We start from the raw sequence: 72089 nt of genomic DNA on the forward strand, positions 1-72089 counted from the left end.
ACCTCTTCTTAATACCTTTTGCTTCTGTTAGGTCCATACCGTTTCTGTCCTTTATTATGCCCATCTTTGCATGAAAAGTTCCCTTGGTATTTCTAATTTTCTTGAAGAGATCGCTAGTCTTTCCCATTCAATTGTTTTCCTCTATTCCTTTGTATTGATTACTGAGGAAGGCTTTCTTATGTCTCTTATGTCTCCTCTTATGTCTCTCTTATGCTATTCTTTGGAACTCTGCAGTCAAATGGGTATATCTTTTCTTTTCTCCTTTGCCTTTTGTTTCTCTTTTTTTCATAGCTGTTTATAAGGTCTCCTCAGACAACCGTTTTGCCTCTTTGCTTTCCAAAGAGCCTAGAAGCTTACAAAGTGGAAGGAAACTCCCTGGGCTTGACTCCTTCCGTACAGAACTCATTCCTACTCCCTGAGATAATGGTTGTTGGCTGTGGTTAATTTTTGTCTGTTTGTCCCCAGAAAGCGTCTATACCCATACAAGCAGATCCATTAACATATCTCTTTCACCACCCCCTCAATACTTACTTTCTAAAAAAAAAAACACACACACACACACAAAGAGGATCACAGGATAGAGCAAAAATTGGCAAAAGTTTTTGGTAAAGTGTCAAGCAGTAAATATTTTTTACTTTGCAGGTCATATGGTTTCTATCCCAACTATTAAACTCTCTCTCCATTGTAGCTAGAAATCAATCACAGCAATTCATAAGTGAACGGGTTTGCTTGTCTTCCAGTAAAATGTTTTTACCAAACCTCCAGCAGCCTGGATTTTGACCCCAGGCCATAGCTGGCAGCTGTTGAGTACTACAACTTTCTCCTTTCACTTGGATTTTTTTGAACATCTTTTCCATATCAGCATATGCAGTGATATCATTAACTGCTACATGGCATGAATATTTAGCCATTCCTCAACTGGACTGCTGGATATGTTTTCCAGGTTTCGTTATAATAAACAAAGCTGCCATAGGCTGTATGCCTGGTTGGCTATTCTTAGTCAACTAGCATGAATTCTTATAGCAGAACTGGTGACTCAAAGGGTAAAGACAAATTTAAAATTTTAATAGATTGCCAAATTGTTTTCAGACTTTTTAAGAAAAATTCAGATTGCCACATACCTTTGTGATTTTTATTGCTTAATCTTATTCCTGGTGAATATTTTCTGTTAACTTAACAGTTTTGTAATAACTAGAGGAAAGATCCCAGAGACAAAGCGAGCAATAAACTCTGGCAGTTGACTCGACTTAAAACTCTTCAATAAATACTTGCCATCATGAAGCAATTTGCACAGCTTTCTTGTCAGTATATGGAGAAGGAACTGGCAACCCAATCTGGTACTCTTGCCTGGAGAATTCTGGGGAGCCTGATGGGCTACAGTCCATGGGGTCGCAGAGCCAGACACGACTGAGTAACTTCACTTCACCTTGTCAGAGTAAAGGCAAATTCCCTTTGGCCCAAAAGCAGTGAGGGCAGCTGTTCTCAGTGCAAAGAACATTCTGTGCAAAAGTACAATATAAGCCCTTGCGTAGCAAATATACTGATTAGATAGGACTTAATTGCCATTACAGGTGCAGCATATGCAGTCCTTGGCTCAGGGATGGTGAAAATGAATTTTGAATTTCCAATGAATTTTGAATTTCCAATCAGAGGTCTCATTTGGGCCCTTTATATAACTGGGCCAATGCTTCAGATTACCTTACCTGAAAAAAAAAATGCATTGATCACGCAGTGTTGCTGAGGGTACAATATTTAAAAATTTTTTATTTTATATTGGAGTACAGTTGATTTACAATGTTGTATGTTTCAGATGTACAGCAAAGTGATTCAGTTAAACATGTATCCATTCTTTTTCAGATTATTTTCCCATATAGGTTATTACAGAATACTGAGAGCTCCCTGTGCTATATAGTAGGTTCTTATTGATAATGTTTTATATATATATATAAATAATCTGTTTTATCAATTTTATATACAGTAGTGGGTATATGGGCTTCCCCAATGGCTAGGTGGGTAAAGAATCCACCAGCAATGCAGGAGACACAAGCGATGTGGGCTCGATCCCTGGGTTGGGAAGATCCCCTGCAGGAGGGTGGCAGTCCACTCCAGTATTCTTGCCTGGGGATTCCCATGGACTGTGGAGCCTAGCAGGTTACAGTCCAAAGGGGCACAAAGAGTGGGACACGACTGAGTGACTAAGCACACACGCAGTGGGTATATGATAATCCCAGTCTCCTAATTTATCCCTCCTCTTCACCTTCCCCCTTTGGTAACCACAGGCTTGTTTTCTGATAGTATTTCTGTTTAAAATGAGTTCATTTGTATCATTTTTTAAGATTCCACATTTAAGTGATATCATATGATATTTGTCTGATTTACTTCACTAAGTATGATCATCGCTAGGTCCATCTATGTTGCTACAGCTGGCATTATTTCCTTCTTTTTTAGGGTTGAGTAAGAGCCTCTTGATGAAAGTGAAAGAAGAGTGAAAAAGTTGGCTTAAAACTCAACACTCAGTAAACTAAGATCATGGCATCCAGTCCCGTCACATCATAGCAAATAGATGGGGAAACAGTGGAAACAGTGAGAGACTATATTTTGGGGGGGCTTCAAAATCACTGCAGATGGTGACTGCAGCCATGGAATTAAAAGACTTCCTCCTTGGAAGAAAAGCTATTGACCTACCTAGACAGCATATTAAAAAGCAGAGACAATACTTTGCCAACAAAGGTCCATCAAAGCTATGGTTTTTCCAATAGTCATGTATGGATGTGAGAGTTGGACTATAAAGAAAGCTGAGTGCCAAAGAATTGATGCTTTTGAACTGTGGTGTTGGAGAAGACTCTTGAGAGTCCCTTGGACTGCAAGGAGATCCAACCAGTCCATTCTAAAGGAAATCAGTCCTGAATATTCATTGGAAGGACTGATGCTGAAGCTGAAGCTCCAGTACTTTGGCCACCTGATGCCAAGAGCTGACTCATTGGAAAAGACCCTGATGCTGAATGATTGAAGGCAGGAGGAGAAGGGGATGACAGAGGATGAGATGGTTGGATGGCATCACTGACACAATGGACATGTGTTTAAGTAAACTTCAGGAGTTGGTGATGAACCAGGAGGCCTGGCGTGCTGCAGTCCATGGGATCACAGAGTCTGACACGACTGAGCAACTGAACTGAACTGAATATTCCATTGTATATCTGTATGTGGAAAAAGAAGTACCACGTCTTCTTTTCCCATTCCTCTGTCAGAGGATGTCCAGATTGCTTCCATGTCTTGACTATTGTAAATAGTGCTGCAGAGAACATTGGAGTGCATGTTATCTTTTTGAATTGTGGTTTTCTCCAGGTTTATGCCCAAGAATGGGATTGGTGGGTTATATGGTAGTTCTATTTTTAGTTTTTATAGAAACCTCCATACTGTTTTCCATAGTGGTTGTACCAGTTTAAAAACACTCCCACCAGTAATGTAGGAGGATACCCTTTTCTCCACACCCTCTTCTCGAGAGTACAGTTATGAACAACCAGTCTTCACTAAGTTCCCACTATGACCCTGGCACTGGGCTAAGTCCTTCACCTAAGTCCTTCACTAAGTCCTTTTTCCTGGTACCCTGTGATGATGGTGATATCACCATTTTAGAGATGGGAATACTAATGCTCAAATAAGCTAAATCATTTAGCCACAGCAATATAGTCGCTCCTTTTGACTTCCACGCCCATGGGGGGAAAAATGCAACTATATGCTGCATTGAAAACTGGCAGAAGCCTTGCAGAAAACAAAATAAGAGGAACAAAGATGTCTGTATTCCATGATCTTCCAATATACCCCTGGAAATTTATCCTTAGAAAATAATCCCCAAGGAAAAAAGTTATGCCTAAAGATACTGATAACAAAGGGCTAAACAACAAAGTTTAACAAAAGAGAAATGATTAATAATCAGTTTATGGATTAGTAAGTATACATTTTTTAATTTTTTAATTGAAGGATAATTGCTTTAGAGAATTGTATTGTTTTCTGTCAATCCTCAGCATGAATCATAGGTATACATAGTAACAGTGAAAACCAAGGAATAGTGTTAAAATAGTGGGAAAACCCCTGATCTCAAAGTCAGATAACTGGATTAAGTCATCACATACCATGTGAGTGAACTTGGATGACTTACTTAGGTTCTCTGAGTCTCTTTTTTTTTTTCTCAAAAAAAAAAAAAAAAAAGATTTCTTCTCTGTGTATAAGGTTTCAAAGTATTTGCATTCCCACTGTATGTAAATAGTAACACTTTATTCCATGGTCAGGCATGGCCATGAGGCCTCCATTAGCCAATGACCAAGAACATCTATGATGTGTGTCACTCACTTCAGAGCATTTAATCAGCAGTGTGAGGCTCCAGCCCTTTCTCCCTCTGTGTGATGGTGATCATCAGGAGAAAGCAAACGTTAACAAGGTGGGCCAAGGCTGAGCAGTCACGGGATGGACAGCTGCCCAGAGGCAGAGACGACTTTGTGAGGGGTGAGGAATGAACTGTTGTTTTCTTAAGCCACTGAGATCTGGTTATAGCCAAACACAGGAGGCCTATCCAGATGATGCAAGTAACCTCACCAGTCTGCTTATTACCACTCTCCCCACAGGATCTGAAACAGTGCCTGGCACAAAGCCAAATCTCAAGAAATGTTTGTAGAATGGCTGTTGTCCCAAGGCTCAGGCTTTGAGGTTTTAGATGCAGATAACCCTTATCCAGCACCAGTGATGAAGAACTTTACAGATGCCTGAAGTTGTTATGGGTTATTCTGTCCCACAAAAATTCATATTTTGAATTCTTAACACTCAGTCCTCAGAATGTGACCTATTTTGGAAATAGGATCATGATAGGTGTAATTAGTTCAGATGTGGTCATACTGGAGTCGAGTGGGCACCTAACCTGGATATGACTGATGTTTTTGGTGTGCCATGCAGCTTACAGGATCTTAGTTCCCCAAGCAGGGATTGAACCTGGGCCCATGGCATCAAAAGCGCCAAGTCCTAACCACTGGCCCACCAGTGAAGTCCGTTCTTATAGAAGGGGAAATTGGAAACAAGCAGACAGGGAGAATGCCTTGTGAAGATTAGGGTGATGCTGCCACAGGCCGGGAGCTACCAAAAGCAGGGAGAGCCCTGGAATAACTCCTGCCCAGGGAGCACGGGCCTGCTGATACCTGGGTCTCAGACTTCCAGCTTCCAGGACAGTGAGGGAAAACATTTCCGTCATTTAGCCCATCCAGTTTGTGGTACTTGGTTATTGCAGCCCCAGTAAGCAAGTACAAGAGTATTTTACATTTCCTTACTTGAACAGAGGAGTGAAAGCTTTCTACAGAGGTGCTCATAACAGAACTATTGTTGACATTTCTTCCGACTAGTGTTGTGTCCCTTCCTTCCCATAAAATCGGGGTGGGTGATTTCCTATTTATTAGACCAATACTTGTGAAGTCCCCCACTTTGTATAGTCTTTCACTAGAAAACAATTTTTATCTTAACAAATCACTTCAGAAACCACATGACTGAGGCAGCATTTAGAAACAGAACTTATAAAAGAATAAGAGAAATACTATTAAAGTCTGAATGCTGATGTTTCTGATTTTGGTCCAGACAAGACATAGACCTGTTTTTCCCTGCTTCTCCTGCTAAGCACAGCTAACAACCCTGGAGATAGCAAGACACAACCAAAGAACTCTGGAAGGTACTAAGAAGGCTCGCTAGTTTGGGACCCCAGGACTGGAGAACAGTAGTGACGGGGCACATACAGTCCTGCCGCCCAACAGGAGAGGAGAGTCCTTCTCAAACCCCGACCTAGCAACAGAAGGCAGCCCAGACAGGCTTACACACCCGCCCCCACCCACAGAGAATGGGGGTCTGCCTGGTGGGCATGACACCCCCTGGCAAGGGGGTCACTGGGAACCCAGGTGGAAATAAACAACCAGGGAGGCACTCTCCTTCCCTGCAAGGCCTGAGACTCGCCTTTTCCACCAAGAGTTACCAAGGTAGGTGGGCAGACTGAGCCAGAGGGAGAAATCCAGTCGTAATAGGTATTCCAGTTCAGGAAGCTTCTTTATCCCTGTAGCCTAAGACTCTCCTCCTTCACCAGTAGATACTCAGCTTCCTCAGGCAGCACCAGCAGGAACCCACAGAAACCCCACTGGCCGCAGATAAACCAAACTGACCAAAATAACACTGCAAAGCTGCTGAAAATTAAACTGCCATCGAAACCACAGTTCACAAAAGCAGGCCAAGACCCATGTGCTAACTCTAAATAGGGTGATGCTTGCTAAAAATAAAAGATTTAAATGGGTCCTAGCATCTCCTAACAGACAAGATGCCTAGGGTATTAACAGTCACACATCATACCAACAACCAGGAAAATCACAAGTTGAATGAGAAAACAGTCAATGGATGCCAATACTGAGATGAATCTTGACAAAGATTTTCAAGCAGTCATCTTAAAAGCTGCGACTAGATTGCCAATTAGAAACAGATCCACTGTTCATATTATCAGTCTCAGAAAGAGAGGTGAGTGTGGCTTGGGCTGAAAGAATATTTGAAGAAATACAGTTGGAAAATCCCCAAATTTGATAAAAGACAGAAACTTCCAGGCCAAATCCCAAACAGGATAAAGCATTACCATAGCAGAAATTAGCTTAAATCTAAATGGCCTAACTATATCAATTAAGAGACAAAGATTGGATAAAAATGCAACTCAACTGTATGTTACTTATAAGAAACTCACTTCAAATTGAACATGTATAGATTGAGAGTAAAAAAATAGAAAAAGATATAACATGCAAACAATCAAAAACAAGGAGTGACTATATCAGTGTCTGATAAAGTAGATTATGGAGCAAAGAAAATTACTACAGACAAAGAGGAACATTACACAATGATAGAAGGATTAATCCACCAGCAAGACAAAGACCCTAAATGTGTGCACACCAAACAACAGAGCCTCAAAGTACATGAAAAAGCTGATAGAGCTGAAAGGTAAAACAGACAAATCCACAGTTGTAACTGAAGACTTCAGCACCTCCCTTTCAACAACTGATATAACTAGAAGAAAACCAGCAAGGATACAGAAGATCTGAAAAATACTACCAATCAACAGGATTTAGTTAAACAGAATATTCCACTCAACACCAAAATCCACTTTTTTTTTTTAAAGCAACTATGGAACATTCCCCAAGACAGACCACATCCTGGACCATAAAACCACCTCTGCAAATTAAAGAGAATTGAAATCATATGAACTCTGTTTTCTGAGCATATGGAGCAAACTAGAAATCACTGACATAAACACATTAGGAGTCTAAGCACATGGCTAAAACTGATCTGTAGGTATACTGCAATGCCTATCAAAATCCCAGTAAGGTTTTTTCCCTAGGTATAGACAATAGGCATAGTCCAAATGTATTTTTAAATTTATATGAAAAGGCACACGCCCTGGACTAAAGAATAAAGTGGAAGGAAGTACTCTATTTGGTAGTAAGACTTAACCATATAGCTAGAGTAACCAAGGGAGTATGGTCTGACAGGTTAGACTCACAGATCAGTGCAACAGACTGAGCACCCAGAAATCGACCCACGCAAATACACTCAACTGATATTTGACAGAAGCACAAAACCAGTACACTGAGGGAAGAATAACCTTTCAACAGATGATGCTGGAGCAGCTGGACATCTGTAGCAAGAATGAAAGAACCTTGCCCTAAACCTCATACCTTATACAAAAATAAACTCAAAAGGGATCATAGACTTAAATGTAAAGCTATAAAACATTTGGAGACACTCTTTGGGATCCAGGTAAAGAATTCTTAAACTTGATACCAAGAGCATAATTCATAAAAGGAAAATTTGATACAGTAGACTTTATCAAATTTAAAAATCTGTTCTGTAAAAGCCCATGTAAAGAGAATGAAAAGTCACAGAATGGGAGAAAATGTTTGCAACTACATATCTGACAAAGGACTTTCAACAGTTAATGGTAAAAAAAAATCTAATCAGAAAATGTATAAAAGGTAGGAGCAAATATTTAACCAAAGAAGATATACAGATGGCAAATAAACACAGGAAAAGATGTTTTACGTAACTAGCAATTAGAGAAACGCGAATGAAAGCTGCAACAAGATATCACTACACACCTAACAGAATAGCTAAAATAAAAATAGTGATAAACCAAACTCTGGCAAGGACGTAGAGAAAATGAATCACTCATACATTGCTATAGGAAGTGTAGAATAGTATAGCTGCTAAATCCATGGCTAATTCATTTCAATGTATGACAAAAACCACTGCAATGATGTAAAGTAATTAGCCTCCAACTAATAAAAATAAATGGAAAAAAACAAAAACAAAAACAAAATCCATGCATCTATGAGATGACTTAGCAATTACAGTGAAATGTTATATTGACACAAAAATATGTACATGAATATTTACAGCAGCTTTATTTTTTATATTTATTTATTTGCTGTACTGGGTCTTAGTTGTGGCAGTGGGATCTTGATTGTGGCATGCAAACTCCTGAGCTTTAGCATGTGGGATCTAGTTCCCCAACCAGTGAACAAACCTGGGGCCCCTGCCCTGGAGTGTGGAGTCTTAGCCACTGGACTACCAGGTTAAGTCCTTGCAGCTTTAATAGTCAGAAACTGGAATGAGCTTAGATGTCCTTCATGGGTGTACCATAAAACAGTACATACATCCGGGGGAGAGGGTGTAAATCTCACGCTAGGCCACACCCCTATATGCAAGTCTCCAAGGTGAACAGCCTCTGGCATACATACCGTACTACTCAGCAATAAAAAAGAATGAATAAGAAGAATGAACTATAGATACATGTGACAATCTAGATGAATGTCCAGGGAGTTATGCTGAGTGGAAAAAAGTCAATCCCCTGAAATATTGTATGATACTGTATGATACCACTTATATAACATTCTTGAAATGACAAAATTGTAGAAATGAAGGATTAGTAGTTGTCAGGGATTAAGAATGGGAAGTGGGGAAGAAATGAGAGATGGGTGTGGTTATAAAAAGATAAAACCAGGGGTCTTTGTGATATTAGAAGTGTTAAGTATCTTGTAGGACACAGGAGCCCACACAGGTTATTATACAGAAAAACACACCATACAGATGAGTACAAGCAAGACTGAGAAATCTGAGGATGATGGGTAGACTATCAGGGCCATATCCTGGTTGTATTATCAGATTGTAGCTTTACAAACTCTTACCTTTGGGGGAAAAGGCATAGAGAAAGTCTCTCTGTATTATTTCTTAACAACTGCATGTGAATTTATAATGATCTCAAAAAAAATTTCAGTTAAAACAATCTGAATGCTTAATAATGCCTTCACACAAATTGCATCTCTTTTACAAATGAGGGAGCTGGAGTTGGGTCTTTGGTACCTAACCTGAGATTACAGAGCTAAGTAAGTAGATGATGTAGGATTAAAAACTCAGGTCTGCAGAGCTCCAAAGTCACAAATTTAATCACATAACTATTTTGACTGATGGTTCACAATGGGACGATAGGAATTAGGTAAGAGCAGAGTATCAAGAACTACTGTAAATATAAGCGATTTCATTTTCAGGTGCCTAAAAAAATAAAGTTAGTTTTTAGTCTAATAAAACTGAATTATAAGATCAGTCATAGAAAACAAATACCAAACAGCACCCAAGCTTGCTTGGTAGTGTTAGGCTTCAGATTAAAATAAAAATATCATAAACCAAGTTGAAACAAAATAATTTTTATTTCCTAACCCATGGCAAACATATACATCCAATATGTACTTATCTTGCATACTCAGCCACAGATGACTTCCAAACTACAACCGCCTTGATATTTAAGCAGGAACTAAAAGTTACTTTAGTTGACATGACAAATGCTCTTAAATGGATAACATATGAATATATTGGATTGGTGACAGCAGAATCTGACGGATTAGTTCTATAAATTTAAAGCCTGGAAAAGCTACTACTTTGACATCTAACACTTTCCGACAAGCAGGATGCAGCCGTATCAGCTTGTATTCCAGAGAAATTTCCTTAGTTTTTCTGGTGATGGAACCACTTATCCACTGTAGTCAGGAAAAAGATAAACAAATTAGAATCCCTGTTAGGAATCAAAATTACACCCAACATATAACAGTGAATAATATACTTGCTTTAATATATCCTGTTATGGACTATATTAAAACAAATCTACATACATGCACAGCTTCACTAAACTACCAAAACAGGTAACTTATCAGTGTTTTGTTTGGGGCTTCCTTACTCTTGTGGAGAAGGAAATGGCAACCCACTCCAGTATTCTTGCTTGGGAAATCCCATGGACAGAGGAGACTGGTGGGCTACAGTCCATGGGGTCGCAGGGTCGGATATGACTGAGCAACTAAACATCCTTACTCTTGATGGCTGATCCTACAGGCAATTCTCACCAGAAGAACCTTACAGAGAATTCTAATATCTAAAGATGGAAAGAATTGTTTTCTGGGTGAATCAGCCTATGGCCAGACAGGGATGCAGAGCCCAGCCTGCTCCAGCCTCCACGAGGCATCTACCAGGAACTCAGAGAACAGTGGGTCATGACTGGGGGCGGCACTAAAGGTGGTACATACAGCCATCTTTTTCCCACATATGCCTCAAAACACTGAGCATGCTGCTTCTCCCCATTCTCCTCTTTCTCTGTATGTATGTGGTATGTAAGATGTATCTATAGATATACATGTAATTTCCCACACAAATGCACAATGTTTAATGTAATTTTACTAGAATATAGATCTTACCATCTGTTGGTATTGTGCAGGCAGATTCACATGGTGGTGGTAACTAAAATACAGTATTAAAATATATTAGCCTAATTCCAGAAAAAGAATAAGCTAAAAAAAGTATATTGACAGAAAGATCAAAAGGAATGTGAACAAAAGACAACTATCTCAAATTTTAAGTTCTAAAAATAATTTACACCAGATGGGAATAATGCAAAGCTTGCTTTACTGCTAAGAAATGCTAACAAATTCAAAACCTCTTGGCTTTTAATGACACATAGGAGAATAATTAATAAAAATTTTTTTTGAAATAATTAAAAAACATGTATATATATACTTTATACATACATACATATATATAAAATGTAGGCATAATATTCTTATTGAAAAGTAATGGTTGTTAACCAATGGCTTTTCCCTTCTAATTTATCTCAACTTTGTCAAAATTTATACAAAAATAAAAATAAATCTAAAGGTACTGGCTTCATCATTAAACTGTCTTTTTCTCTTGTACTACCTTGTTTACAAGTCAGTAAAGTCAGACCTCATTTTCTTTTGTTTTTCTTGTCTAATATTATAAATGAGAATAATTTTAAACAAGTTTCAGTCTTTAGGTTAATCAAAATTAGATTATTTCTTTGATGGATGATTTATTACCTCACATGAAAAGTCTCTCTAGGACTACAAACCACTCTTGGAATGGTACCTGAAATTTGATGACTTTCTCCATCTTTGCTATGACCAAGCCAAGTAAGTTCCCATTGGTACTCTTGTGAAAAATGGCTTATGATAAGTACCCAGGCACTTGGGTTATTTAGAACATTCTAGAGTCATTTTGAGTCTTACAAACTGTCCTACCTTGCTATCTGCCCATGTTAGGGTTGACTAGGATTCTCCTCAGGTTTCCCTCAGGCCAATGTCTACTTGAATTTATGGTTTGTAATTTCAAGACCTCACACCATAACAGACGTACAGGACACCCTCAAATACTTACTGAACGTACTTTCCCTCCCCATTCAACACCATATTTTTTGGCCACCGCGTGTGTTTTTTTTCCAGGAAGCCTTTACTTACAGCGTCCACAATGGCTTTGGCAGCATCAGGATCACACTGGAAGGGGCTCTCAGACACCGTGGTGTTCATGCTGTTACACAAAGGGAAAGTGTCACACTAACAAACTTCTCTCATTAAAACTGGTGTTTAAAATAACAAGTTGAAGCTGGTAGGTCAGGTGAGATTCAAGTTTGGCATCATTGAAAGATTTCTCACCTATATTAAACATTCTGATTATTTTGGCAAGATACAGTTATTCTTAAGATAGATTTTACTCAAATACTTTAACAAGTTCAGATTTTAAAATCTGTGATTGAGTGCTTTCTTTGAAAGCACTAAGAAATGCAAATTAAAATGAGAAGCCTAGTTTTTACAATTAGATAAAATGAAAAAAAAAACAAAAATTTGGTTTCTATCAGTGTTGACACCTGGCAGGAGCAACACCTGGTTCAATATTCCTGAAAAATAGTCTGGTAAAATGTCCACAACAAAATAAAAAAAGAAAAAAAATTTAAAAACTGCCACCAAAAAAAAATTGTGTCCAAAACCTTTTAGAAAGTACATACACTTTGATAAACAAATTCCACCTCTCCAAACTCAGATTTAAATAATTATGTACAAAGATGTTCAATATACATGATTTCACTATTGATAAGATTGAAAAACTGGAAGTAACCAAAATGTCCAAAAACAGAGATGATTAAAAATGATTTATCCATCAGGCAGAACAATATACAGATGGGATATTTATAAAATATTATATATATAATGACATAACAAATGCTGGTAGTGTTAACTTTTCTAAACCACAAAACAAAATGTATATATTATATATGTGCATATGCTTAGTCGCTCAATTCTGTCTTACTCTTTAGGACCCCATGGACTATAGCCCACCAAGCTCTTCTGTCCATGGGATTATCCCTGCAAGAATACTGGAGTAGGCTGCCATTTCCTACTCCAGGGGATCTTCCCGACCCAGGGATCGAACCTAATCTCCTGTGTCTCCTACATTAGCAGGTGGATGGATTCTTTACCACTGTGCCACCTGGGAAGCCCATATATTATACATACAATATGATTGTTTTTGAAAATATACTTAAAAAGGACTCTAAAAAGAGAAAACTGCATGTTACTAAGAGTATCTATGGAAAAACTGAGATTAAAGTGATTTTTTAAAAACTTTTTTTGGTTAACTATGATGCAAAATTTCCTTCATATTGAATTATTATATACTATTATGTAGTTATGATCAAAAATATTCTATGAAAAAGAAAAAATATTCAGCTACCTGTTACTTAACATGCACTAAGGCCATTTCCATAGAAATAATAGGATACTACAAAATAGAGAAGTTATTAAAAGCAAAGTCTCATGATTGGACATTTTCATACAAAGGTGTGTGTGCTCAGTTTTTCTTTTGTGTGTGGAGAGACAGATGTTTTTATTTTACAAGACATTATCCCAACTTACAGAAGATTCCTGGGAATCTCCTATAGTTCTTTTCTCCCTCCAGAAAAGAAATTTATAATATAAACAGATGCAGGGATGTGTATGTATATCTTACCTTGCATAAATGGGATCACACTATGATAAGTATACTGCTATGGACTTTGCTTTTCTCATTTTAATATATTTTGGACATCATTCCATATCAACATATAGAGAATAATGTGCCATATACTGTTCTATGAATTGCTTAATCATTAAAATTTGGTTGTTTCTAACTTTTTTGATATTATAAATGACACTGCAATGAACATCCTTGTACATACATCTTTCAGGACTATATCTATAGGATACATTCCTAGTAGTAGTGCTACAAAGAAATACAAGAATTTAAAATTTTGAGATTAATGGCTGATTTACATGTTATACAGCAGAAACTAACACAACACTGTAAAGCAATTATCCTCCAATTAAAAAAAAAAGACACACAAAAAACTAGGACCTGACTACTGTCAAACTGCCCTCACAAAGGCTATACCCATTCAAGCTCTCACAACTACATATGCAGATCTATTGAAGGATAACACTACCTTTCTGAGCTGCATTTCAAATTATAAAGTGAGGCTGCACATCTTCCTATATGTAAACTTACTTTATCTTTTTCTCTCCATTAGTATTCCTTCTTCTTATCAATTTGAGTAGGTTATTTATAAATTAAGAAATTTAGTCCTTTGTCAGTTGTTAAGAAAAACTGGGAAAGAACTGCCTCCTGATACATTAAAAGATCGTAAGTAAATCTTTCTTTTCTGGATTTTGAGTCTGTCTGCTGTTTAGAAAGGTCTTCCCTACTACAAGCTAATGAATTAAATTCACCTAGTCTTTTTCTAGAATTTTCTCACATTACAATTTATCTGTCTGGAATTAAACCCTGACATAAGAGCTGCAAACTCATGCTGGCAGCCAGCGCCAACTAACATGTGGGTATAAAGTAGCTGGGGCTAAGAACACTGGTTGGTGCTGGGCTGTTTGTACAAGGCACTTGAGGACACCTGTCTGGTACAGCACCTTTCAGAAATGAAAAGCAGCCACAGCATGAGGGTGGCTGCCAGTGTGCATATCTGGAGGAAGAAAGGAATGTAAAGGGCAAGATAAAGATCTATCCTCATCTTCTTCTTAAATAGGCAGTTGGTGCAAACCTCACCACCACTACCCTTGTTTTTTTTTCAGGATTTCTCTCACTATTCTGACATGCAGGTTTTTTTCCTAGATGAAACTGAATGTTATTCATGAATATATGATACCTTTACATTTAACATCTTTTATATTTCTCTATAGAGTTTTAAAGTTTTCTTCTTCTGGGTCCTTCATATTTCTTATTTATACTTTTTTTCCTTAAATACTATTCTACATGGGATCTTTTCCTCCATTATAGTTTCTGTTATGTTCATAAACAAAGCTAGCAATGTGCATATATACTCATTCTGTAATCATCTACCTTATGGAATTCTTTTTTCTAGGGTTTTCTGGGTACACAGTCACATCATCTGCAACAATTTGCTTCCCCCTTTTCCAGTACTCCTGCATCTTATTTCTTTCTCCTATTTACTTCATCAGCTAGTATTTTCAGAACAACACTAGTTAAGTGGTAATGGTGGCCATTCTCTTATAATCTTTTAAAGGAGGGAGTATATTATACTAAAAATAAGCTGGGGCCACACAGACTTGGATGCGAGTCCTCACTCCAAAACACTTAACTGTGGTATGACCTTGGTTAAGTTTAATCTCCCCGTATCTCTGTTGCATGCTTGGCAAATATTAACTGCTCAATCAGTATTAGTTATTGTTATTAGCAGTAGAAGTAGTTGCTGCTGCTGCTGCTAAGTCGCTTCAGTCGTGTCCGACTCTGTGCGACCCCATAGACGGCAGCCCACCAGGCTTTCCCATCCCTGGGATTCTCCAGGCAAGAACACTGGAGTGGGTTGCCATTTCCTTCTCCGTAGAAGTAGTAGTAGTAGTTAATTCAGTGTGCATGGTAGATCCTGGTTTAGTTGTGATAATCCTACATATTTACATCAGAGAATACCAACCCTTGCATTCAACCCATTCTGAGCACCCTGATGCTAGGTAGTTTTCCCTAGTTACCCTTACAAAGCTCTGATCTCACTGCCCTTTATAATTTTAGTTTGTACTTATTCAGAGTATCTTTGTGGCATTTTTTTTTTTAACTTTCTGCAAAGAAAAAAATGTTGTCTGCTATATTCCAGTTCTACAAGGATCAAGCCACTAGCCACTATAGTTACCTGCTGACAGTGTGCCCTGAGGGGAATTCAGGATGGAGAAGAACAGGATAGATTTGAGTATACTGGCTCCTAGATAGTTAACATGAATTTCTAAGAAAAAATTTCAAATGACCCCAGATTCTTGCCTCTTCTCATACATAGAAAAGCACTGAAATCATTAACTTGAGATGCCACTTCTTTATGATTAGCAGTCATCTTTTTATGCTTGACTACATGTTTTCCCAGCTTAAAAAAAAAAATGTTTATATCTCTCTTGGCTTCTCCCTTACATCTCTTTAGGGCTATCTGAGAGGCTGTCTCCTGGGCTATAATCCTCAAATAAATTGTAACTCACAACCTTTACGTTGTGTGGTTTTTCTTTCAGTCTACACTTCCTATTGACTTAAGTACTGATAAAACCAGTTATCTCTTTCCTAAGTGAAGGTAACGGTACAATATGTTAAGGTTATTAATGTATCTGGAGTAAGCAAGTCTGCTTTGTGTGTTAAACATGGAGAAAAGAGTTAATGCTTACCAGCTGATTCCTTTTCCATCAGTTTTCTTAGTCACTAATGCTCTCCAGTAGTCATGAGTGCTTTCAATAATGTCAATGGCAAAGTTCTAAAATTTAAAGAGATATTCATTAGAATAATAGAAACAAGTTCTTTCCTTTTCTAATTTTGGGCATGGTGCATGGCGTGTGGAATTAGTTCCCCAACCAGGGCTAGAACCCATGGTACTTGCAGTGAACACAGAATCTTAACCACTGGACCACCAGGGAGCATCCCTGTTCTTTTCTTATTATCAACATTTTACCAAAGCATGATAGCTTCATCTCTTTTGAATCATTTCCTTCTATCAAAAATGGAAGAAAACCATTTAAATGGACAAATCAACATAAAGCCTGTCTTGTGTCTTTAAACATCTATTTTATGGTCATATAGTCTTTAAATGGTAAAAATATGGTTAAATTATGTCTCAATACAGATAGGCCTAAAGCTACAGGTCTGAGCGACACCTTACCTTATCTTTAAATTCTGCATTGAAAGCAAACTCATTCTCAGGTTTTCCATCTGGAACCTTGTACCTCCTAAACCAATCCACAGTAGCTTCCAGGTAGCCAGGTTTCAGCCGCTTGACATCATTAATATCTAAGAAGAGAATAAGAATCTCTTCTCAGATTGCAAGATGTATATGTAATTATTTATGCATTCAATAAAAATAGCAAGTACTTTGAAGAGCTATAGGTTGGATTGTCAAAAAAGTTCAAATAATGTTAGAACTAATATCTTTTTGAGAAGAGAACATATATACACATTAAAAGAAAATCATCTAGTGTCTTAGAATAGCTCTGACATTAAGTACTAAGAGAACAATCAGTACCACAATAATTCCTATTAAATAAGAGGGGGGAGAAATGACTGGATGACTGGGGGCTGCATGAGAGAATAGTTTGGCAAGCGTGTGTAACTTCCCAGGGCTCAAACCTGCATCTCCTGCAATGCAGGCAGATTCTTTACCACTGAATCACCTGGGAAGCCCTAAGAGAAGGATGTGTGTTTCAGTTGTTCAGTCATGTCCAACTCTTTGCAACTCTATGAACTGTAGTCCTCCAGGCTCCTCTGTCCATGGGATTCTCCAGGCAAGAACACTGGAGTGAGTTGCCATTCCCTTCTCCAAAGAGAAGGATAAAAGATACTAAGTTTCTGTATAGCCATTATCAATGCTGAGCCTCAATGCCATCAAACTCAAGTTTAAATGACCAAACTGCTTTTCCATGCAAACAATAGAAGATACAAGTACAAAAAAAATCCATCAGGAAAATTGTAATTGGAAGGAGGAATACGTTCAACAACAGCTTATTTATATTTCTATAATATAAACTTGGCTTAAGCCCAATTTATAATGTATATAGTTAAAGAAAATCATGCATTTTATTATCAGGGTACCACTTAAAGTAGGGAAAGTTTACAAAGTGGACTGGGAAATGTTTAAACACTGATAAATTTCAAGGAACTTATAATTCACATAGAAGGTATCATCTGATACAGAAATAGTTTGAAAATGCAGAAATCCAAAATGCAAGTATATGTTGTCTTCCAACAAATTTCCCATCCAATTCTATTCTTTAGGCACCAAATGCAAGTCTGACAATTCAGTTCAATAATGACACTGACTAATGGAGTCAGGTCCCACAGTTAGAGGGCTCAGTTCCACAAGAGTGATCCCACCTCAGATGTTGGTGGCAAATTCCCAGCCATGACCACTTGCTATAAATCAGTTTCCTGTAACTCTCTCCTTGGGTTTGATGATTTGCCAGAAAGACTCATAAAACTCAAGAAAACACTGAGCTTATGTTTACTGGTTTAGTATCAAGGATACAACTCAGGAACAGTCCAATGGAACAGATGCATAGGACCCAGTGTGGGGGGATGCAGGGTGTAGTTCCCATGTCCTCTGCGGGGCGGAGGGAGGCATGCCACTCTCCCAGCACTGCAGTGTGCTCACCACCTCAGAAGTGCTCCACATCTCATGATTCCAGACTTCTCATGGAGCCTCCCTTCCCAGTCCCAGGGGTCAGTGGTTAGGGCTAAAAGTTCCCACCCTTTAATCATTCAGTTTTTCTGTTGACTGAGCCTGTCTGAGGCTAGCTAGGGGCCCCACCTTAAGTCACCTTATTAGCACAAACTTAGGTGTAATGAAAGGGGCTCACTGTGAATAAAAGACACACTCATCATTCAGGAAATTCCAAGGGATTTCATTCTTTGCCAAAAACTAAAGACAAAGATCTAACATATTTCTGTATTCTATCATAGTAAGCAATAAAATGTAAGAACTGATGAACTGTTTGACTTTTTTTGAACCAGACATTGAAAGGTATGCTGGACCCAGACTAGGGAACCCTGGACACTAGACCCAAGGGAAAAAAAAAAAAGTAGGGAAAACCTCAATTTTTGTTCCTCATGTTGTACTTTATGTATCAATTCTGTGCTGTTGCTTGGGTTCAGCCTCTAATCAGCCCACAACCATGAGCAGCAAGAAATGTTCCCTTTCCTGATGCCCACAACTGCAGCAGGCGGGTGGCTGGCCATCGTGGGCCCCACAACGTCAAAGAGGATCAACATGGCCAACCCGGTCGCCTTAGTGGGTAGGCCGTCCTCCCCTTGGCTCTATATTCCTCCCAAAGTGGTGGCTTGTCAAGTGCTCTCTCTACTTAATTCTCTCCCAGTTATAACAGATGACGGACACTGCCTTACACTGACATTTAAGGGAAGCTATATATTGCTTGCACCACGGGGCCAGCCATCCAGAGATACCCGTGTAGAGATACCCCACGTCCAAGTTCAGAGAAACCCAAGTAAGACAGTAGGCACTGAAGCGGCTGTGAGGAGATACCCCACGTCCAAGGGCTAAGGAGAAGTCCCAGCAAGACACCTTGTCTAACTCAATGAAACTAAGCCATGCCGTGTGGGGCCACCTAAGACAGACGGGTCATGGTCTGACAGAACGTGGTCCACTGGAGAAGGGAATGGCAAACCACTTCAGTATTCTTGCCTTGAGAACCCCATGAACAGTATGAAAAGGCAAAAAGATAAGATACTGAAAGATGAACTCCCCAAGTCGGTAAGTGCCCAATATGCTACTGGAGATCAGTGGAGAAGTAACTCCAGAAAGAATGAAGGGATGGAGCCAAAGCAAAAACACCACCCCGTTGTGGATGGGACTGGTGACAGAAGCAAGGTTCGATGCTGTAAAGAGCAATATTGCATAGGAACCTGGAATGTTAGGTCCATGAATCAAGGCAAATTGGAAGTGGTCAAATTGGAGATGGCAACAGTGAACGTCAACATTTTAGGAATCAGTGAACTAAGATGGACTGGAATGGGTGAATTTAACTTAGATGACCATTATATCTACTACTATGGGCAAGAATCCCTTAGAAGAAATGGAGGCGCTATCATAGTCAACAAGAGAGTCCAAAATGCAGTACTTGGATGCAATCTCAAAAACGACAGAATGATCGATGTTTGTCTCCAAGGCAAACCATTCAGTATCACAGTAATCCAAGTCTATGCCCAGAGCAGTAATGCTGAAGAAGCTGAAGTTGAACAGTTCTATGAAGACCTACAAGACCTTCCAGAACTAACACCTGAAAAACTATGTCCTTTTCATTATAGGGGACTGAAATGCAAAAGTAGGAAGTCAAGAAACACCTGGGTTAACAGGCAAATTTGGCCTTGGAGTACAGAATGAAGCAGAGCAAAGGCTAATAGAGTTTTGCCAAGAGAACACACTGGTCCTAGCAAACACCCTCTTCTAACAACACAAGAGATGACTCTACACATGGACATCACCAGATGGTCAACACCGAAATCAAACTGATTATATTCTTTGCAGCCAAAGATGGAGAAGCTCTATACAGTTAGCAAAAACAAGACTGGGAGCTGACTGTGACTCAGATCATGAACTCCTTACTGCAAAATTCAGACTGAAACTGAAGAAAGTGGGGAAAACCACTAGACCACTCAGGTATGATCTAAATCAAATCCCTTATGACTATACAGTGGCAGTGAGAAATAGATTTAAGGGACTAGATCTGATAGACAGAGTGCCTGATGAACTATGGATGGAGGATTGTGACATTGTACAGGAGACAGGAATCAAGACCATCCTCAAGGAAAAGACATGCAAAATCAAAATTGCTGTCTGAAGAGGCCTTACAAATAGCTAGGAAAAGAAGAGAAGCAAAAAGCAAAGGAGAAAAGGAAAGATATACCCATTTGAATGCAGAGTTCCAAAGAATAGCAAGGAGAGATAAGAAAGCCTTCCTCAGTGATCAATGCAAAGAAATAGAGGAAAACAATAGAATGGGGAAGACTAGAGATCTCTTCAAGAAAATTAGAGATACCAAGGGAACATTTCATGTGAAGATGGGCTCAATAAAGGACAGAAATCTTAGGGACCTAACAGAAGCAGAAGATGTTAAGAAGAGGTGGTAAGAATACACAGAAGAACTGTACAAAAAAGATCTTCACAACCCAGATAATCACGATGGTGTGATCACTCACCTAGAGCCAGACATCCTGGAATGTGAAGTCAAGTGGGACTTAGAAAGCATCACTACAAACAAAGCTAATGGAGGTGATAAATTCCAGTTGAGCTATTTCAAATCCTAAAAGATCATGCTGTTAACAGGCTGCACTCAATATGCCAGCAAATTTGGAAAACTCAGCAGTGGCCACAGGACTGGAAAACGTCAGTTTTCATTCCAATCCTAAAAAAGGCAATGCCAAAGAATGCTACAGCACAACTGCACTCATCACACAATTGAGTAAAGTAATGCTCAAAATTCTCCAAGACAGGCTTCAACAATAACTTCCAGATGTTCAAGCTGGTTTTAGAAAAGGCAGAGGAACAGAGATCAAATTGCCAACATCCGCTGGATCATCGAAAAAGCAAGAGACTTCCAGGAAAACATCTATTTCTGCTTTATTGACTATGCCAAAGTCTTTGACTGTATGGATCACAATAAACTGTGGAAAACTCTGAAAGAGATGGGAATACCAGACCACCTGACCTGCCTCCTGTGAACTATGTATGCAGGTCAGGAAGCAACAGTTAGAACTGGACATGGAACAACAGATTGGTTTCAGATAGGAAAAGGAGCATGTCAACGCTGTATATTGTCACCCTGCTTATTTAACTTATATGCAGAGTATATCATGAGAAACGCTGGGCTGGAAGAAGCACAAGCTTGAATCAAGATTGCCAGGAGAAATTTCAATAACCTCAGATATGCAGATGACAACACCCTTGAGGCAGAAAGTGAAGAAGAACTAAAGAGCCTCTTGATGAAAGTGAAAGAGGAGAGCGAAAAAGTTGGCTTAAAGCTCAACATTCAGAAAACTAAGATCATGGCATCCAGTCCCATCACATCATGGCAAATAGATGGGGAAACAGTGGAAACAGTAGCAGACTTTAGTTTTTTGGGCTCCAAAATCACTGCAGATGGTGATTGCAGCCATGAAATTAAAAGATGCTTGCTCCTTGGAAGAAAAGCTATGACCAACCTAGAGAGCTTATTAAAAAACAGAGACATTACTTTGTCAACAAAGGTCCGTCTAGTCAAGGCTATGGTTTTTCCAGTAGTCATGTATGGATGTGAGAGTTAGACTATAAAGAAAGCTGAGCACCAAAGAATTGATGCTTTTAAACTGTGGTGTTGGAGAAGACTCTTGAGAGTCCCTTGGACTGCAAGGAGATCCAACCAGTCCATCGTAAAGGAGATCAGTCCTGAAGATTAATTGGAAGGACTGATGCTGAAGCTAAAATTCCAGTACTTTGGCCATCTGATGCGTAGAGCTGACTCACTGGAAAAGACCCTGATGCCGGGAAAGATTGGGGGCAGGAGGAGAAGGGGACGACAGAGGATGAGATGGTTGGATGGCATCACCAACTCAGTGGGCATGAGCTTGAGTAAACTCCAGGTGCTGGTGATGGACAGGGAGGCCTGGCGTGCTGGGGTGGAGTCACAAAGAGTCAGACACGACTGAGCAACTGAACTGAACTCTTATGTAAATAGCACATGTGAAAATGGACACAGTGATCAACAGGATCAGGACTAAATGAAGGAATGCACTCTCAATGTATACAATTTAAATAATACAGAACTGTCTGAAAGAAAAAGTCAGTCTCCATCTTTTTTTCCCATTGCACTATTAAATGTTGGTGTTGAGTCTTTTTTAAATGAGTTTATATATATATGCAAATATGCACATATTTAAATATATATGAGGTGGTACTCTAAAAGGTAAAAACAACAGCAGAAAGGAATAATGTAAGAGCTAAATTTATAAAATTCTTAGAAGGAAACAACTCTGTGACTCTGGGTTAGGCAATGGTTTCTTAAATATGATACCAAAAGCACAAGCAATAAAAGAAAAAATAGACTACATCAAAATGAAAACTATGAGTACTTCAAAGGACACCATTAAGAAAACAAAAGGACAAATCCACAAAATGGAAGAAAATACAGACAAATCATATATAGCTGATAAAGGTCTAGTATCCAAAACATATAAGTACTCTTATAGCTCAAAAATGTGATGATACACCCCATTAGAATGGCTATACTTTAAAAAGATAAATAACTAGTGCTGGCAAGGAAGTAGAAAAATTGGAACCCTCTCAGGGTAAGATGGTGCAGCTGCTTTGGAAAAAATCTGGCAGTTCCTCAAGGGGCAAAACATGGGACTTCCCTGGTAGCTCAGTTGATAAACAGTCCGCCCACAATGCAGGAGACCCCAGTTTAATCCCTGGGTTGGGAAGATCCAGAAGAAGGAAATGGAGCCCACCCCGGAATTCTTGCCAGGAGACTTCCATGGACAGAGATGCCTGGTGGGCTACAGTCCATGTGGTTGCAAGAGCTGGACTCGACTTAGCAACTAAATCACTATCAAGGGGCTAAAAATTAAGAGTTACCATTTCACTCAGAAACTCCACTCCTAGCTACATACAGCCAGTCAGTCAGTTAGGTCGCTCAGTTGTGTTTGACTGTGACCCCGTAGACTGCAGCGTGCCAGGCTTCCCTGTCCATCACCAACTCCCAGAGCTTGCTCACCCAAGAGGATTAAAGATACATGTCCACACAAAAACTTATACAGGAATGTTCATAGCAGCAATGTTATTACTAATAACCAAAAAGAACCCAAATGTCCATCAACAAATGAATGGATAAACAAAATGTGATATATATCCACACTACAGTATATAACTCAGCCATTAAAAAAATAAGTACTGGTACATGATACAACACAGATAAATCTAGACAACCTAAGTAAAAAGAAACCAGACACAGAAGGCCATATATTTTACAATTCCATGTATGTGAAATATCCAGGACAGGCAAATTCACAGACATAAACAGGTAAGTGACTGTCGGGGCCTCGGAGGAGGAGGGAACAGGGGGTGACTAAGTACTTAAAGGTACAGAGATTCCCTTCAGGATGATGAGAATGTTCTGAAATAAGTGGTGATGGTTGCACAACATTGTGAATGTACTAAATGCCACTGAATTCTACACTTTAAAATAGTCAAGAGAGTGAATTTTATGTTAATTTTACCACCAAAAAAAGGGGGGGATAAAGTACTGATACACATTACAATGTAGATGAACCCTGAAAACAGTATGCTAAGTGAAGGAAGTCAGATATCATGTGATCCCATTTATGTGAAATGTTCCGATCAAGCAGATCCATAAAGACAGGCAATAGGTAGGTGGTTGCCAGGGCCTGAGGGAAGCGGGGATACGGAGTGACTGTTAATGCAGGTGGGATTTTCTGTTGGAATGGTAAAAATGATCTAGAATCAGATAGTGGTGGCAGTTAACAGCTTAGTGCATGTATCAAACCCATGGAATTGGAAACCTTAAAAGGGTGAATTTTATGACATGTGGCATGTATATCTCAATTTTTTTATTTTTTTTTAAAATACAGCAAGTAAGTGCTAGCATGTGGAAAAGGAAAGAAGAAAACAGGAGAGACAAACTACCAGATTTCTTCTTTCCTGGAATGAAGGAGAAAGCTTACTTAGTTAACCACACAAGTTCAGTAGCAGAAATCACAATGCTCTGTGAAATGTTTTGCTCCTCCATCCTTTAACAGCTTGAAGGCATAGGCTTAACGACTCTGTCATTACAGGTTAGGTCTGGTACTGGGTAAGGCTCAGACCCTACATATTTTCTTACCATTGTAATTGGCTGCATCCGGGTCTTCCACATTAATGGCAATGACTTTCCAGTCAGTTTCCCCTTCGTCAATCATAGCCAGAATGCCCAGAACTTTCACTCTGATAATTTCCCCTCGTGCACACACCTGAGAGTCAAAAACCACAGCTAGGTCAAAACTACAGAATCAAACTTTGGAAGAACAGTTTTACTTGGTGGATAACAGGAAATGAGGAAGATGCCAAATTTCTACAAACTTAAGATGGTTCCTGTAAGCAATTTTTATGTCCACTAATCCTATCAGAGTTGAGGGTGATTCATGTTTTTTAAGTTGTCATTGCTTGTGCTGAAGAATAAGTGCTCCAGAGTTTGTTTCAAACACCTATTTTAATGCACCCTCCTTACCTTTTTATTTTATAGAAGTCACTGAGTTAGGAAAGTCATACAATAAGCCTGAACTTTATGACTTAAGCAACTGAATGACAACTTTCTTTTCAGTTGCTTACTCTTTTCTTGAGGCTGGGAAAGATCATAAAGAAAATAACCACTTAAAAAAAAAAAAGGAAAATAACCATAGTTAGAACCTTAGAGCAACTCTACTTGATAGAGGAATCCCTACCATAAACCCCCAACATGTGGGGTTATTTAACCCCTATGGGGCCAATTTACTAGTCACTCCAAATCCTGAGGCAGGTTTTGCCTTGTTGCCTCCTGGTACTCTTTATCCACTGACTCCTCATCTGCCTTTTAAAGCAATGCAGAACATGTCCAGTTCTTCCACACACATGCATATAATATATACCTCTTCCTAGGCTAGGTTTAAATTACAAATTATATTGTACAAATGCTTAGAAAGGAATGGAAGCTTTTATCACCCAAAGAGACATCATTACTTCACTGATATTCATATATTTTATTTACAATGTTTTTTAAAGTAAGAATTTTGTAGATTTCATTGCTCTCATCTCAACATTAAAGAAAAATATTTCAGATTCTATTACCTTGCTTCCAATTTCACACACATCAATTGGGTCATTGTCACCACAACAGCCAGTGTGTTTGTCATTGTGTCCTGGGTCTTCCCAAGTCTAAAAAAAAATAAAAATAAAACTTAAGAGTGTATTATTCCTATATGTGTTAACGACAAAAGCGGATCATGTTGGCACTAAAAGATCCGTGATCTTTCTGCAAAGATAGGAATCTTCAGCTATTTATTTCTCATTAAAATGAATCCTTTATTCATACCTTAACTACCACAATAATCTTAATTAAATGCTGGGCTCCTGTTAAGCACATAATGCTAAACTAAATTTAAACTTTAAAATGGATAATGACCCTATTTTAAACAGAAAAAACCCAACTATCTAATAACTGAGACAATATGCAAACACAAATGTAGACCCAGATGTTCACTTAAAAATGTATTCAAAGAAAACTGCTTTGGTGAACTCTTTGTACTTATTCTATTAACTAGACTTTCTTTAAAAGATGTCTCCAAGCAGAGCTAGGTAGGTGGTAATATCAAGATGGAAATGACATGTGCTGATGGCAAAAATGTCATCACTGGCCAGGATCAAGAATGAGAAGTTTAATCAGGATTTGCTGAAAATTTAAATCGCTGGGTTTCTTTCCTGCTACACTATGAGAGAGTCCTCTCGGAGCACGGTGCAGGGGAAAGGATGGGCTGTGCTCGTCAGGAAGTTCAGTCTAAAGTGCAGCTGCTGCTTGGTTCTTTCCCCTCCCAACCCGGAACGTATTTCTTGGACTTGTTTGCTTACTCAGCTGGAGGAAAGGCAGGGAGATAAAAGTGATGGGGAAAAGAAGACCAGACCCAACAAGACCAAATTCAACCTACAGGAGGATGAAGCATTTCAGCGATGCTTTCCCAGTGGGAAGACGTTTCAAGGCTAAACAGTAAATCAGCTGAAGCACAAGGTGAAGTGCTCTACTTGGTGATTACCTCACAAGCTAGATGGGGCTTCCCTTGCGGCTCGGCTGGTAAGGAATCCGCCTGTAATGCGGGAGACCTGGGTTCAATCCCTCGGTGGGGAAGATCCTCTAGAGAAGGGAACAGCTACCCGCTCCAGTATTCTGGCCTCGAGAATTCCATGGACTGTATAGTCCACGGGGTCGCAAGGAGTCGGACACAACTGAGCAGCTTTCACTTCACAAGCTAGATGGGTTTGCCCTATGTTTTAGCAACTTACAGGTTGTTTCACAGTAGATTCCACTTAGTAGACTTAATGGTTAATAAAAACAAACTTTTCAGCAGGAAGAAAATAAATTGAATATTTAGAAATCTTAAGTGTCACAGCGTTGGTTTAATCAAACCAGAATTCAGTATACATGTAATGTATACTGAATTCTAGTGATTCTTTATTCAAATATGAAATAAGAGCCTATACACACTGCTATTGTGCTAGGGATAAATTGGTAAACAATGCAGATATCCCCTCATGTCAAAGGGGTGACTGTTTAGGAAAACAGAACTCCATTATTACTTTACCACAAAGCAGGAGAAATCTGGATGATAGAGATAAAAGTCAACAGCTGTAAGAACTTCCATGTGCCACGTTCTAAGTGCTTGATTCCTCAAACAGCCACATGAGCTATGCACTAGGAATATTTCAAGGGGGAATATTACCATCTCAGGAAGGAAGAAGCAGAAGGAAGTTAGAAAATCTAGAAAGTGGCAGACTTAGGATTTGTACCCTCTTCTAGGTGGTGCAAAAAAAAATCAGTGCTTTTAAGCTCTAGTTTCTCAATAGATCTGCTACTCAACCTGTAATGAAAGAATTTGTGTAGTTTATAACCAGTCCATGTTAAAAAAAATAGATATTTCAGAGAAGAACAAACTTTCAAATGTGAAATAATTACCTTTTAGTTTATCTTGAAAATAAGTTATTTAAGGAAGTATTAAAATGAGTTAATTACCCCCCATAATTTATAATCTACTATAGGAAAAACTTTTTGTAGGTATTTAAGTCTTTTCTTTAAGTAGTAGGTTAAATTTTTGTAAGCTAAGCTGAAAAGTACATTTCTCACAACTGCACAGAGACAGACCTGAGGGATGGCACCGTAGTTCCAGATATACCCTTTATAAGGGAACAGATTTGCAACATAACGGAGTTTTCCTTTCTTCACATCTTGCTTAATTGGGTTTAAAGGGTCCTTTGTAGCAATCTGAAACAAAAAATTTCAAATCATTGTATATTTGTATGTGAAATACTTTTCAAATAGGAATTTAAGGAATTATGAAATAGGCATCCCCTAGTTCCACTTTCATGACATATTTTTACCCTGAACACTTTCATAATTTAAAATAAAAGTCTCATCATAATCAGCCTGTAAGTGGAAAATTTATTTGAGGTACACAGGAATGAACAAGATGGGAAAAAGAACATTTACTTTTTTCTGAATTCCAGAAAGCAAAAAGTAAAATATCAGCTAGAATAAATCCTAACATTTGAGAAAATATCTAACTTCAGCTTTCCTTTAAAGCATTTAGAATTATTCAAATATTTGTCTAATACATGTGAAGTTTTATTACTGTCAAAAAGCTTAGGTGATAGCAAATATTATGGATATCCACAACAAAAAGCCAAATTTATTAGGTGTCATCAGAATAAATTAATACAATGTGACAGAAATTCCAATAAAATTATTTTTATGGCTGGGCTGACTGAAGCAAGCCTGTTGAGTACATGGAGGAGTCAACAAAGGAATTAAAAAGAAGACAGAAGAGAAAAAGGTGATTCTCAGTTTGGGGAGTGCCAGAAGCAAAGGCGTAGGAAAGGAAAAAGTGTAGCATATTTGCACACAGTAAATGGTTGAGTTTAGTTGGGGCACAGAAGGAAGACAGGCAGGCAAGGGGAGATACAAATGGAAAATCAATTGGGACTAGAAAGACCACAACCTTGGACTTTAGCTGTTTAACCCTTGAGCAAACCGGTGTGACCAGATCAAAACTGATATCCTCTATCTGACGAGCAAAGGTGAAACATACCTCCATTTTTGCATTCGACCAGCGTGGCACTTCAACCACCATGTGAAACACTTCCTGAAACACAGAAAAGGGCAGAGGGTCACTGGGGCTCATCTGTCCTCTTACTTCAGTGGAAAGAATGTTCCTATAAAGAACACAGTTTTAAACATAGCAGAACTTGTATCTCTGAGGAGGGCCATCTTCAAAGCAACCATCTCCATGCATTTCCTCCAGCGACAGTGCAATTACTCAAAATGCTTTTGGAGCTTCTATCTTAACAGGCGGTTTATAAGACAAACCCCAAATCAGAACAGACAAAATCAATCAGCTTGATTACCCACATTATTCTCCCAATTTTGCTGTTTTTAAAAATAATTTTATTTATTTTTGGCTGTGCTGGGTCTGCATTGCTGCAAGGGCTTTTTCTCTAGTTGCAGTGAGTGGCAGCGACTCTCTAGCTGTGGTGCTCCGGCTTTCTGCTTTTGCAGAGCACGGGCTCCAGGCACAGGGGCTCAGTCATGGAGGATCCCGGGCGCTAGAGTACAGGCTCAGAAGCTGTGGTGCACGGGCTTAGTTGCTCCACAGCATGTGGGACCTTCCTGGGCCACGAATCAAACCCACGTCTCCTGCACTGGCAGGCAGATTCTTTACCACTGAGCCACCAGGGAAGCCCCAATTTGGCTGATTTTAAAAATCAGGTACTCCTCAAAAGACAAGAAATTTGGCACTGGAGATAAAATACAAAGTGAAATGTTAGTTGCTCAGTCATGTCCGACTCTTTGTGACCCCATGGACTGTAGCTCGTCAGGATGCTCTGTCCATGGGATTCTAGAGGCAAGAATATTAGAACGTGTTGCCATTCCCTTGTCCAGGGGATTTTCCCAACCCAGGGATCAAACTCAGGTGTCCTGCATGGCAGGCAGATACTTCACCATCTGAGCCACCAGAGAGAGAAGCCCTTTTAAAAATCAGGTATGAAAAAATAAAAAAATAAAATAAAAATCAGGTATGGTTAAAATATTTTTGGAACATAGTTATTTTACTTTCAGTGTCAAACTTTTTGTCTTTTTTAAAAATCACTGAAAGTCACTCAGTCATGTCCAACTCTTCGCGACCCCATCGACTGTACTGTCCATGGAATCCCCCAGGCCAGAACTGGAGTGGTTAGCCTTTCCCTTCTCCAGGGGATCTTCCCAACCCAGGGATTAAACCCAGGACTCCCACACTACAGGCGGATTCTTTACCAGCTGAGCCACAAGGGAAGCCCTTTTTAAAAAATCAGGTACTCCTCAAAAAGACAAGAAGCTGGACACTGAAGATAAAATCAGTTCAGTGCAGTTGTTCAGTTGTGTCCAACTCTTTCAGATCCCATGGACTGCAGCACTCCAGGCTTCCCTGTCCATCACCAAATCCAGGAGCTTGCTCAAACTCATGTCCATCGAGTTGATGATGCCATCCAATCATCTCATCCTCTGTCATCCCCTTCTCCTCCTACCTTCAATCTTTCCCAGCATCAGGGTCTTTTCCAATGAGTCAGTTCTTTGCATCAGTTGGCCAAAGTATTGGAGTTTCAGCTTCAGCACCAGTCCTTCCAATGAATATTCAGGACTGACTTCCTTTAGGATTGACTGGTTGGATCTCCCTGGAGACCAAGTGACTCAAGAGTCTCCTCCAATGCCACAGTTCAAAAGCATCAATTCTTCAGTGCTCAGCTTTCTTTATAGGCCAACTCTCACATCCATACATGACTACTGGAAAAACAATAGCTTTGACCTTTGTTGGCAAAGTAATGTCTCTGCTTTTTAATAAGCTATCTAGGTTGGTCATAGCTTTTCTTCCAAGGAGCAAGCATCTTTTAATTTCAGGGCTGCAGTCACCATCTACAGTGATTTTGGAGCCCCCAAAAATAAAGTCTCTTACTGTTTCCCCATCTATTTGCCATGAAGTGATGGGACCAGATGCCATGATCTTAGTTTTCTGAATGTTGAGCTTTAAGCCAACGTTTTCACTCTCCTCATTCACTTTCATCAAGAGGCTCTTGAGTTCTTTGCTTTCTGCCATAAGGGTGGTGTCATGTGCATATCTGAGGTTATTGATATTTCTCCTGGCAATCTTGATTCCAGCTTGTGATTCACCCAGCCTGGCATTTAGTATGATATACTCTGTATATATAAGTTAAATTTTGAGTGACAATATACAGCCTTGACATACTCCTTTCCCAATTTTGAACCAGTCTGTTGTTCCATGTCCAGTTCTAACTGTTGCTTCTTGACCTGCATACAGATTTCTCAGGAGACAGGTCAGGTGGTCTAGTATTCCCATCTCTTTCAGAATTTTCCAGTTTGTTGTGATCCACAGTCAAAGGATTAGGCATAGTCAAAAAAGCAGAAGTAGATGTTTTTCTGGAACTCTCTTGCTTTTTCGATGATCCGACAGATGTTGGCAATTTGATCCCTGGTTCCTCTGCCTTTTCTAAAAGCAGCTTGAACATCTGGAAGTTACAGTTAACGTACTGTTGAAGCCTGTCTTGGAGAATTTTGAGCATTACTTTGCTAGTGTGTGAGATGAGTGCAATTGTGCAGTAGTTTGAGCATTCTTTGGCATTGCCTTTCTTTGGGATTGGAATGAAAACTGACCTTTTCCAGTCCCGTGGCCACTGCTGAGTTCTCCAAATTTGCTGGTATATACTAAGTACAGCCCGTTAACAGCATCCTCTTTTAGGATTTTAAATAGCTCAACTGGAATTCATCACCTCCACTAGCTTTGTTTGTAGTGATGCTTCCTAAGGCCCACTTGACTTTGCATTCCAGGATGTCTGGCTCTAGGTAAGTGATCACACCATCATGGTTATCTGGGTCATGAAGATCTTTTTTACATGGCTCTTCTGTATATAAAATACTATGAACTATTTTATTGTATTCTATATATAAAATACTATGTATATTTGGTATATAATATTATATATATTCTGTATATAAAATACTATGAAGTATTTTATAGTATTCTGCATATAAAATACTATGAAGATAAAATACTATGCTCCAAAAATGTTTTAACCAATGACAGTTCTACTGTAATCAGTTTACAGCCTTAAATTGACTATTTGAAATTGAATGATATATTTTTTAAAAAAATCTCAGATGCTTACTGTCTAAAAACCCAATTAAAGAAAAACCACATTTTGTTACCTCCTTTGTACACCAGAGTCAAGTATCACCTTGAAATAGAATCTCTAAGTAAAACTATGCTTTAAATAATCATAAAATTATTTTTTACCAAGGAATAAAATTTTAAATGCAGTTTTTCAGTTTAAAACTTCTATAAAAGGGCACACATGATGCCAAATCTGCCATTACTTTTTAAAAATGCATATTTTAAACAATGATTTAAAATGAAAATCACTTAGTGACATACTTATTAGAATTACTTCTTTGCTACTTTGCATCAAAAAACAGGGACTGATACAATCAGTACATGAAATAAGCCAAAGATTTCCAGACAGTAATTACCTTGCTGCTACTTTGGCTAAGCAGAAAGCTACACAGATTTATATTCAAGAGGCTAAAACTTATGTCACTTATTTAAGTTCTTGGTCAAACTAAGGGAGACTACAGTATTCCTCAGTTTCTGCTCCAAGCCTTCCGACACCTACTCTATACAACATAAAAAACCCAAAGAATGGTGCTATGCTGTGCTTACTCGCTCAGTCACATCCAACTCTTTGCAAACCCATGGACTGCAGCCCACCTGGCTCCTCTGTCCATGGGGATTCTCCAGGCCATAATACTGGAGTGGTTCGCCATGCCCTCCTCCAGGGGATCTTCCCAACCCAGGGATCGAACCAGGGTCTCCTGCATTGCAAGCTGATTTTTTCACTAGCTGAGTTACCACCGAAGCCGCCAAAATGGAGGCATTATTTAAATCCAGGACTCAGAAAACTGCTCTATCCCTGAAGTCATAACTGTGTGGTTTAGAAAAAGTAACACATTATTCATGGGTAGGAAACCTCAGACTCAATGTGTGATTACATGTCATCCTACTCATTGGAAGCATCTAGTAGCTAGCACCACATCTATGCCTCAGGTGTCAAAATGAAAGATCTGCACATCTGCAAACAAGTCAGAACTTAAAAGCGAACAGTAGTAATACCCTTAAGGTCCGCAAGATGGAGCTGTTACTACATGAAAAGATCACCTGAGACCAGAACACCAAGGAAACTGGCTTTTTTTTTTTAACTTTATTTTGTATTAAAGTATAGCTGATTAACAATATTGTGATAGCTTCAGGCGGACAACAAAGAGACTCAGCCATACGTACAAATTTGTCCATTTTCCTCCAAACTGCCCTCCCATCCAGGCTGCCACCTAACATTGAGCAGAGTTCCCTATGCTATACAGTAGGACCTTGTTGGTTATCCATTTTAAATATAGCAGTGTGTACATGTGACCCCAAACTCCCTAACTATCTCCTCTCCTCATTCTTACTTCCTGGAGACCAGAGTTTGTTCTAAGTCTGGGATACTGGCTAGTCTTTTAAAATATCAACAAATGAATAAAACGCCTCAAGTTAAAAAAAAAGGAGTGAATAAAAACCATTGATTCAAAGTTTGGAAAATACATTGAATGCTTTACTAAATGATAAATACATAGAGATCCTCAAAAACCACATTATCTAACATTACAAACCTACATAAACTATTACGAATGTAGAAGGAAAGAAAGAGAAAGAGAAAGAGAAAGAAACAACATTACAGGAAACAGAACATCTTTCAGGAAAAAACTACTGAAAACAGAAGAGCTCTGAAAGCCTGAAGGTTTGGTACTTCTTAGAAGTTAGCTGAGCCAAAAATAACAAGGAGTATCCTGCAAGAAGCCTCAGAGACCATTCATTCATTTTTTTCATCAACAGATATGTATTGAGCACCGCTATTTTGTGTCAGATACAGTGAACAGATTTCAAGCTTTTTCAACTCCCTAAGAGTTCGGATTTCTGCACATATCACTTAGCTTACAGGTCTCAGGCTATAGCCTGAAGTCCACACATCTAGGTGAGGGATGATGTAAAATGAATGTTTAGCATATTTTCAAGTGTAGGTAGCTACTGTAGTGATTACTGTATCTTTTTTTAAAGCAATGAATGTGTAATAACTTTCAGTCACTACTTTCCCCATTGATTATTATCAAAAGAGGGTGTTTTTCAATTATCTTGATATTTAAAAAGGGGGATGTTCTTATTCTTTAGAAGGAACTACTAGTAAAGGACAGTTCGTTTCTCCTAGACACCATGTCTACAGTTCAGGGAGCTGCCACAAGGTACACGATGATACTCAGGATTTTCAGGGCAACTGATATGAGAAATTCAACCAATCACTCCACTGCTACTGGAGGAAAAAAACAACACTTTTTCTGTTAAAACATTATGCATTGTATTTGGAACTCTTATGCACTGTCGATAGGAATGTAAAATGGTATAGCCACTGTGGAAAACAGGATGGATGGTGGCTCCTCAAAAAATTAAAAATAGAATTACCATATGATCTAGCAATTCCACTTCTGGGTATATACCGCCGCACCCCCAGAAGTGAAAGCAGGTCTTGAAGAGACCTGTGCACCCGTGTTCGTGGCAGCATTGTTCACAATAGCCAAAATGCAGAAGCATCCAAGTGTCCGTCAAGGGAAGAACGGATAGGCAAAATGTGGTATGTACATACAACAGAATACCATTCAGCTTTAAAAAGGAAAGAAATGCTGACACATGTCACTACAGGGAGGAGCCCTGAGGACGTTATGCTAAGTGAAATAAGCCAGTCACAAAAAGACAAATTACTCTATGATTCCACTCAGATGAGGTATCTAGAGAAGTTGAATTCATAGAGACAGAAAGCTGAAGTCTTTTTTTTTTTTCTGCCCCGCCCCTTTTTCTTTATAAATATCAAAGAGATATAAACTGTAGAAAATCTGGAAAATACCAAAAAACACAGAAGAAAATCCACCACCCATTCTCACTTGAGCCAGTGTGGCTCAATGGTTAACATGACAGGTTCTAATACCTGGGTTTGCATTCTGCCACTGATGCTTATGAATGCTGGTTGGTAATCCTGGACAACTAAGTTAATGAAAGAACCCAGCTTGGAGATTGGAATGTCAGCTAAAGGAGATAATCCACATAAGGGCTTTAGCATAGTGCTAAATGTAATCTAAAACACCCACTAAGACCAACAGTGCTCAGAGGTGAAGCAACTTGCTCAATGTGACCAAGCTAGTTAGTGGCAAAACCACGACTAAAACCAAGGTTTCTTACTCCCAGTTCAGTGATCTTTCTACAATAGAGCTCTGAAAGGCTTCAGACAGAACCAGTCATTGTGGTCAACATCATCATCCTATTGTGGGGGTTTTTTGTGTGTTTTTTTGTTATTGTCTATTGAGACCGTATAAGCCAGGCATTATGAATGCACATTACATGAATATTTAATCATCACAACTTTTTAGTCAAATCCATCCAAAAAATTTTTTCTTTTTACTTATTTTTTTGATTGACATATAATGGACTTAAAATACGAGTTTCAGGAGTACCGCATGGTGATTTGATATTTATATACATTATAAAATCATCACCATGATAAGACTAGTTGTCATCTGTCACCATACAAAAGTGATCACAATATTATTGACTATATTCCCCATGCTATACTACATCCCCATAACTTATTTTATAACTGGAAGATTGTACCTCAATCTCCCATAACTATTTCCCTCATCCCTGTTCAGGCAACCACGAGTTTGTTCTCTTTATATGAGTCTGTTTTAAGTTTGTTTTACAAACTCTACCTTTTTGACAAAATTGATAAACCAGAGATTATGGTCAGGATACCTGTTTTTAAAATTTAGCCATCTTAAAGCTCATCTGAGGGGGAAAAAAATAGGAAATTTATTCTCAGTTACGACATGCCAATTAAGTTTCAATTGTTATCACTTTTCATCTATGTTCCCAGTTCAAACTTTGGTTTGGGAAACACAAAACTCCAACCAGTCTATATACATATAATGTTGGAGAAGAGGAACAGTATTTAAATTATTAATTTAGTGACATTCTTTAAAGTTTCATTTATAAAACTGAATATAAAAACAAACAGAAAATTCAAAACAAAGCAAACCCTGTAAGGAAGTGAGTACCACTGACCCTTGGAACACCACTTTGGGTTTGAAGTGTGTAGGTTCACTTATACATGGATGTTTTTCAATAGTAAATACTACAGAACTACATGATCTGTCAATTGAATCCCCAGATAGGGAGGAATACAGGGGGCCAACTGTAAATCATAAGTCAGTAGGGGCCTTACCCCCACATTGCTCAAGGGTCAACAATAATCTAAAAAGCATCCACTGGGGTGGCATATCTCCTCTAGAAATTTCAGGTATAGTAAGACAGTATCTTTAAAAAGTTAAGAAAGGTACACAACTGCAGAAAATATCCTGTTCAATTTCTGGAGCAACCACCCATTTGACTAGAAGCTTGGCTTTTTTTTAAAGGTGAAAAGTTCCATCTTTACATATTCTCCCAACAGTCACCTGAAAAACATTAAAGAAGCCTACATGGTTATAACTGGTGTTTAACATAGAAGTTTATTATATGGAATAGAAGATACCAAACTTCTAAAATTAGAACATCAACTCATGATACTTGAGCACTTTAAGATTTTGATAAAGCTTGATTTTGATAAAGCTTTTTAACCTACCCAGTGCTTCACACTGTTTATTCTGATTATGTTCTGGATACTTAAATTTTCTGTTATCTCAGAAGTTTTAAGTCAGAATACACTTTGAGCTACACATGTTTTTATATTTGATCCCAAAATGGACCCAGAGCAAAGGATATCCCTACAATTAAATATCCAGTGAGTCCCTCTTTCACTTTCACCCAGTGGATTTGGAAATAACCAAGTAGGGTATCCGAGTCACAAAGATTTCCAGAACTGGCTGGATCAATTATCTAATGACACATAATAGGAAATCAAATACTTACTGTCCGCATTTTTTTTTTTTTGGCCTTGCCATATAGCATGCAGAATCTTACTTCCCCAACCAGGGATCAAACCCATGCCTCCTATAGTTGAAGCAGGAGTCTTAAGCACTGGACCATCCCAGAATTCCCAAATTCTATCTACATTGAAAGGTCCTGATGTGGAGTAAAATACAAGCCTTTGGGCATTTTTTCCTTATAGAGATGAGCTGTGTTAAAGGCACATTCCCTCGTTATAATCCCTCAAACTGCAGGGCACATTAAAGTCTATGTGTACCCACACAGAAATGTATTTACTTAATCATACTGAATTTCCTAACCCCCCCAAAAAATTCACACTCTTCTGTAACCAGTGGAATTAATCAGATCTTTTATTTAGGCTAGAATCCAAAATAAGTTATGTGTACCACACCCAAGTTTTGTATAGACTAAACTTCCTTAAAAACAAACAAAAAGAAAGGACTGTTTCCTGCCTCTAAGGCAGGAGTCCTGAGTTCACAGAGGTCTGGACCACTGGTGAAATCCATTGTCACTGCAAGAACTTGTGCTTTTGAGCGAGCCCAGGATAGTACAAAGGGCTTCCCTACTGGCTCAGAGGTATAGAATCTCCTGCACTGCAGGAGACCGCCTGCAATGCAGGAGATGAGGTTCAATCTCTGGGTGGGGAAGATCCCTTGGAGAAGGAAATACCAAACCACTCCAGTATTCTTGCCTGGGAAATCCCATGGACAGGGGAGCCTAGTGGGCAACATACAGCCCACAGGGTTGCAAGAGTCAGACATGATTTAGCAACTACACCACCACCACCACCACCAGGATGGTACAAAGGCGGACTCTTCACTTGCATAATCCCAGATTATACATACAACCAGTCCTGTGTAAGACATCAAAGAGTTGCAGGGTAACCAGAGTGAAGATGTTTTACACAACATCAAAAGGTAATCTCAGTTCCTATTTTGGGATAACTTGCAGCAGGAACAAGATTAGGCACCATAACTGCTATGATTTTTCTGGTCCTTGGCTAGAATATTGTCCAACAACTTACAGCTATGGGCTAAATGTTTCTGTCCCTCCAAAACTCGTATGTTGGAATCTTAACCCTCAAAAGTGATGGGACAGTAGGTGTGACCTTTGGGAAATGCTTAAGACATAAGGGTGGAATCCTCGTGATTGGGATCAGTGCCTTATAAAAGAGGCTCCAGGGAGACCCCCAGATCCTTCCACCACATAAACAGCTAGAACTCTGTGACCAGAAAAGGGCCCTTGCCCAGCCATGCTGGCACCCTGATCTCAGCCTCCCAGCCTTCAGAACTGCAAGCAACAAATTTCTGCTCTTTATAAGCTACCCAGTCTAGGTATTTTGTTACAGCAACCCGAACAGGCTAAGATGCTATGAACATACACACACACACACACACACAAAAAAACAAAAAACCCAGCTATATGTCAAGAAAATGGTTTCCTTCCTTACTACATCTGTATGCCAAGGTATCAATAAACTTAGGGTCATCATTTTATACCTCTTGATTATTCAAAATGGTCTGAAATGTAACTGCAAAGTACTTTGATTACTAATTATACAAGACAATTCAAGCCAACCAAATGATGCCAAGTCAACCAAACGATGCCAATTCAAGAGGAAAGAAGGATTCTGCAGTTCATATCAACTCCCAGGAAATCAGATGTAACAAATTAAAAGGTTCTAAATAAGTACAGCTTGGAGAATCCCACTGGAGAGAACACATGCCAATTAGAGGTCTCTCCTGTAACTATACCACATAATTGGCCTTGAGCTGTTTGCTCCAATGCCTCCAGTTAGAGCCCAGCTCAGGCAGGCTACTCAGAAGCAACACACAAGATTAGATTTTCTGCCAGCGTCCAAGTGTCAGGACAGAACTGTAGCAATCTTCCTGATAGAAGTACAATGAACTTACCTATTTCTGATAGTCCAGCATAGAAAAAAAGTAAGACTCAGCACACATAAGGATAAGATTTCATCTTTATTATTCTAGACAAACACTGGAATGAGATATTCACAGGTATTACGTATTAACATCTAAACGATTTGCACTCAATGTGGGTCAAATTTCCTGGCTGAATAAAAAAAAAACCTTAAAGGTATAAAAAGAATCAGATATTTGTCCTTGTGTCAGTTCCTAAATATGTATAGGATAAACTTGTCCTATTGGGAGGGAGCATAAAACAAGCAATGGCTTTGGAAAAAAAAAAAACCATTTAAATTTGCACAAATAATACACGCCCTTTGCAAAAAGATTAGGAAATATAAAAAGGCGAAAATGAAAATAAAAACTAAAAGAGTTACCAGCAATTCTGGTGGTTTTTTTTAAAACCCAGGCAGGTTTAATACATTTGTTTCTGTTCCTCTACTCCTTCTCCAAATTATAGCTGCTTCTTCTAACCAAAAAATCGGAATCGAAGACAGTCTCCTTTTTAGTCAATGCACCTTTAACTCGTAGCACAATGAGGCATTTTAAGCACTTGTTAAGACATATAAGAAAATCCCCATGTCAAACTAACTGAGCTGAGCAAAGAGACTATGGTCAGAGAATGAGGTCTTACCTTATCTGCATAAATTGGAATATCATGAAATGGAGAGATATATTGTCCTTTTTCATTTTCTGCAAAATCAATTAGAAAATATTATTACTTTTATTGATTAACTACATTTCCAGATGCATGAAGTACACATTTTTCAAGACTTTAAGAGAATGTTTAGATTTACAATAAAATTGAGAAAAAGGTACAGAGATATCCCACATACCCTCTCCTCCCCATAATCAACACCACTCACCAGATTTTATTCCCACCCCAGAGAAACTGGTTTTATACTTGACTGCTCCAAGACCAGGTTAGGTTTTCATTCTACTTGTTCCTTAGGGGTCTAAAAGGTACTAACCTCTCTGGTGAGGGTGGGGACAGCTTTACAAACCTGGGTACCCCAGAGCCTGTCTGCAGTGTCTGGTATACAAAAGGCAAGCAAATTGTTTGATCTTTCATCAGTTAACAGAGCTAATGACATACCTGGGTTCAGGGAGAAGGGAGGGGACCAATTTGTCAAATTATAAACCATGTTGCTTTAAGTGGTGTTTCCAGGGAGACAGAGCCATCTGAGATTATAATTTTTCTTAAGGATAATCTAGTTGTAACAACACTTTAACAGGCAATTTCTGTATTCCAGAGAACTAGCTACCATATCAAAAAGTACTTCTAAAACTTCCTCACTATTCTTTAGGAAACCTAAGGCTTAGTCCACATTGCATTCCTTCATGATTAAAAATCAAGGTGGAATAGGAAAAATGGAGCAGTGACCACCCCCAATGACTCTTCAGGGTCAACAATGACTTGTGATCCAACCCACTATCAGTTTTAAAAAGATTGGCAAATTAACATTATAGAGGTAAAAACTTCTCCTATTAAAGAAGGAAGCTAAGAAGTCTATAATTTTTTTAAATTAAAATTATATAGTACTCACTACCTATGCATAATTTGAGTAAAAATTGTTTTTCTTCTGTAAACTGTAACTTGAAACTGTAACTTGAAAACAATTACCCTAATCATCCCCAAACCTTCAAACTAGAGTCACTTCTCTAAGTCCCTCCTGCAGAGAAATTCTGGAGCCAACATTAACTGCAGAAAAACTGCTCAGTGAATTATTTGTCAAAGTTTTCTGCACTGCCCTTGTTGCTGATTCCCAAAATTCATAAAATGGGTGTGGGTGGTCCCACACTTTTTTGGATTTTAAATGGCAGTCTAAACTTCGACTAGTTGTGGAACTTAGCAGCTCACTTTCCTTTTCCTCTAACACCAGGCTACTTCAGGCTAGGAGCTTTGTTCTTTCAGTATTAACCATGTATCCCCTCTTCCCGTCTCTTCACTGCTCTTCATACCAGGAGCTCATAGAACTCAAGGCACCTGCCCATTTTCTTTGGAACAAAATAGTGAAGCAGTTGAAACAGAAACGCCTCCGTTCTCTCTAATAATCTTGGAAGGGGGGGGGGGGGTGGTAAGAAGATAAAGATAAACAAGAGATAGCTTTCCCCCACCTAGGAGGCAAAAGGAAAGCGGAGCCTGCAGCCTTTAAATGCAGACTTTGGGTGGGTACCCCTTAGACGCGATCCCCCGGCCCAGGGGCCAAAATTTGGCACTTTCTTACTCATGCTTGCCCGACTGACGTCACCTGTTTGATGGGAGGGGAACAGCTTTCTGTTTCATAAGGCATCTTTCCAGCATCAGGGCTACGGGAAACCAAGCGTCAGGGAGACAGAAGCGCCACTGGGACCTCAGAGGGACCGGTCCAGTCCTCTACTGACCGCTCCTGATCCGGGCCTCAGTTTCCCCGTCTGTAGGACGTGGGCCTGGACTTGACCCCTCCAGGTCCCCACAATCTGAGCTACAGAGGAGGAATTAAGGTTTTAGGATGTCAGCACCATCACCTCCTCTCCCCAACGCCGTTCCTCCGAATTGAATAATCCTCTTACGGGGATTAGTTTACCCCAAGACACCTTATTTAGGGTGGCTCAGTGGTTTCCTTTTCCCATCAGACACTGCCTGAGCCGGACACCTGCAAAATTAGCCTGGCGCAGGTTCAGGTCCAATCGGGCGTGTGAAAGGGAAACGCCTATTCACGCCGTCCGACGCGCGAGCGGGACGTGTGAAATGAGGGCCAGGCCCTCCCAGACCCGCCGCCCAAGTCCCCGGGACCGGAGGAGGAGGCCGGCCGGCGCCCGGGACAACGAGCCGAGCGCGGGCCGCAGCTGCTGGAGCGGGAGCCGAAGCGGGGCCCGGGAATGAATGGGCGGGCTGGCAGGGAAGGGCCGTGGGCCTCCGACACTCACTGAGAAAGACTCGGTACTCGAGGGTGAAGGGCGCCGCGCGCTCCTCGCTGCTGAAGCCGCTCATCCTGCCGGAGACCAGCCGCCGCCGCCGCCGCCGCTGCTACGGAGCCACAAGCCCGCACGCGGCGCCGAATGACAAGAAGTGAGCTCCTGACCTGCGCACTGCGGAGACTGGCGCGACTAGCAGGGCGGGGAGCCGCCTTTAACGCCGCTGGCGCGCTCCGGCCCACCCCGTACGCAGGCGCACTTCGTAGAGCTGGAGAGTCCCGGCGCCCTAGCTCCACCCCCTCGGGCCACGCCTCCGCTGACCGCCGCTCAGCTAGCAGGCTGGGCCACGTGGCTGGCGGCCGGCTTTGGCCGTGATCCTTCTGACCTGGCGGGCTTTATGCCTCTGACCCAGGAGGGTGACCAGTTCTCAGCTTGGACCACCTAAGAATTGACTGTCGACATCTCGCGCACACTGGGAGCTCACCTTTGACTCACACACCCTTCTCCGCAGAGTAATTCCTTATCTCAAAAGAAGTTTAATAGAAGTCAGCTGCTTTACCTGACCATCTGTGCCAGGCGGAAGCAGTTTTCTGATCCGTTTAAGCAAAGTTAAGGCATCTCGGAGGTTAAAGCGTCTGCCCGCAATGCGGGAGACCTGGGTTCGATCCCTGGGTCGGGAAGATCCCCTGGAGAAGGAAATGGCAACCCACTCCAGTATTCTTGCCTGAAGAATCCCATGGACGGAGGAGCCTGGTAGGCTCCACGGGGTCGCAGAGTCGGACACGACTGAGCGACTTCACTTTCACTTTCTTTCAAGGCATATTACTGACACCAAGCTGTAATGGCTCCCAGCTAGGTAGCACCTCCATCACTTTCTAGCGTGTGACATCGAGCAAATTGCTGTTAACCTCTCACTCAGTTTCTCACCTGGGAAATGGAGCTGGTCAGAGTAAAGATTTCAAAGGTTGTAGGGATGATGAACCGAGTTGGTGGACGTGAAGATCTGGGGGAGGAATATCCCTAGATGTCCAGTGGTTAAGACTCTGCCCTTCTACTGAAGGGGGCGCAGATTCGATCCCACGTGCCACGTGGTGTGGCCAAAAAAAATTGCAAATGAGGAAAAGAAAGGAAGAGCTGGCTTGTAAGCACTCAGGAAGTGTAACTTGTTATTCCCACCCTTATCTGCAGAGGATAGTCTGCACCCTCTTCTTGTGTAACACTCCCCACACCCTTAGGACTTCAAATGAAAGCATTGGAAAAGTCCAGGCCTGAACTCAGAGTCCCTTGAGGACATTTCTCCCAGGCACAAGCTCTTTGAAGCTTATTTTTATACCACTGTTTCATGGTGTTAGGCCAGCCCCCAAAAACTAAAGTCTGATTGAGGTTATGGGCAGATAATTTACAAAACTTACATCCCCAGTTCTGTATGTTGGGTTTTTTAATGTAAATTTCAAAATCCTCAAACTAAGCAATAATTATTCATAATTTGATTACAAAATTATTTTAGAGAATGCCTAGTTTTATTTAAAAATTTGATGAGTTGGACCTCTTTAAATAATCTTGATTTTCTAGGACATTAAATATAATGTGCCTCAAAGATACTTTGATTTAAACTCTTTTTCCCCCCAAAACAATGTCTAATATGTAAAATGAGATGTTCCCTGTATTAAATGAAAACCTAGTAAGATAATTTGCCTGTTAGTGGGAGTATCCTTCCCTTGTCTCCATCCAAACTCTCATTAATCTTCAGAAGGCCATGACTCACTGACCTTTTAAACACTACACCACACAGCTTGGCCGTACTTGGAACACAAGGGCAGGAAAAAGAAAATAGAGCAGTAGGTAATGCAACACATTATTGAAAGCTAAAGGTATCTCTGCGAAGTGAACACTAAGGAGGCTCACCTTCGGAGAGTTTCTTAAAAGGGTGCGGAAATTGAACTGTGCTGTCAGTTTTCTACCTTTGAGCAGATGGAGCTAGTTTTCTTAGAAAAACCCCAGAATCTCATGTAACTGACTTGTGAACAGCTACAAATGATGCAATAGTGTGCCACATGCACTTTCCCTTTTGCTTCCTGCTACTAAGAACAAGAAAATAAAGTCTTGCTGACCTCTGGACTTGCACACTAGCTCCTGTTTTATTGAATGTCCTGGGAGAGATAGTCAGTACCAACCCCAATAAAAAGCCAAATCCTGCCTTTGCTGGATCAAAGCCAGTGCTGTGTAACTTTCCCCTGCAGGCAGGTGCGGTGAGCCCCACAGACATTTTGGACCTTGTTCTCTTTCTCATATCTCTCTGGAGCCAAGTACAGTACTTGCCTAGAGTAGGTGTTTAATGACTCTTTGCCAGACAAATAGGTAGAGGAACTGATGAAACGGAGAGCAAAAATACCTTCTTTAAGTATAATAGTTTGACAAAGGATGAACCCAGCTGTTCTCAAATGTTGTCTCTCTTGCTCTGTAACTGAATCCAATGGTGCTTTTTTGTCCATATCCTGTTAGCCCTGTTAGGCACCTCCAACCTCCTGATGCCCTCTCTCTTCCTTGGCTTTATGACTGCATTTTCTTGCAACATCCCTCCTACTTCTCCGGCCACTCTTTTCTCATTCTCCCCTTTAGCCATCTCTTCCTCTGGATCATCACTATTTTTCTGACTTCTCATGTTCTTTTTCTCTAGAGATACCCTCTCCTTAGGTTATCTCATGAATATGTTTGGTGTCAACTACCACCTATAGGTCCTATAACAGGAAAACTTTCAAATTTATAACTACGTTTTATTTAACACTCATGACTGTTATTGCTGCTAGGTGGTTAGGGATGTAGTACTTTGAAAGACATGGTTGGAGAGCTGCCATATGACCCAGCAATCCCACTTCTGGGCATACACACTGAGGAAACCAGATCTGAAAGAGACACGTGCACCCCAATGTTCATCGCAGCACTGTTTATAATAGCCAGGACATGGAAGCAACCTAGACGCCCATCAGCAGACGAATGGATGAGGAAGCTGTGGTACATATACACCATGGAATATTACTCAGCCATTAAAAAGAATTAATTTGAATCAGTTCTAATGAGATGGATGAAACTGGAGCCCATTACACAGAGTGAAGTAAGCCAGAAAGATAAAGACCATTACAGTATACTAACACATATATATGGAATTTAGAAAGATGATAATGATAACCCTATATGCAAAACAGAAAAGGAGACACAGATGTACAGAACAGACTTTTGGACTCTGTGTGAGAAGGCGAGGGTGGGATGTTTCGAGAGAACAGCATCGAAACATGTATATTATCTAGGGTGAAACAGATCATCAGCCCAGGTTGGATGCATGAGACAAGTGCTCGGGCCTGGTGCACTGGGAAGACCCAGAGGGATCGGGTGGAGAGGGAGGCGGGAGGGGGGATCGGGATGGGGAATACATGTAAATCCAAGGCTGATTCATGTCAATGTATGACAAAAACCACTACAATATTGTAAAGTAATTAGCCTTCAACTAATAAAAATAAATGAAAAAAAAACCCTAAAAAAAAATCAAAAAATTTTTTAAATTAAAAAATAAAGAAGACATGGTTGTGGGCCTCACAGAACTTATAGTCTGAAGGGAAGACAGACTTCAACAAATACTTGCAATAAGTTTGGATAAGTAGAGGGTGTTCCCTGGTGACCTAGTGGTTGGAATTCCAGGCTTTCACTGCCATGGCCCAGGTTCAATCTGTGGTCAGAGAACTTATTAATAGATCCCACAAGCTGTGGGGGCAAGGCCAAAAAAGAAAAAAGATTTGGATAAGCAGAGTGATAAAGGAGGTACAAGGCTTTGCATTATAGGAGCAGGGAAACTTTTCAAAGAAATGATCCTTAATCTATGACCTAAAAGATAAGATGTGGTTAATAAAGCAAAAAGGAGAAGACAGAAGCCAGAAAGAGTGTATTTTTTAAAAGTTATTTATTTTTAATTAATTAACTTATTTATTTTACTTTACAATATTGTATTGGTTTTGCCATACATTGACTTGAATCCACCATGGGTGTACATGTGTTCCCCATCCTGAACCCCCCTCCCACCTCCCTCCCCATCCCATCCTTCTGGGTCATCCCAGTGCACCAGCCCTGAGCATCCTGTCTCATGCATTGAACCTGGACTGGCGATTCGTTTCACATATGATAATTTACATGTTTCAGTGCCATTCTCCCATATCATCCCACCCTCACCCTCTCCCACAGAGTCCAAAAGACTGTTCAATACATCTGTGTCTTTTTTGCTGTCTTGCATACAGGGTTATTGCTACCATCTTTCTAAATTTCATATATACATGTTAGTATACTGTATTGGTGTTTTTCTTTCTGGCTTACTTCACTCTGTATAATAAGCTCCAGTTTCATCCACCTCATTAGAACTGATTCAAACATATTCTTTTAATGGCTGAGTAATATTCCACTGCATATATGTACCATAGCTTTCTTATTCATTCATCTGCTGGTGGACATCTAGGTTGCTTACATGTCCTGGATATTATAAACAGTGCTGCAATGAACTTTGGGGTACATGTGTCTCCAGAAAGAGTGTATTAAGAGATGAAACCAGAGAAGAGGTCAAAGTTAAGTGATGCAGGGCCTCGGAAGGCATGATACAAGGATTGAACTTTTTCTGAAGGAGCAATGAAAAACTTGTAAGTGTTTTTAGTCCTGATCAGAATTGCTTTTAAAAGTGGCTCTGGGAACTTCCCTAGTGGTCCAGTGGTTAAGAATCCTCCTTGCAATGCAGGGGATTCTGGTTCCATCCCTGGCTGGGGAACTACATGCTGTGGAGCAACTAAACCCAAGCACCACAACTACAGAGTCTGTGCACCTCAGTGAAAGATCTATATGACACAGCAAAGATCCCACATGCCACAACTAAGACCCAACACAGCCAAATAAATAAATAAAACACAAAAATATATATTTTTTAAAGTGGCTCTGTTAGCAACTTGAAACCTGGATTCAAGTTTAGCAAGAACAGGCAGAGAGAACCATGAGAAGTCTGTTGCAGTGACCCAGGTAAAAGACGGTGGTGCCCTGGACCTGGGTGGCATAAGAGTGATTACAGAACTGTGTTCAACATAGATTCAATGTAATTGATCACTGGCTGAACAGAGTGGAAGATGAGCAAGATGGATTGAGGATGATTTCTAGGTTTCTGGCTACAACAACTGGTTAAATGGTGAGTCATTTACTGAGATAGTTTGGTTAGGATGGAGGGTAAGAAAAATGATGACTTTAAGTTCAGTTCAGCTCAGTCGCCCAGTCATGTCCTACTCCTTGCGATCCCATGAACTACAGCATGCCAGGCCTCCCTGTCCATCACCAACTCCCGGAGTCCACCCAAACCCATGTCCATTGTGTCGGTGATGCCATCCAACTATCTCATCCTCTGTCTCCCCTTCTCCTCCTGCCATCAATCTTGAAAAGACCAGCATCAAGAGCTTTTCAAATGAGTCAGCTCTCTTTTTGTGAATATTATAGGAAACACTGCTAGTTGCTGCCCAATAACCATATCACCTTCTCCTTTCTAAAAGAATCCTAAGTTTGGTCAGGAATCTATTCCTTTATGCATACCTTTGCTTCAGGGCAGCCAGCCCCTCCACTGTCTTCAAGGAATGCATTTTATTTTATTATTTTTTTATTGAAGTATAGTTGATTTACAACGTAGTATTAGTTTCAGATGTATAGCGAAGTGATTCAGTTATACATATATATCTATCCATTCTTTTTCAGATTCTTTCCCCTTACGCGTTCCTATGTGGTCAGTTACTTCAGTCATGTCCGAGTCTTTGTGACCCTATGGACTGTCGCCCACCAGGCTCCTCTGTCCATGGAATTCTCCAGGCAAGAATACCAGAGCGGGTTGCCATGCCCTCCTCCAGGGGATCTTCCTGACCCAGGGATCAAATCTGAGTCTCCTGCATTGCAGGCAGATTCTTTACTGCGGAGCCACCAGGAAAGCCCTTTCTCCTTATAGATTATTGCAAAATATTGAGTATAATTCCCTGGCTATACAGTAAATCTTGTTGCTTATCTATTTTATATATATATAGTAATGTGTATATATTAATCCCAAATTCCTAATTTATCCTTCTTTCCCTATGCCCACAAAGAAATGCATTTTAAATAAGCTAAGACAATCAAGGCTGTCAGTATTTGTTTTAGGCATGTAAATGTGATACAATTCTTCCCAATGGGATAAAGGGAAGTCTTCCCAGAGTTTTTCCAGGAAAGGTTATATCTTAAAAGGAGAGTATACTTCTGAATACTTGTTGTTTGAAGCCACAGAAATTTTAAAAGTTGTTGTAACATCATAATCTGGGCTTCCTGTGGCTCAGTGATAAAGAATCAACCTGCCAATGCAGGAGACACAGGTCTGATCCCTGGATTGGGAAGATCCCCTGGAGGAAGAAATGGCAATCCACTCCAGTATTCTTGCCTGGAAAATTCCTTGGACAGATGAACCTGATGGGCTAGAGTCCATTAGGAGGCAGAGTCGCACATGACCGAGCAACTGAGCACCCATGCCTACACGCACAGCATCGCAACCTAGCCCAAACTGACCAATACAGGTAACTCAAACACTGTGGCCCTCTATGAAGCATCAAACATCAACAGAGTGTGCGTGAGAACCAAGCTGCCATGCAGAGATTAGCAAATCAAATGATGGAAAGAACTTGAGTTCTTAAGATGTCGTTGAGCTACTGACTTAACTAAGCCTGGAGTTAGATTGCCTCTGAATCTCTAATTGCATTAGATAATAAACTTCTTAGAGTTTAAACCTGCTAAATTGGGGATTTCTGTTGCTTGAAGTCAAAACATCTTGGCTAAAATAGACAAATAGCCTGAAAAAGGAATGAAATCCTAACTCATGCTTCAACATGTTCTACCCTCCCTGAATAGAGCAAGACAGGGGGCAGTGGGGATTAATAACTTCTCAAACAGAGAATGATTTAACACCACCACTGGCTATGTGACAGATAAACTAATTTGCTCAAATCACCAAGCTTGGGTTTTTCCACCCACATTTATTTGGTTGCTTACACATGACAATAGCAGCATTTGTTGGTGTTGGGATTCAAAGGCCTAGCCACTGCAGTTAGCAAGAGAACACAAATAACTCAAGATGGGACTGACAGCCAGTTCAGCAGCTTTCATCTCATCAATGACCCCAGGGCAGAGGGGTCGAGAGGATACTTTCTTTCAGTCCATGGCTGCCATGAAGGCTTGACATGGCACTGAATCAGACTAAATGTACATCATTTACTTAAACTGCTGGTATTTCTTCCATCTCAAATCTGTGGAAGCCACTGAATGTGATGAAAATATGGTGTTCTGGCCAAAACAGCAGTCTGGAACCTGGCTGGTTTTATTTTTTAGGATTAAAAGGGACTTCCATCAAGCCTCTTTCTTTCATTTTGAACCTGTTTCTCAAATATAGGAAGGAGAATTCACAGCAGCTTGAGAGAGTGGCAAAAATCTGGGCTTCCTGGTCAGATGCACCAAGATTTGAGTCTCAGCTTCAGCACCATCTAGTTATGTGACCTTCAGTAAGTTACTCAACGTCTTTGAGACTTGCTTTTTCCATCTATATTATGGGGCTAATTTTAAAAATACCTGTTTATGTAATTATTTCATTAATTCAATAGACATTTATTGAGTGCTTCTATGTCCCAGGCAGTATCCTAGATCTGAATCCACAAAAATGAGTGAAATAGACAATACCTCCTGTCTTCATGGAGCTTATGTTGTGAGAGATAAATAAGTCACAAAGCATTCAGTACAGTGCCTGGTTTTTAACAGGCCCTCAGTAAACGGTTTGAGTTGACCAGAAATGTAATTTTTTAAATTCAGTACCATTTTGATATGCATTAATTCCTTCCCTACTGATTCCTCTTCTATCTCAGAGCCTCTGCAGATGATATTCTCTGGTTGGGTCATTCTTTCCTCAGCCATTCCCATGGCTCTGTCTCTCACTTGATTCATATCTATATTCAAATCTCAATCCTTAGAGAGGCCACTCCTAATAACCTATTAAAATAGCCCTCCACCCCTAAACACTTTCTATCCAGAGGATCCTTTCAAAGGGTCTGTCTTGTTTTAGAGGATGAGATGGTTAGATAGCATCACTGACACAATGGACATGAATTTGAGCAAACTCCAGGAGATGGTGAAGGACAGGGAAACCTGGTGTGCTGCTGTCCATGGGGTCACAAAGAGTTGGACACGACTCAGCGACTGAACAACAACAAATCTTGCTTTAGACCCATTCTTGATAGATTTTAAAATCTTTTATTAGTAATAAATTCCTCTTAGATTCAGCGAAAGTTTTTGTACTAAAGTCTCTATGATATAATCATATTGTATAATTACATTTCAACATAATCATATTTTTAAAGATAGATTTGAAAACACTATAAATAAAAGATGTAAAAATGACTAATAAGAATACGGAAAGATGCCCAGCATCAGGAAAATTTTCTAAACACTGATACTACTCAGTGTTGGCAAGAACAACTAGAATGCTTGTACACTGCTGATGGGAATGCAAAATGGCAGGGCAACTTTGAAAAACACTTTGGCAGTTTCTTGCATAGTAAAACTATATGCTTACCCTCAACCCAACCCACTCCTAGGTTACTCAATAGAACTGAAAACATATATACATGTAAGGACTTACGTGTGTTCATAGCATTATTCATAATTCATAAATTCATAAAAAGTGTTAACAAAATATCTAGTCACTGAAGAATAGACAAATAAAATATCATAGAGCCATACAATGGAATACTACTCAGGTACAGAAAGGAACAAACTACTGATTCATGTTCCAACATTGATGAATCTCAAAAGCATTATTCTAAGTGAAAGAAGCCAGATCAAAAAGCTGATGACCTTTTGACCAGACCAAAAGTAGATGACCTTCCAAAATCAAATGAGTGGTTATCTGGGGCCAGGAGGAGTGGAGAGGGTTGACTACAAATTGGCACAAGGGAATTTGGGGGAGATTCTGGAAATATCTTGAGTGTAGTGGTGGTTACACAACTGTATACAATAGCTAGAACTCATCAAAATGTACAGTTAAGATGGGTGAATTTTACTGCATGTAAAGTATGCCTTAATAAAGCTGTTATAAATTTTTAAAACATATATACACATAGAAAATGATTCCACAATTATCTCTTTTGGCAATATTTGGGTGCTTTTCATTTTCTTCTCTTTGTTTATCTAAATTTTGTAAAATTTCCACAGTGGAGTGTTTGTGTAGACAGAGAAAAAGAGAAACAATAAAATGTCATAAACATAAATAATTGGGTTATTCAACAAGGAGTCTATTGTTGATTCAACATTGTTTGCTTGCAGTGAAGCCCATTTGGGTCACCTCCTTCTCATTTGTCTTTCCTCAGTGGCACTCTGAGGGGTGAGCTGAGGAAACATGCAAAAAAGGTACAGTGCTTAATAGCAATGCTTTGTCTATCCAGCTCTCGGCTTGGCTCTCACCTGGATTTCTGGATGAATACACAGTAGACTAATGATAGGGGGGCTCTCATCCGACTTTGCCAACTCTACCCTCCATTCCAACCCAAATCATGCATCCCCTGGGCCCCAGGAGAAAGTTCTCGGCCTACGGCCGGCAGACTGTGGTGTGCGGGGCCCAGACTGGGCATCTGCCTCCAGCTCCCGTTGGCCTGTTGCATGCTGCGTGGCCTTGGTGAAGTCAAGAGGCCATTCATCAGTGGAGACCCATGATTAGAATGACCGCTCATTGCTGCAAATGGCAGGACAGGACACGGAGTCCCTCCAAGAGTTCCTCTGGGGTGGGAATGCTCAGTATCCACAGGCCTTTGGCCCTTTCCCCCATCACACATCCAATTCATTTCCAAACTTGCTGCCTGTGAAAAGGTAGTCACCTTAGGAGACCCAGCCAACCTGTAGGCAAATGGCAGCACATGGGCAGAAGTCCACGTTGCTTACCCTTGTGTACCCTGGGGTAACTGGGCAAGGCCCCTGAGAGGGCCCAGGTGTTGGGTCATAGGATACCAGCCAGGATAATAAAGCTATACTTAGAAAAATATCTTCATAAAATAGCATCTCATGGAGGGAACATACAATTTTCTAGCCACTCTGGTCAAGAAGTAAAACCCAGCTCAGAGCAGCTGGGGTGGGCTAGGAGAATAAGACAAATTACAGCTTTCCTTGAACCACTGCTTCATCACCCATACATGTCAAGTCAGAAGAGATCCTGGGTCCCAACCTGGGGCCTCTGTTCTCAGGGCTCACACAGACACTATTTTCAGGAACTATGTCTAGCATCTGAAACCTCCACACATTATTCACAATAGACAAAATGAGGAAGCAACCCAAAAGTCCATCGGTGGATGAATGGATAATGACTGGCATATCCATACAATGGACTATTACTCAGCCTTTGAAAGGAAGAAAATGACGCGTTCTACAACATGGAGGAACCCTGAAAACATTATACTCAGTGAAATAAGCCAATCACAAAAGAACAAATCCTGTGTGATTTCACCCATACAAGGTGCCTGCTGCTGCTGCTAAGTCACGTCAGTCGTGTCCGACTCTGTGCGACCCTGTAGACGGCAGCAAACCAGGCTCCCATCCCTGGGATTCTCCAGGCAAGAACACTGGAGTGGGTTGCCATTTCCTTCTCCAATGCATGAAAGTGAAAAGTGAAAGTGAATTCCTTGAGAATTCCTTGAGACAGAAAGTAGAATGGCAGTTACCAGAGACAGGAAAAAACAGGGACTTATTGTTTAATGGGTACAGAGCTGCAGTTTGGGATGTTAAAAAAAAGTTCTGCAAATGGATAGTGATGGTTATACAGCAGTGTGAAGGCACTCAATGCCACTGAACTGTACACTTAATAATAGTTACGTGATAAATTTTATGTTGTATATGTGTTTTGCCACATACACAAGAAACCAAACACTCCACAGATACCCACAAGGCCTCACCTCTCATGAAAGCATCAAGTCATGCCTGAATCAAATCAAATCTGAACAAGTAGACATAGCCTTTGATGGATTTTTTTAGAAAAGAAATAAAAATACCAGCAAACATATGAATTATGGCCTAGTGCAATTTTTTTTCTTTTGGCCAACCCAGTCTTTCAAAGCATAGCATCTTTGGGGAAAAGTGAGACAAACGGGCCTTGATAGAAGGTTGGCTTGGATGAGTGCCCTGGTCTCCCCCTAGGCTGTGATTCTGTGGTTGGGGAGGCCATGCTAAGGGAAAAACACGCACCAGAGGAAAGACCAGACAGTGTCTCCCAACAGATCCCCCCCAGCCACAGGGACAAGCCTTTGGATTTAAGATGGCACTTTCTCTGGTCTGTTTTTAGAGCCTGGAGTCAGAGTTCTTTAAGGCAAGCAGCCGGGAATTCTCCAGCCTATTCTCTAGTGACACAGAACACTGATAGAGTACCAGTGGGTCCCAGACACGTACTAGCTAATGAGGGACAGGATGGCACACCCATTCCTGAGACCCTCCTCCATCTTTCCTAGACACCTTGACCGGGGTGGGGTCATGATGGATCTTGGCAGCCTGCTCCATTCATGGGCTATAGATAGCATACACAGAACAGCTCAAGCCAGAAATTACAAGAGTAAACACAATAGACTCATTTCCCAGACCAAGAGCTTGGGGCGGGAGGATGCGATTGCTGGTTCTGTGAGTATTCTGGCTCAACATCAGGCAAACAGCATTTGTGGGAATTTCCACCTCTCCTCCCCAATCCACCTTCCTTGAGAGGCAGGAAGGGGCATGGGAAGAAACCATCAGAAGACAAATTCTAACTCAAACCCTGCCCCGCTGTGGCCCTTCCCCTCTTGGTCCTTTTGAGCCTTAGTTACTTTGAGAATGGCAACATCTCCTTCAGCCCCTTTGCATGGATCAAACGTGTCTGGGGACATGCTTGTAGAAAACACTGTACAATGGCTTAGGAGTTTTCTTCTGCTCCTATATCTAGTACTTAGAGTGCAGTCAACAGGGTTAAGTCATTGTGTGTCAATTAAGAAAAAGAGTGGAGCCTCAGAGTCGCATTCTCCGCCCTGGAAATGTTTCTTTTTTATTCACTAAAATTCTGGCAACAGTGTGTGTTCTATAGAGATGAGGGGGAAGTATCCAGTTAACTACAGATGACTGGGGCCATGCAAGGATCACAGGATAACCCCAATTCCTCCCACCTCCTGGAGAGAAGCCTCTCTCTTCAAGGTAATGCAAGCATGCTGGGTGAGAGACAGAGCAAACAAGGGGTGGATCCCATCCTTTCTTAGGGCACATGAATTATCCATGCTGGGGAGAGGTTTAGTGTTTGTCATCCCAGAGGCCTTAGGGACACAGTAGCTTTGGTTGGCCAACTTCGCCCCCACAATGCCCTGGAGGGAGCAGGGGAAGGGCCTTGGGAACGCCATGTACTTGCAGCTCTAGTGAGCAGATGCGTTTTGGAAGGCTGAAAGTGGGTGCTCTGCCCTCCTTTCCTCCCGTCTGTGAATAAATAAACTGATGCTTCTTGTGACCCTGCTTCTGCCTGTCACATTGTGAGCTCTGACCTGGGTCTGGGTGATGGTGGTGGGTCCTATGAGAGAGGAGGGAGGACAGACATCCCCTTCTCTGGGCTCAGACCCAGAGTATCTGCAACTGACTCAGGCTCCCTAGGGATTGTTCTGCAACTGCTCAGGCATCAGTTCAGCTCAGTTCAGCCGCTCAGTCGTGTCCAACTCTTTGCGACCCCATGGACTGCAGCATGAGGCCTCCCTGTCCATCACCAACTTCCGGAGCTTGCTCACTCATGTCCATCAAGTCGGTGATGCCATCCAACCAACTCATCCTCTGTCGTCCCCTTCTCCTCCTGCCCTCAATCTTTCCCAGCATCAGGCTCTTTTCCAATGAGTCAGTTCTTCACATTAGGTGGCCAAAATATTGGAGTTTCAGCTTCAGCATCAGTCCTTCCCATGAACATTCAGGACTGACTTCCTTTAGGATGGACTGGTTGGATCTCCTTGCAGTCCAAGGGACTCTCAAGAGTCTTCTCCAACACCACAGTTCAAAAGCATCAATACTTCGGTGTTCAGCTTTCTTTATAGAGCTCATGCTCAGGCATGACGTCCTGTTAATGGTACTTTGGGGAGAAGAGAATGGCCCTGGACACTTGAAACAAACAAGACAAACCTACACAGAACACACTGTGTTCTCTTGGGAAGGGATCAGGGGAGTGGCTTCAATCATACATAGGAGACTCCAGGACATGGACACCAAGCATCAGATGGACAGGCCAGCCTTGCTTTTCACTTCTTCCCAGATGTCTAATTAGGATTCACATTTTTCACTGTGCTCCACCCTAAGCACTGCTTAGGCAGCTGGAGGCAGCTGGAGATGGTCAAAACCAGACAGGCAGGCACTGAAGTCATGCAGGCTCTAGTTGAGAGACAGACTAGTCTCATTTCCTCTTCCAGCCTCAGTTTTGCACCGGTAGAAGGAGTGTGTTATTGTTTAGTAGCTAAGTTGTGTCCGACTCTTGCGACCCCATGGACTATAGCCCGTCAGGCCCCTCTGTCCGTGGGATTTCTCAGGCAAGAATACTGGAGTGGGTTGCCATCTCCTTCTCCAGAGGTATTTCCAACCCAGGGATTCAACTGGCATCTCCTACTTGGCAAGCAGATTCTTTACCAGTGAGCCACCAGGGAAGCCCCAGAAGGGGGATAAGAAATCCTATTCCCAAAGTGTGAGAATTCAGTGAGATGATGCCTAATGATGCCTGTGGCTTCTGCTGCAGAGGGTTTCAGGGAAACAGCTCCTCTCTCTTTTCCCTCCTCTGCCTCTGTCTGAGGGGGAAGGTGATGGAGAAGATTCCACTCACAATGGCTCACTGCCTTGTGTTTGAGAGGGAGACATATGGCAGCCTCTCCTAACACCACACCAGACGCTGTCATGCCTGGGTGTCACATGTGCGGTCGTGGCCCTCGGGTTCAGAGGCCTGCGCTCCGCATCCCCCTCAAATGTCCCAGGCTGGGATGGTGAGGGGCAGATGGGAGCAGCCGGGACCCTCGGCGGCCAAGCTATGGTGAGCCACGCGGCCATTGCGCAGCGGAAGACGGCCGGGCCTGGGGGCCCCGCTGCTCGGGCCCGACTCGGAGGGCAGGCCTGAGTCGCTGGGCTGCACCTCCACGAACGCTCGCGTGCGCAGGAGCCGGCTGGCCCGCTGGGAGTAGGCCTCCCGGTGGCTCCCCCACGGCGGCGCGCAGAGCTGGGCGCGGAAGGCGGCCTGGAAGCCTCGGCGGAAGTTCTCGTTGAAGTAGCCGTAGATGATGGGGTTGGCGCTGCTGTTGAAGAAGGCCAGCCAGTGGGCGAAGGGGAAGGCGTAGGCGGTAACCAGGTGTAGCTGCGGCTCGCTCAGCTGCCCGTAGTCGATGAGGAGCAGCAGCGCCCAGAGCGGCAGCCAGGACAGCGTGAAGAACAGCGCCACCATGACCAGCATGTGCACCACCCGCGCCCTGCGCCGCGCGCCTCTCCCGCCCTCCCCCGCCGCCTCCTCGCCGCCGGCGCCTGCAGGCCCCGGCGCCTGGCACAACTTGCGGGCGATGCGCGCGTACATGACCACGATCAGCGCCAGCGGCGCCAGGTAGATGTGCGAGAAGAGCACGGCCGTGTAGACCTTGCGCATGCCCTTCTCGGGCCAGGCCTCCCAGCATGAGTAGAGCGGGTAGGAGCGGTTGCGGGCGTCCACCATGAAGTGATGCTCCTCGCGCGTGACGGTCAGCGTGACGGCCGAGGGGCACATGATGAGCAGGGCCAGCGCCCAGATAACCGCGATGGTGACCAGCGCCTTCCGCAGGGTCAGCTTCTCGCGGAAGGGGTGCACGATGCAGCGGAACCTGTGACGGAGGAAAGAAAAGCAGGGGGTCTGGGAGGGCCTCAGGGATGAGTGCCAACCCCATGGAGGGCAGAGGGCTGGGGGATGGCGGGGTTGGGGCACTTCACCTCCACCATTGCACCTTAAGCGGTGTCAAAGAAGGCTCGGGTGTTCGTTGACAAGCAAACTGGTTTCTCACCTGTAGGGCAATCAACTCCAAGGTTGGGTAGCCGTGGAACAAGACGAAAGGGCAGGTTTCACAAGAACTGAATCCTGTTCGTGCATTTTGGAGGATAAACTGAGTAGCTGGCAGCTAGCAGTGACTTAGTTGGCAGATTCTGTCCCTGAGTAGGCCGATTGGGTAGGTGTATCAAAGAAAACAAATTTTAGCTGTTTATGGCTTCTCCAGAAAACCTGGGGAGCTCAGATGTGGAGTCTACGTGACAGGCTTTCCCTATGTCATCTTAGCCAGCATCCTTCCAACAGTACCTCCATAGTATAAGACAGTTGTGCACCATTTCCTCCTTAGGATGTTTCAACTGTGATTATTATTACACCCTTACTTTACATATGGGATTCAGAGGTGTTAAGTAACTGGCTCAGGGTCACACATCTAGCTAGTACCAAGGACCAGGCTTGAATACAGATTTGTCTTGCTCCACCATGCCATATAAACTGGCAGCCATAAATCCTCACTGTGCATTAGAATCTCATGAAGCATTTCAAAAAATACATGTACCCAGTTCTCCTGGTCAAAGATGCCCATCTAGTTTAGGAAAGTCACAGGGCAATTTAAGGGCTAAACCTGCACTAGAACACCGCTGACTCCCAGCCAACTGCTCTTTCCACTTCACCAAACTGTCCTGCTCTCCTCCCTGCTATCCTTTTCCGCACCTGACGGCACTTTCCACTTCTCCCACAGCTTGTCTCAAGCCTTATTTTCTCAACCTACCTGACTTTGGCCTCCTGGTTTCATAACATCAAATATTTGAGGAACTGCCAGAAAACAAATAATTCTTAAAGCACATAGTACTGGCTCTAAGTGCAATAGCACTTAATGAATGGAGAAGGATCCTAGGACAGACCAGGAAGCATTCCCAGAGGGGATAGGAACTTGAAGAATACCCAAACACCACTGGGAGACATTGTCATCGTTAACAATGACAACAAAATGAAGACCAATGAAGGAGGACTTCCCCCAAATACCCAGCTAATTAGTGGCCTTGCAGATGGGGACCCAGTTCTATCTCCCCAGCTGCCTTCTTCACTGGGTCACAAAAGACTGGACTTGATGAGGGCAGAAGTGGAGGGATGATGAGGACACTAGATTCTAGGAAGGGTGGAGCTAGTAGTGCCTGAGTTTGGAAGAAGACAAGGAGGAGGGTGTGGGTGTAAAGATGAAATAGAATACTATTAACTGCTGACATATGGTCTCCGTACCAGGTAGTATGTATCAGCTTTACAAACAGAAGTTCCCTGAAGCCTCCCAGCCACCTGGTAGGGTATGGACTATTTGACAGGTGATAAAACGGAGGCTCAACGTAGTTAAATGACTTACCAAAAGGTCATCCATCTAGGCAGCCCTCCAACTTACCTTCCTGCCTCTCTTGCTGTGGGATAAGTACCCTTATTGAAAGGGCTCATGGAGAGGGAGGAGGACCCCCTTGCAACTGCATCAGTTGTGTTGCTTACAAAGCAAACTGCTTGGTCCCTGGCTCCATTCTATTAGCAGACCCACGCTTAACAGAGACTCTGATGGAATCTGAGGCTGAAAGACCAGAAGCAGCAGAAGATGGCGGAGTTGGGGAGTCAGGGACCAGCAAGGAGGTCTCCCGCTCAGGAGACAAGGACTGTCCCCAGGCTCCTCTTAGGGCCCAGGAATGCCTTTTAAAGCTCCTCAGGAGCTGCCTGCAGGTCTTCCAGAAGGAGGTGGCAGTATCCTCTGCAGTCCCCCAATTCTAGAGGGCAGGCAGCCCCACCACCCTTCCCTCTGTGGTTCAGGACCACAGACCACAGAACAGTCCTGGCCTTCTGCAGGCCCGGCAGTGGAAACAGCAGCTAATCCTCATGCTGTGTCCCAGTCAGCCCAGGAGAACCCAGCCAGGAACCCTCTCACCTTTCCACAGCGATGGCTACCAGCGTGAAAACGGAAGCAGACACAGACATGCCCTGCACCAAGCCACTCATCTTGCACGTGGCGTTGTCGAAGGGCCACCCTGCAATGACAGAGGCCACCAGAGTGAGAGACGCCTCATCCACAAAGAGCCAGAGACCTCCAGCCATCCGGGCCAGTCCCCTCTGTGGCTTGTATCTTTCCTCCAGTCGAGCTAGGTTGTCATTCCGCCTCTGCTTACACGCTTCCAGGAGTGAGGAGCTGACCGGCTGGTACCTCTGTGGACAGCCCTGCTAGAGACAGCCTTTATACTGACCAGCAATTTTTCTCCATGAGCTTTAGAACCATCAAGCCCTGCCTGGCTTTCTGCTCCCATAGCCCAACTCCAAGTTTTAGGCCAGTAGTTCTCAAACCTGGCTGCTCACTAGAATCAACTGAGAGCTTGGAGAAGGATCAGTGCCCAGGACCATGCCAGACTAGTTACAAACAGAATCTCTAAGGGTGGGACTCAAACCACCATATTTTCCAAATCGACCCAGGAGATTTAAGTAGCAGCCGAAGTGGAGACCCACTAGGACAGATCCATCCTGACTCACAAGTGGGGAGAGGTATAAGCAGCTCTAGCCCATCGTACCTGATGTCCTCACTCTGATCCCTGAGCTTCTGCTTTCTCATGAGACCTGGGTCCCACCTGCTTTCAGGACTGGTAGCCAGGTTCACATCTTGGCTACCTGAGGCTCTGTGTTGGTAACTACCGGGTGTTTCCAACCCTCTAGGCTTGGGATGGGGAGGGGCAGCTTGTTCTTGTCTGTTATGCCTGTGGACAGGGGTCATCTCCCAAGACTGGGGTCTTCTTTCACCAACAGCCTCTGCCATGTTGATTTTCGGTCTGCACCCTTACGAGGTACCAGGCACTGGCCCACTCAGTCCTTACCACAGCCCCATTACAGTCTCCTTTTTACAGATGTGAAAATGAAGGAGGAGATTAATTTACAATCTCTTTGTCTCTAAATCACTATGAATCAGTGCTGAGAGCTTGATCTGGGTGCCAGGGAGTTTAAATGTCATGGAAAATCAATATTGCTGTAGAGAGCAGATGGAAGATCATGAAAAAATGTTCAAACCTCATTCATAATTAAAAAAACACAAATGATACTTGCGGTGGAGAAACAGGAGCTCTCAGACATCACTGGTGGGAATGCAAATCATTACAGTCCTTCTGGAGGGGAACTAGGCAATGCCTAATTTTTGCACTTGTCTTTTGATCTAACAATCTCACTCTACTCTGAATATACACCTCTGATGACACAAAATACATATGCACAGGGTTATTTATTGTAAGCACTATTGTAACTGCAAAATATCAGAGAAACTCTAAATGCCCACATTAAGAAGTTGTTAAATAAACAACAGTTTATACAGATAAAAAAGGACTGGCAGACACTACTGTAACCAACTAGTGACCTCACCACACTATTGTTAACTGGTGAGTGTGCAAGCGTGTGTGCACACCTTTATGTGTATGCACATGTGCATGTGTGTGTGCATGCATATGTTTGTGTGTGTTTTGGGAAGAAGATGCACGGCCTCTGTTCAGCATCCCTGAAAGAACCTGTGATTCAGCCATGATTAAAGACCCCACCAGGCTTAGCCAGAGGACAGTCAAGGGGAAAGTGACAGCCCTGGCTTCACTTTCTGGGTTTGTGAGTCCCCCAACCTCACATCAGCTGTGGTGTGTGGCATTGTGTGCTCAGTCATGTCCGACTCTTTGTGATCCCATGGACTGTAGCCTGCCAGGCTCCACTGTCCATGGGATTCTCCAGGCAATAATACTGGAGTGGGTTGTCATTTCCTCCTCCAGGGGAGCTTCCCAACCCCAGGGATAGAATCTCCATCTCCTGTATCTCCTGCATTCCAGGCAGATGCTTTATTGCTGAGCCACGTGGGAAGCCCAAATGGCTGGCATAAGGGAGAGCATCCTTGGGTGGGCTTGAACCACTAGCCTTTCAGTTAACAGCCCAACGTGCTAACCAACTATACCACAGAGACACCAAAGTCACTCCAAATGGGGCTGTCCAGGCTCTGAATCCTGTTTCTGGGAGCTCTGAGCTCAGAAGCTGCAGGCAGAGGCCTCTAGGGGTCTCCCTAGCTCTGGAAACTAGTCCTTCCCACCTAGACTCTGCGGCGCCTTACTCTGAAACAAGAAAAGTGAATCCTGGGAGAAGGTAGATGATAGTGGGATCCTCCTGACATTTCTAGATACTAGGCAGGAATTTAGAAGTCCAGTGGCCTAGTGCTGCTTGAATCCCTCTACCAGATCCCTGCTAAACAGCCAGCCAGTCCCTACTTAGACACTCCCAGTGCCAGGGAGCACAATACCTGTAGGCAGGAACCCTTTGGTGGAGAACATCTCAAATTAGCTTTTAGGTTCCTATTCAGAGGAAACCTGCCTCCTTACCACTTCTTCCTGCTGGTTCTAGTTCTGCCCAGAACTAGATGGAAGCTCCCTGGGAGAGTAGGACTGAAAGGTGCAGTGGTTAGAAATACAGATGTGAGAATGTGGGACTTGACACTTAGTTGTGTAAACTACAGAACCGCCCCTTAATCACTCTGAGCCTCAGTTTCCTCATCCATCAATTGGGGATAACAATAATGCATACTTCATTGGATTGTTGTGAGGATTAGTTAAAATAATGCAGGGAGAATAAGTCACACAAAGCCTGGAACAAAGCAAATGATTAATTCATTGTATCTGTTATTTCTAGTCTAATCCCTCAGCCATAAGACTGGAGAGTTTGAGACAATGGCACCTTGGCCAGGAGATCAGGCCAGCCGTGATTTCAGGGGAAAGCTGCCTCCATTGCCTCTACTCACCAGTGATGAGGTTGTCCACAAGGGTGGTGGGCATGCAGAAGATGCCCACCAGCAGGTCACTGATGGCCAGGTTGAGGATAAACATGTTGGTGACAGTGCGCATGTGCCGGTTCTTGAGCACGATGAAGCAGACCAGGGTATTGCCCACCATGCAGAGGAGGAAGATGAGTACATAGGCCACAATGAACATGGCAGCCACCGGGGAGGAGTGCTGGTAGTAGGAGGAGAAGGTGAGGTTTGCAGCCGGGGTGGCCTCAGCATCACTCCCATTCTCGCTTGGGGGCCAGCTGCTGTTGGAAGGCTGGGAGGGCTCCCCTAGGTGCAAAGGAGCACATAGGTCAGGATCTTAGGTGAAGAAGAGATGACTGACTTCTCACCACTGGGAGATCCTTCTGTGCTCCAGACCCTGACCATGCCCAGCATCCGGGCATGAGCTCAACTCCAACTGCAACTGGATTCACCGATCTAAGGCTTTCAGCACAGCCACTCAGACCCTGACCTCACACCTCCCAACCCCCTTGTCCACCTCTCGTGTCATTTCCCAATGTTGGTCACTCTCCATTTGCACACAGTCCCACTGTGCTGCATCCAGGCCCCATACTTCTCAGCCCTGCTCTCTGCCCCACAGGCTGACCTCTCAGGAACCTATGTCAGCCAGGTTCCCTTGCTCTCTGGGTCTTTTTTTTTTTTTTAATTGGAGTACAGTTCATTTACAGTGTTGAGTTTCTGCTGTATAGCAAAAGTGAGTCAGTTATACATATATACATGCATATATATATATATATATATATATATCCACTCTTTTTTTAGATTCTATTCTCTGCCTTCTGGTTTTTTAACTGGATTTCAGCCAATGGGAGGCACTGAAGGAGATTGAAGGAGTGGGGGAGAGAGAGGTCAGGGTGTTCATCTCCTGCTTTCCTCCCTGCCTGGACCAGGCCTGCCCATGGGGCTGTCTTTATGGGTGCAGCTCTGTCTGGGTCACTCCTCTTCCACAGCTCCAGTTCCTGCAGGGCTGCAATAACAAGGCTCCCCTCTGCAGCGACAGCTGCCTGTGACTGCCAGTCCCTGTGTGCATCACCATCCCATGCTGGTTCTCTTGCCCTCCTCTCCCTGCTCTCAAGTCTCTCTACCAAACTGTCTTCAGTTAAACCCTTCCTGAGTGCACCACCTGTTTTCCTCTGGGATCCTGACTATTACACCCTCAATATCTTTGATGTCCCTCCTCCTCATTGCCACAGACTTTAGCTGTGGAAGACGGAAAGGGGACTCTGAACCAGGGCTGAGGATCAAAGGCTCACATTCAATTCTTCAGACCATCCAAAGCCAAGGCCGCCACCCATCCTTCACCTTCACCCATCGTGGTATCAGCTGCTTCATTTGCACAGCTTCTAGCCAAGAGTTTCCATATTCCTGGGCTTCCCTGGTGGCTCAGATGGTAAAGAATCTGCCTGCAATGTAGAAGACTCAGGTTCAATCCCTGGGATGGGAAGATCCACTGAAGAAGGGCAAGGCAACCCACTCCAGTATTCTTGCCTGGAGAATCCCATGGACAGAGGAGCCCAGCAGGATATAGGGGTCACCAAGAGTCGGACATGACTGAGCAACTAACATTTTCACTTTTCCATGTCTGTTATTTGATCCAATCCTTCCTGCTATCTCATGAGGTAAATAGGTTAGGTATTAACTCCATTTGAAACGGCAGGACTGTGACCAGAGGGGTTCCCAGACTCGCTCAGGAGAACACTAGTCTCTGCAGCTGAGCTGGTGTGGTTCTGTGTCTCTAATGTGTCTCGGGCTTCAGAGGGTTTCTCCAGGCACCTGCGGAAGGAGCAGCTGAGTGTCCAACCACAGCTCTTCTGGGGAGTCATTAGTTGTGGTGACTCATGATATTGTCTTGTAAACTCTCCTCCTGCTGTCCTCTGGGACTGAATGGGGCCCGTTCAGGAGATGGGGAGTCTCTGGGGCGTCTTCTTTTGCATACAGAGCTCAGCCACTGGCCTGGAGGCCCACAGGAGGCTCGGGACCAGAGACTAGAAAGACTCTGGGGGAAGAACAGCCAATAAGCTGGCACGGTGGGGCCACAGGGACCAGCAGGCGCAGGGGGCGCTCGGGGGGACGAAGGGTCTGCCGGTGCAGGAGGAGATGCTGGGAGTCTCGGGCGCACAGGGCGAGGAGGAAACGATACTACTCTGCCTAGGCCCCCCAGGGGCATCCGGTTATACCCAGACATCTTTATGTTAATAACAAACATGTACACGAGAGAATGTAAGAGTGAACGGATATAACAGTGCATAGTTTAATGGACCACGATAAGAGAGAAGAGTAAGAAGAACCTCCAAGCGTACATTATTCACTTTCAACAGTTGCCATCTCAAGGCCAATCTTGCTTCATCCATACCCACACCTCTCCTTGGATGACTTTGAAGCACAATCACTTCTCTTTCATTCACAAATATTTCAGATTTTTCTAAAAAACAGGACTCAAAAAAATCCATAACCCAGTATCAAAATTAACCATTGTGTTAATTATCAATTATCCAGCATTTAAAATTTGCTTATTGTTAGATTTTTTTTTTCATTGTTAGATTTTTTAACTAATTTATTTTTTACTGAAGGATTTACAGAATTTTTTAAATAACTGGTTTGTCTGGGTGAGGATCCAAATGAGATTTCCATTTCTATTATGTATTATTATGTGGCAAACCACCCCGAAATCTACTGACATGGCACTGTGGTTTCATCATCTGAGTGGCCCTTCTGCAGGTCTCTCTTGGGATTATATAAATGTCTGGGTCATTTGTCTGTAGACTATCTTGCAGACTGGATTTCACTGATTGCCCCCTCTTGATGTCATTTTACACGTTCTGCTCTCTGTCTGCTGTATTTCCTGTAAATGACAATTAGATCTAGAGGCTTGATCTGATTATGTCTGGTGGACTCTCTCTCTCTCTCTCTCTCTCTCTCTCTCGCTCTCTTTTTTTTTTTGGCTGCAGCTTTCAGAATCCTGGGCTGCAGTAGTGAAAACCTGGAATCTTAACCACTAGGCCACCAGGGAACTCCCTGCTGGTCTCTTTCTTAATACTAAGGTTGAACAGTGGGCTTAAGTGATGTCAGCTTGATCCCTCCTCTCTCAAGTTCCCCATTAGCTTTTCACCAATGTTTTCAGCAGGAGCCACTAACAGTTATTGCCTAGACTCCTCACTGCATCTCAAATACAACCCAAACTCCTTACTGCATGGTCTGATTCCTGTTACCATCGATCTGACCTCACCCCCCTGCCACCTTCCCCTTTGTTCTTTTGCTCTGGTCCCCTCCTGATACCTCCAACGCACTCTTAACGCCTTTATCTCTTAATAGCCCCTCTGCCCTTTCCCTTCCTTTAGCGTTCAGCTTAAATGCTGCCTTCTTGGAGAAGCATGTCCTGATTATTTAATTTAGGTGCCCACTATTATCTCTCATAGTATCTTGCTTATTTTCTTCCATCTGCCAATATTTTCTTTGCTTCCAGGTTTATTGGATCTTTTTTTCCCCTCCAGCTTTGAAAATCAGCTCCTGGAGAGGAAGGATCTTTTCTTTCTCATTGATGGGAAGATATCCTCAGCATCTCAGCAGGGCTTAATCATTGTGTTAATAAATGGCTTACTAAATGGTTGTTAAGTGGATAAATACGTGTATGAAGAGAAAAAGGAAGGAAAGGCGGATCCTGATGTCAGGTGACAGGGTCCTGCTCAAGGCTGGCATTGCTAGTGTTGAGGGGCCTTTTCCAGGATCCTCTGGAAAGAACTCCCATCACAGTCTGTTGGAAGCCTCCTTAGTTAACTCACTCTTGCTAAGCCTCAAAATCGACCTGAATAACTTGGGGAAATCTGTGGGTGTGGATGAGTAGAGGAAATTGTCAAAACCTGCTCAACTAAATTCTAGCCTGTGTGTTTGCCCCACTGCCTTTCACTGGGTTTCAAGGGACTGCTTAGTGAGCTCACATTCCAAAGGCTGGCCCTAAGAAGTGTCTGCGAGTAACCCTGCCCATCCCTGGACCGTTGGCTGAGCCTGAGCATCAGTCTCTACACTTAGGACAGTTTCCAGCACTGTAGACTGATTTATTCTCAATTTATTTAAACTCCTTCCTATTTCTGGCAATTCCCCTGGCTGGTGGTGAGATGGGTTGGAGGCAAGCAGGCCTCCCACCCCATCTGGACCCCATACCAGAAGCTGGAGACCTCATTAACACCTGGACTTGTCCTTCTGGGGATCTGCCTGGTACCCTTGTGGATACATTACAGCCTGTGAAAATTTCATCTGTTGGACCCAATTATGCCATTCCCCTTTCCTCCAGGGAATTCTGATGATCTCAGAGATTACGCTCTGAGCCACTGAAAGTCTTGGGGCAGAGAAGATGAGGAAGCCCTGGTTCTCAGTGTGTGGTCCCTGACCAGCAGCATCAGCGCCACCTGGGACTTGCTAGAAATGCAGATTCTCAGGAATCACCCCTGATCTAGGGAACCAGAAACGCAGGTATCTCTGTTTTAACGTGTCTTCCCCATGATTCCAATGGACACTCCAGTCTGGGAACCACAGAGCTGAAGGTCTTAGACCAAAGACCCTGGAGGTAGTGGATGCACACAGACTGGTAAGTCCCAGCTCTCTTTTCTCCTGACTTCAGGCAATAGACAGAATATTTGTGTCTCCTCAAAATTTATATCCAGTGTGATGGTATTTGGAAGTAGGACCTTCAGGAGACATAGCTGACCCTTGAAAAATGCATGGGGTGGTTCAGGGCTCTGACTCCTGTACAGTCAAAAATCCAAATGTGACTTTAAATTCAGCTCAGTCTGCCCTGAATATAAATTTACAGTCAGCCCTGAATCCACATCCATGGATTCAACAAGCCACAGATCGTGTACTACAGTAGTATGCATCTATTGGAAAAAAATCTGTGTATAAATGAAGCAGTGCAGTTCAGACCTGTGTTGTTCAAGGGTCAACTCTAATTAGGTCACGAGGACAATCTCTCATGAATGGGATGAGTGCCTTTATTTTAAAAAGACCGCAGAGAGCTCCCTTGTCCCTTCCACCACATAAGGACACAGGAAGCTGTGTAAAAACCAACAAGAGGATCCTCTATGCCAGAATACCACAGTGGGTAACCTTTCTCCTCTCCAGCGGATCTTCCCAACCTAGGGATCAAACCCAGGTCTCCTGCATTGCAGGCAGATTCTTTACCAGCTGAGCCACAAGGGAAACCCAAAATGGAGATAAGCTCACACTTACTGGAAAGAGTGAGATAATATGTGAAGAAAACTTGACACAATGTGGGACACACAACACTCAATATGTGTTAACTCAGCAGTAGCTGAGCTGATGGTATTAAACTGCACAGTGGATCAGAGAATATTTTATAATACTCTTGTTGTGGGCCTCCCTGAAAAGCCGGGAAGATGTGTGAGAGAGAAGGCAACACCAAAATGAAGGTTCAGAGCATGGAATCCAGCTGGGTGCTCCACCAAGGTCACAGCTCTCCTACTAATAACTGCATCGTTAGCGCCACCTACTGGTCTGCCCTGGTACCACATGGAGCTCAGCCCTAGATTAGAAACCTAGTCATACCATATGACCAACCTAGACAGCGTATTAAAAAGCAGAGACATTACTTTGCCAACAAAGGTACGTCTAGTCAAAGCTATGGATTTTCCAGTGGTCATGTATGGATGTGACAGTTGGACTATAAAGAAAGCTGAGCGCCGAAGAATTCATGCTTTTGAACCGTGGTGTTGGAGAAGACTCTTGACAAGAGTCCCTTGGACTGCAAGGAGATCCAACCAGTCCATCCTAAAGGATATCAATCCTGAATATTCATTGGAAGGACTGATGCTGAAGCTGAAACTCCAATACTTTGGCCACCTGATGCGAAGAACTGACTCATTTGAAAAGACCCTGGTGCTGGGAAAGGTTGAAGGCGGGAGGAGAAAGGGACGATAGAGGATGAGATGGTTGGATGGCATCACTGACTCAATGGACATGAGTTTGAGTAAGCTCTGGGAGTTGGTGATGGACAGGGAAGCCTGGCATGCTGCAGTCCATGGGGTTGCAAAGAGTCAGACACAACTGAGTGACTGAACTATACCATTCAGCGCCCACTTCCTGAGAGCCTCAGGGTGAACACAGCCTGACCCACTGAAGAACACAACACAGCACAGTACAAACAGCTAATAAATACATGAAACGAAAAGTTCATTTGTAATTAAAGAAATGCAATTTGAAAAGAACACTGGGTAAGCATGCCATCAACCAGACTGGCAGAGAGGAAAAGCGCTTGGTGACACCAGAGGGTGGCTGTGCAATGTGGGGGTTGGAAGGACACACATCAGCTCAGCCTTTGCAAACAGGGCACATCCATCCAGCACCCTGATCCAAGACGCACTCCTAGAGCCAGCCAGTCCATTTTTAGGGATTTACTTAAGAAATAGAACAAGTTCTAATGGTGGCAGGATAATGCTGACCAAGGTGGTAATGGTTACAAAATAGTAGGTAGAAGCATTATAAACTGTGTTGCATATAAAAGTGTGTGTGTGTTTGTGAACAAATGACCAAAAAAAAAAAAACAAACAAAAGACGTTAACAGTGTGTAACAGAGTGTGTTTTAAGTATTTCTTTTTCCTTTGCACTAACTTGAGATCTAACCTTTCTAATCAGAAGGAAGCTCTGATAAATATGATTAAAATATTTACGACAGCAGTGGTTCTCAACTCTGACAGCGCCGCTGGCAGCATTTCTGGGGACATGGAAAGCAGAACCCACCTGGATTTCCAAGAAATTTCTGGGTCCTGCACTGGAGGGAAACCAGCTAGCTTGCTCCTCTCTCTGGCAGCCTTCCCCTGCGTGGGCCACTTCCCCACAGGTCACCCACCACCAGGTAGTGTGAGCAGACATCCTCCCCGCCTCTGGCCTCCCTCAGCCACGGAGCTCCCAGGCTGGGCAGGCAGCTGTGGAGGCTGCCAGAGGCTCTGAGGAAGCTGCTAGACGGGCTGGGCTGGGAGCGGGGTGGGAACCATGCCCTCTGCCGACTCACTGCACAGCACACCACCAGCCAAGGCCCAGTGGGGAAGGCCTGAGAGGGACTACTGCCCAGGTGATCCAGCAACTCTGCAGGAGGACGGACAGACTGCAGTGTCTGTCTGTGGCCCTCAGAGACCCTCCAGGCCCTATTTTTGGTCCAACCACCCAAGAATACCTCCTTCTGCCCTCCAGTCAGTATCCAGTCAGTCAGTGACCCTTGCTTAATAAGACCTCACAAGGACACAGCTTCTAGGCCAACTCTGAGTGACAGAAAGTTCTTCCTACTGTTGAGTTGTCTTACTGCAACTTGTCCCCCACCTGTTCCAGTTCTGCTCCTTGAACAAGAATAGGACCCTGTCCTCAAGGTCATCCCCCTCTCCCGGCCTTTTTTCCCCACTCTGAACATCTCAGGGTCTTTTCAGTAAGTGGGAGTCAGTTGGTTTTTATCTCCCCAGAAACCTTCCTCAATATTACAAGCCAGATCTCCTCTATTTGAACTATATGCAATTGATTTTTTTGGACCTAAATTCAGGTCTTTGCAATTCACTTTACATTTCGTTTTCTTGGTTTTGATCCAGTGTTCCAGAATGTTAAGATACCCTAATTTAAATTTTGAACCTGCTGCTATGTGGGTGTTATGGCTCTTATCCACAGATTTGATGAGCATGCCTTTTATTTTCCCTCTCAATTATTTGACATCAATGTCAAGGTCAAAGTCTGAGGGACCTCTAAGCTGCATTAAAGTTAATAAAAAGTCTTGTCATCAGCCCTCCAGCCCCCTTGCCACAGCTCAGTTCACAGGGCTCTCATGAGAGATCTTAGCAGGGTCCTGCTGAAATCTTGTAATTCATCTTTCTACCTCTTAGAAACCCAGTGTGAAAGAGGAAACGTGGGAGGTTTAGCCTGAGTTGTTTTTAGCACCAATATTGGCCCCTAATGGCTATTACATCACTACATGTTTTTCTTTATTTTTGGGAAAAAAAATTTTGTTTTTATAAAAAAGCAACATGTTTACTATAAAGCAGTTCTGAGCACTACAAAAGAAAACAGTGAGATAAACATCCCTGAAATTTCACACCCAGAGATGCCCCCGCGGCCATTGCCTTTGTGATGCTCCCAGCCACATCCCAAAGGCTCTGGCCAAGTTGACCGTATCCTGCATTTCCAGCATCTCATCAAGCTGACACCACGGCTCTCTGTTTTGCTTTCTTTGAAGCCACAAAAGGGATCAACCTAGAACTGTGGGAGTGGAGCAACCTTCAACCAGTGAAGAGGAACAAACAGATGTCAGCTACCCATCACTGTAGGGAAAATCTTGGCTGCCTTCTGCACTTTTCTCAGAAGGCGTCCAGAGAAATAGAGCCCTACTGGACCACCACTAAGCCCAGTTCATCCACACACTCAGTTCTGTTCTTGCCTTTTCTCCTTTTCCCATCTCAGTCTCCTGACCTCTGCTTTCAGGCATCAGCTCCTTCTCTCAGGGTATACTTTCAGAAGCAGGAGCACCCAAAGATGTTAGTGACCATCTCTTTGCATGTATTTTACATATACATTCAATAATAAGCCTATTTAATTTTGCATAAAGGGAATCATTCTACACGTGTGTTCTAAAACCTGCTTTTTAAAAAGTTACTCACAGTAGGTAGTAAATATATTTTCATACCAGTAAATAAAATCCTAAACACAACTCATATAGCATGCTGTTGCAAGTGCTCTCATCATTTAATTTTCTTAACTTAGGGACATTAGATGATTTCTAATTTTGCACTGTGATGAAAATTCTTGTGCACATGTCTTTGCAAGTGTATAGGATGCCTCCTTGGAAAAAATTCTGTGATGTCTGATCACTTTATTGTCTTCTAATTCAGCAAAAACAAGACCTGGAGCTGACTGTGGCTCAGATCATCAGCTTGTTATTGCAGAATTCAGACTTAAATTGAAGAAGGTAGGGAAAACCACTAGGCCATTCAGGTATGACTTAGATCAAATCCCTCATGATTATACAGTGGAAGTGACAAATAGATTGAAGGATTAGATCTTGTAGACAGAATGCCTGAAGAACGATGGATCGTAACAATGTACAGGAGGCAGTGACCAAAACCATCCCCAAGAAAAAGAAATGCAACCAGTCAAAATGGTTGTCTGAGGAGACCTTACAAATAGCTGAGAAAAGAAGAGAAGCAAAAGGCAAAGGAGGAAGGGAAAGATATACCCAACTGAATGCAGAGTTCAAAGAATATCAAGGAGAGATAAGAAAGCCTTCTTAAGTGAACAATGCAAAGAAAGAGGAAAACAATAGAATGGGAAAGGCTAGAGACCTCAAGAGAATTAGAGATACAAAGGGAATGTTTTATGCAAAGATGGACACAATAAAGGACAGAAACAGTAAGGACCTAACAGAAACAGAAGAGATTAAGAAGAGGTGGCAAGAATACACACAAAAAAACTGTACAAAAAAGATCTTAATGAACCTGATAACCATGATGGTGTGATCACTCACCTAAAGCCAGACATCCTGGACTGTGAAATCAAATGGGCCTTAGGAAACATTACTGCACACAAAGCTAGCAGGGGTGATGGAATTCCAGCTGAGCTATTTCAAATCCTAAAAGATGATGCTATTAAAATGCTGCACTCAATACACAGCAAATTTGGAAAACTCAGCAATGGCTATAGGACTACAAAAAGTCAGTTTTCATTCCAATCCCAAAGAAGGCCAATGCCAAAGACTGTTCAAACTACCAGATAATTGTGCTCATTTCACATGGTAGCAAGGTAATCCTTCAAATCCTTCAACAGTACGTGAGCTGAAAACTTCCAGGTTTATAAGCTGAATTATAGAAAAGGCAGAGGAACCAGAGATCAAATTGCCAACATCTGTTGGATCATAGAAAAAAAGCAAGAGAATTCCAGATAAACATCTACTTCTGCTTCACTGACTATGCTAAAGCCTTTGACTATGTGGATCACAACATAGTGATCTGTGGACAATTCTGAAAGAGACAGGAATATCAGACCACCTTATCTGCCTCCTGAGAAATCTGTATGCAGGTCAAGAAGCAACAGTTAGCATGGAACATGGAACAATGGACTGGTTCCAAATGGGGAAAGGAGTATGTCAAGGCTGTATATTGTTACCCTACTTATTTAACTTATATACAGGGTTGCTGCTGCTAAGTCACGTCAGTCGTGTCTGACTCTGTGTGACCCCAAGGACGGCAGCCCACCATGCTCCTCTGTCCCTGGGATTCTCCAGGCAAGAATACTGGAGTGGGTTGCCATTTCCTTAAAATGCTGGACTGGATAAATCACAAGCTGGAATCAAGATTGCTGGGAGAAATACAGATATACAGATGACACCACCCTTATGGCAGAAAGCAAAGAGGAACTAAAGAGTGTCTTGATGGAGGTGAAAGAGGAGAGTGAAAAAGCTGGCTTAAAACTCAACATTCAAAAAACGAAGATCATGGCATCCAGTCCCATCACATCATGGCAAATAGGTGGGGAAACAATGGACACAGTTACAGACTTCATTTACTTGGGTTCCAAAATCATTGCAGACAGTGACTGCAGCCATGAAATTAAAAGATGCTTGCTCCTTGGAAGAAAAGCTATGACAAAATCAGCCATCATATTAAAAAAACAGAGACATTACTTTGCCAACTTACGTCTGTATAGTGAAAGCTATGGTTTTTCCAGTAGACATGTACAGATATGAGAGGTGGACCATAAAAAAGGCTGAGTGCCAAAGAACTGATGCTTTTGAACTGTGGTGCTGGAGAAAACTCTTGAGAGTCCCTTGGACAACGAGGAGATCAAACAAATCAATCCTAAAGGAAATCAACCCTGGATATTCATTGGAAGGGCTGATGCTGAACCTGAAGTTCCAATACTTTGGCCACCGGATGCAAAGAACTGACTCATTGGAAAAGACTCTGATGCTGGGAGTGATTGAGGGCAAGAAGAGAAGGGGACGACAGAGGATGAGATGGTTGGATGTCATCAC

The 72089-nt window shown here is 42.2% G+C and overlaps 2 protein-coding genes across 2 annotated transcripts; both read right to left on the bottom strand.

The window, feature by feature from the left end:
• Positions 1-9745: 9745 nt before the first annotated feature.
• Positions 9746-41345, bottom strand: PPA1 (inorganic pyrophosphatase 1). The gene is made up of 11 exons (XM_020877416.2): positions 41148-41345; positions 38872-38930; positions 28294-28347; positions 27351-27470; positions 25289-25375; positions 24309-24435; positions 16586-16713; positions 16098-16183; positions 11856-11925; positions 10800-10842; positions 9746-10091 (listed from the first exon to the last, which is right to left on the bottom strand). Exons 1-11 carry the CDS (start codon positions 41209-41211, stop codon positions 10060-10062), a joined length of 870 nt encoding a protein of 289 aa, XP_020733075.1. The 5' UTR covers positions 41212-41345; the 3' UTR covers positions 9746-10059.
• Positions 41346-53230: 11885 nt separating this feature from the next.
• Positions 53231-62387, bottom strand: NPFFR1 (neuropeptide FF receptor 1). The gene is made up of 4 exons (XM_020877414.2): positions 62378-62387; positions 61028-61342; positions 58157-58256; positions 53231-56062 (listed from the first exon to the last, which is right to left on the bottom strand). The coding sequence occupies exons 1-4, from the start codon at positions 62385-62387 to the stop codon at positions 55183-55185; spliced, it is 1305 nt and encodes a 434-aa protein (XP_020733073.2). The 3' UTR covers positions 53231-55182.
• Between the last annotated feature and the right edge of the window lie 9702 nt (positions 62388-72089).

The sequence above is a fragment of the Odocoileus virginianus genome, chromosome 7 (genome assembly GCF_023699985.2).
Source record: "Odocoileus virginianus isolate 20LAN1187 ecotype Illinois chromosome 7, Ovbor_1.2, whole genome shotgun sequence".
NCBI classification, from domain to species: Eukaryota; Metazoa; Chordata; class Mammalia; order Artiodactyla; family Cervidae; genus Odocoileus; species Odocoileus virginianus.

Excerpts from the sequence above, each read along its gene's own strand:
- PPA1 (XM_020877416.2), bottom strand. The coding sequence starts at position 41,211 with ATGAGCGGCTTCAGCAGCGAGGAGCGCGCGGCGCCCTTCACCCTCGAG. Across the intron at positions 28,348-38,871 it reads TTCCAATTTATGCAGATAAG|GAAGTGTTTCACATGGTGGT; the intron begins GTAAGACCTCAT and ends TCTGTGTTTCAG. Across the intron at positions 16,184-16,585 it reads ATGCAGAATTTAAAGATAAG|AACTTTGCCATTGACATTAT; the intron begins GTAAGGTGTCGC and ends TTTAAATTTTAG.
- NPFFR1 (XM_020877414.2), bottom strand. Across the intron at positions 58,257-61,027 it reads TGTGGACAACCTCATCACTG|GGTGGCCCTTCGACAACGCC; the intron begins GTGAGTAGAGGC and ends CTGTCATTGCAG. Across the intron at positions 56,063-58,156 it reads GTAGCCATCGCTGTGGAAAG|GTTCCGCTGCATCGTGCACC; the intron begins GTGAGAGGGTTC and ends CCTCCGTCACAG.